The 50,983-nt window shown below is 41.2% G+C and overlaps 1 protein-coding gene and 1 long non-coding RNA gene across 2 annotated transcripts; one reads left to right on the forward strand and one right to left on the reverse strand.

The window, feature by feature from the left end:
• Nucleotides 1–3,173: 3,173 nt before the first annotated feature.
• On the reverse strand, nucleotides 3,174–48,755 carry EPC2 (enhancer of polycomb homolog 2). Its single transcript, XM_005499105.4, has 14 exons — nucleotides 48,341–48,755; nucleotides 32,681–32,840; nucleotides 25,004–25,149; nucleotides 21,911–22,117; nucleotides 20,987–21,135; nucleotides 20,598–20,730; nucleotides 17,849–18,037; nucleotides 17,459–17,548; nucleotides 14,911–15,056; nucleotides 14,467–14,810; nucleotides 8,709–8,845; nucleotides 6,749–6,908; nucleotides 5,813–6,146; nucleotides 3,174–4,447 (listed from the first exon to the last, which is right to left on the reverse strand). The coding sequence occupies exons 1-14, from the start codon at nucleotides 48,491–48,493 to the stop codon at nucleotides 4,375–4,377; spliced, it is 2,421 nt and encodes an 806-aa protein (XP_005499162.2). The 5' UTR covers nucleotides 48,494–48,755; the 3' UTR covers nucleotides 3,174–4,374.
• Nucleotides 47,829–50,355, forward strand: LOC110364256 (uncharacterized). The gene is made up of 2 exons (XR_010473950.1): nucleotides 47,829–48,243; nucleotides 49,534–50,355. It is a non-coding gene; the product is annotated as an uncharacterized LOC110364256 (long non-coding RNA).
• Nucleotides 50,356–50,983: the final 628 nt, after the last annotated feature.

Below are 50,983 nucleotides of genomic sequence, written 5' to 3' on the forward strand. Positions count from 1 at the left end.
TGCACATTCTCCTTCTGGCCATTTATATAAAGCTTGGTAATTACCCAAATATATTCCTATTTCATACATCTGCTATTCTCACTTGTTACCACTGGTCTACAAGAGAAACGCTGCTGTTAAACGCACTTAGGCACTCACAAAGAGCGAGAAGGCTGATCCATTTCTGCATAGGATAAAGCAATGCAGTTGGCTATCTATACTGTGAATTCTGCTAAGGACGAGCAGCAGAATGAAAAACTCCAGATAACGCTGTTCCAGTAGGATGTGCTGGGAATGCCTTTACCACCAAACCGCCTGTTCTTTTCCCAAGAAACCCCCTTCCGGGCAGCCACCCGCGTTAGGGCGTTTCCAGGTAGCCCTGGTTTCACAGCAGGCTCCCCACACCAACACTCCGCTGTCTCTGTGCTGACTGGTCTGGATTTCCTGGGAGATTCAACCCACCCAGGGCTGCTTTGGCTCATGAACAGCAATTGGCCTGTATGTGATGTTTTGCACTAATTAGCTGGTTAGATCAGAGGAAAAACAGTTATCCACCACGTGCCTTTATTCAAATATAAACACTTGGATCTTAATAGCCAACCTAGTTTACATTGCCCGTGTCTGCTGCTACACAGGAAACATTTCCTCTCCCTGTTACAGAGATGTCTTTCATTTTAAATTCTTTCCCAAATAGTTTACTGTGAAAATGTGCTTTCATTTATGAAAGTTATTCTCCGTCCTTCTAAGAATAAGACTGCAAAACCTAAAAGCAGAACAGGGAAGTGAGAATAGAAACCGTTTCTCTAAGTCAAATCCAGGAAATGTGTCGAGATGACAATCCTGTACAAAGAGCGTTTATGTTTGCTGTGGCCTTCAGAGTCTTCCTGTTTAAGATGGGAATTTCTAGCAGGACGCTCTACTCCGGAGGGCTGAGCAGGTGTTCCTGAGCAGTCCTGGGAACCGAGAGGAAAGCTGGCCAGCTGTGAGCAGCATGCCGAGCCCACTGCAGGATAAACCAGTCCCCTCCAGAAGGCTGTGCTGTCTGAGGATTCTGCTTCTAAAAGTCACAATGACTGTAATAATAGGGAACATTGCTGTTTTTCTCTACAAAGGACTTGGAGGTAGTGGAGGAAAATGGACTATCAGGGAAGGAAAAAGAGTCTCAGAGCTTCAGGAATACCCGAAAGGGCTGCAGCACCTATGGTCTCGTCTGCGGGGGAAACCTGCATATCCAGCCCACTGCATAGGATACAGGTAAGGGACAGCTCTGCAAATAGAATAGGATGTTGTTTAGATGCTGTTTGGAAAAGGAAAGAAAAACCTTGCAGCAGAATTAGAAACAAGATGCTTACAATTTAACACATACCAGAACTCCAGTCTATCATTAAATACATTAGAAGAATCTTATTAGGAAAAGAATCATAATTTTCTAGTATCCGACATTCAAGGGAAAACTGCACATTTCACTTGAAGTCCAGTATCAATTGCTGTAGATAAACTACTTTCAAAAGTCTTATGTGCACAACATTCCCTAATATGTAATAAACCAGAGATCACTAACCGAATCTTACTGCAGAGAAGCATGATGTTCAAATAAGGGAATTAAAAAAGGAAGAGTGTCATATCCTCAGCATACTTAGAACAGCGCACAAGAATAACTGCATCATCGGTATTCCTTGCTGTCTACCAGTATCAGGAGAAAGTGGACTAACAATACTTGTTTAAAATGATGATTTCTATGGACGACAGTATAATTCACCACTTTTTCTTTCACTTGAAGCACACAGTTGCTAGAAATTCTTAAGATAACTATTAGAGTTCTGCTTGACAGTAAAGCTGCACCAATACTAATCCCTTACATGAAACTCATTGAACACGTGGCACTTACCATTACAGCCTTCCAGCTTCACGAAATCCTTTTCTCCACCTCACATCTTCCCAGAATCTATTAAAAGTTAAAAAACCTTTAGCTGGAACTTGTAGGTAATAAGCTGACAATGAGACTATACCAAGTCACAGCCACACAGCAATCTCACAGACATTTTCAGCCCAATTTACCGTGAGCATGATCTACGTTTGTAGCGAGAAGAGTCTGTACGACAGAGTTCAGTACCTGCCATTTGCAATTGTACAACTTTCAGTCAGCACAAGAAATGATTTCATGTTTTCATTAAACCTCAAAAAGGTTTTTGGGATATGTTAAAGCAGCAATGTTATTTTTATATATCAAGGAGAATATTTTTTTTCTTGTTCAGGCTCAGTTTTGCAACAACTCTGCTTTAAAAAAAAAAAAAACAAATAATAATTTGTACTTAGATCACAGTCATTCCCAGAAATGAACCTCGATCTACACAAAACCTTAGACATATGTGAAAAGGTCAGGAAGCAGCAGCTCCAGTGAGGGCGCGATGCAGAGAGAGCAGTGTGTAACAACACAACTGCACAAGTGTCTCCCCCAGATCTGCCATCGCTCCTTGCCTGGCCAAGGCAGTGCCACTGAAGCGGCGTGCGTTCCTCTCACTGTTCTCAACAGATACCACCTATTAGCATCTCTCCTTCTGGACTTCACACTGAATAGAAAGTAAAGCGTCAGTTAAGCAAAAAATAGTTCATTTGAGACATCTGAGTTTCTGACAAGCTCTCAGGTATTTAAAGCTCTGCAAGTGTTTTTAACTGTCAGAACTGTTAACTTACCGAACGTAAGACAAAACATGTTTAAAGACATCTTAGATTTAAAATAGCTCTTTATATAAAAAGCTAAGAGGAAAAATACACTGACTGCATGACATAATAGGCAAAACATATCTTGACTTTTTCGGGAGGGGCCGGATTAGACAACATCCTGACGTTCTTTCCAACCTTGGCGATTCTATGATTTATAAGAACTACAGAAACATCATCCAAATTACAGGAGGGCAACCAAACGGCGGATAATTCAAATGATTCACCCGAATGAATACCTGAAGTTTCTCTGTCAGAACAAGAAATCATCTTGTCCTGATTATTCCCAGGTCACAGGTCGCAACTACTGGACCATCCCTCCCCTACTGTATACGGTAAGAACAGGAAATCATCCCATCGACTGAAAAAGTGCATATGCTGTGGTCAAAAATCACCAAAGCAACAGTAATACGCTCTAAAATTTACACTTCTATTCCTTGCACGTTGCGAAATAAACACATAAGCAACATGTCCATGTTTTGATATGTATTTTTATTTCCCTGCAGTTTTCACTTATCAAGAACAAGTAACAGGGAAAGTTGTCTGAACTAGTGCATAAACAAACATTCTGAAACACCACTACACGTATCTAATTTACAAGAACCGTATAAAAAAAGTCACTAAAACACTACACTACGAAGGTGTCCAACGCTTACAGTCAGACTTTTTCCAACCCGTTACTTGCCTTGTAGCCACAGGAAAACTCTCCAAAATTGAAAAGACAATCTTGCCACAACCCTCCCTCCCCCCCACCACCTGGGATGGCTCGATATCTAGACATCCAATAATTAATTATTGCAATGATATATAATGCAATACATACCTGGTAAAATATCCTTTATGTGGTGTGTTACAGTTTTAAAGCCGGTTAAAATATGCAGTCTTCAGATAAAATGTAATCAGTTGAAAATTTTCTCATATCCGCACAATTTTATGTGTGCTAGATGCATAATTTTCCTAGTCAGTTTTTTTCCTGTGTAATTATTTTTTATAAACTGGTATTATAAATAGAAATATACATTCAAAATATATGGAAAAGTGAGTTACTACATTAAATTTGCATGTATCGATCCATCCCTTTCCCCTGCACAGTAATAGAAAATACTATTTTGCCTTGAACTTCATATTTGACAGTGAAATGCCACTAAAGTATTTACCAAAAAGTCCATCTAGTCAAATTGTGAAACAAAATGAACCAAGTGAAAACTTTACATTTCCTTTAGAAAAAAATTACAAGAATTTTGTTTCCTAGCTATGAATCTTTAACTTTTTTTTAGACACAAAGTTGGATTTATTTGTACAAGATACAAAATGTAAACATGGCAAAATAAATAGTTAAAACAAGTGATGCAGGATCCCATTTCATGCTCATGATCCCATTAAAGAATTATTTTTTAATCCATTCAGTTGCAAATTCAAGTGCAAAAGCATGATGATGAATATCTACTATTCAAGTAACAGAAATAATATTGATGATACAAATAAACTATTTTACAAGGTAGTGATTTTCCCAATTTTACAAAATTTACATTATATATCGACTTAATACACGATATAATGATAGTCCATTTAGGTCCATTTTAGTTCTCTGTGATCCACAGAGTGCGGTATTTTGCATTCGTCTGGAATATAAACGGCGACACCATTAGCACAGGTTGAGACCCTGGTTGGAGGTTATGTCACTTCCATGGCTACTGTTGTCTCTGCTATGCCATTTAAACCCAGTCGTTCTGGTTCATGGTTCTCTCTGCAAGAAAAGACGTTTTCCATAGTTACCAGTAGAACAGGAGTATTTCCTTACACAGTTTTTAATAGTTCTTCCCATGAACTGTTCTTTTAATGCAGCTGTTACCTGCATCAGCGAGAAACCTTGAGAGATCCACCAGGAACAGATTATTTAAAACTAAATACTGGCGTTTAAGAACCGCTTTTACTCCACTACAGCGCAGTCCCTTCTACAAGATTAATGCATTTAACTGTAAATTACCAGCCTAAATTATGGATAAGAGTACTAAAAAGTACTCCGAAGGAGCAAAGCCAAAATATACCATGATGACTCAGTATCAATTATTCTGTCAGGGAGCAAAGCATTGCTCTACCAGAATTTCCCCACACCCCCCAATTCCGCTTTAGCGCTAGCGTATGAAATCTGGTATTTTTTAACTCTGCAGAGATACCCAAGTCCTGTTCAGCTAAGGTGGTACTTTTCAAGGCATTTGCTGATATGACTTCAAACACCCCTCTGACTTGAGGGAAACAAGAACTAAATGTATGAATGACACAGAAGTATGCTTTAAGGCATGATTGCTAATTTAACCTTTTCCTCAAACTACGCATTGACTAAATTATAGATGCGATTCTCCATCTCAAAAAACTCCTTTTAACCTCTCCAGAAGCATTATGAAATGACTGGTGAGCCACAACTGTTAATATCAATCTTTTACTTTTTAATTTGTAAACAAATCTGCCTTTTAGAAAAAAATAAATCCTACAATCCAGCAGAGACTTAAACCAAAGGCCGAATATTGCTGTTTTCAGAAAACTTAACCAACTGCAAGCTCCTGCCACTCCTGTGAAACATCTCAGTATCCTGAACTAATAGTGCTGCTGTCCAATAAGAATAAATGTCTATGTATATATGGAAGACACAGCCTGGCGCATATCTGGTTTATATGTTACATAAATACACAACACACACAGAACAGGTATGTGCCAGCCTGCATCTTGCAATATGGGTACACAAAGTTATGGAGAGAACATACAGAGAGTTTGATAGAATCCACCCAAAAGTGCTGCATGAGAAGGGACAAATGACAATGGTTCAAAAGAAGCCGTTTTAAACACAACAGATGTTTACCCAATCTACTGGTACCTAAAATCAGTGCAAATTATTTGGGGGTTAATCTGCAAAAATCAGCTTTTGTGGTTTGTCATGGCCATGCTGAAGCTGCCAGCAGCTGCGTTTTCCTCTGAGGTTGAAGCTATACTGAGAAGTCTCTTAATGATGGAAATAATTCCATTTAGTGCTCTAGTACAGGCGTGGGCACATCTGTGGTGACATTTATGTGGCACAAACATAACTTTAAAGCGTTCCCCCATGCTCGGGGCTTACCTTGCTATACTGCTGATGGCACTGCTAGGAGTTACCTTTGGCACTCTGTCCATGCTGGCAGCAACTGTGGCAAGTTTTAAGGCTGTTGGCGACGGTGCTGAAGTCCTTGTGTTGATATGCACATTGACCGGAGACACGACGCTGACGTTGTTGAGGTGCACGGCGTTCGTCAGGCAGGAATTGTTGATGGGAAGCGGCTGAGGGCTGCTCGTGCACAACGCTGGGATTAAGTGGTTTGTGGTGGTGTGGCCAACTGTCCTTACGAGCTGTACGGTTGAGATCCCTGGGCTGGATGATAAAGCCATGTTGGTGGAGTACAAGGTTCTAGAGGTTCCTGTTACAAAACAAACATTGTTAATTAAAAATACGTTATTTCTGAGGTTCAAAGCCAAAGATTAACCTTGAGGGTAATGCCTGAAGGACATATGTCACTGGAATTGTGCAAGAACCTGATTTTTACGGATTCACAAAGTATAAAATTTTAGAAATATTTCTAGTTAACATTAGAAGTATTAGATGTATTTTTTTGTTCACAAGAACATCAGAAAGTGAAAGAAATTATTGTATGACAATGAACTTTTCTACTATCCAGCTTTGCATGTCTCAGTTTAGGTACCTTTAAAGGGCAACATTCCCTATAAAATTAAATTGCATGGGGAACAACTAACGGTGAAGCCAAATTCTGATGCTTTGGATCACCTCCTCACCTCCTAGTTCGTTCTGCTGGCAATGTAAAGAGGTTCTGGGGATCCGTCTCCCTCAAGGGGGATCTGCATGCCATTGCACAAAAGTATTTTAAAGAACAATATTTAGAAGTACCACAATATATTTGATTTTTTTTTTGTTGTTTATTAAACAGTATTTTGGAAATCAGAAGGAAGATCAGTTGACATATTCTCAGCTCACACTAGACCACGAGTTGTAAGAAATCATCACCTGAAGGCTGGACGACACCATTGATGTTGTTGTGGCTGGTGTTTTGTTCCTTGGTGACCTCACTGCGACCAGGAGCGGGTGCACTAACCACAGCAGATGCAGCAAAGTGGGCGCTGGCTGAATCAAGTGTTTTTGACAGACAGTCAGAGGTGCTGGAGCCCTAAGAGAATTACAAAAAACCAAACACAATTATTTAAAAAGTCCAAAATGAAATACCAAGTTCAAATTGCTATAATGCACAATTACCAGCAAATAAATAAATAAATATCCTAAATGTCATCTAATGCACTGCAACATTAAATATTCGCATATCACAAGTCTGATGAAAAGTTGAAAAAGAGCATCCAAATGAGCGTGGAGTCAGCTCCGCCCAACTGAGGCACCAGCAGCAAACGCCGGTCTTGGCACGGCACAGCACTCACTGCCACGGGAGAGAAGGCTCTGGGGAGACCTTAGAGCAGCCTCCAGTGCCTACAGGGACCTACAGGAAACCTGGAGGGGGACGTAACTAGGGCATGGAGTGACAGGACAAGGGGTGATGGCTTTAAACTGGAAGTGAGGAGATCTAGATGAGAGATAAGGAAGAAAATCTCCCCCATGAAGGTGGTGAGAGCCTGGCCCAGAAACCCAGAGAGGTGGTGGATGAACCATCCCTGGAGACATCCCAGGCCAGGCTGGACGGGGCTCTGAGCAACCTGAGCTGGTGAAGATGTCCCTGCTCATGGCAGGGGGGCACTGGGGGAGCTTTGAGGTCCGTTCCAACCCAAACCATTCTGTGATTTTGAGTTTGAGAAGTTTCCTCTTAGAAAATGATTATGCCTTAAGTTTCCTTCTCTCTTCTGTCTCCTGGCAGCAAATATACTGAATGTATAAATTATTTTCCATGTTTATGGCACTTTCATTCTCATGGAGTAATTTGTAGCACAGCGTTAAGTGCCCAGAGCATTCTGGAAGTACACATCCTCTGTTAGTCCAGCTCTCTGAAAGACTGGTAAGTACTGGAAAGGTCCCCTGAAATGACTAAATATAAACTGAAATTGCAGAGCGACACATTAACTAAGAAAATTACTTCCCACAGAAAGTATCTCAAAATTCCAAAATGCATTCCTTTTGTTTAAATATCCTGGTATCGTATCTTTACACTTACAAATAACATAATCAGTAACCATCACCACAGAACCCCCAATTAATCAAAGTAGAAAACACTGAGGGGAAGGGACAAACAGCACTGGCAATTAGATATAATGTGCTCAAAGTAAACTAAGTTTTCTTAGTAACAGCTTTTATATTTTCTTAGTACAAAATTAACAGAAAATTAAAGCTTGACAAACAAAATATATTCTTCCTTTGCAAGGCATTACAGATTAAAAATATGAACCTGTTAAAAGACAGAAGCAGTAACACTGGCATGGGAACGGGGGAAAGGAGTCAAACTAAATATGCAAAGCTACCTTTTCCCTTTCAGAAGCTACCAACTATTCGTATTCACTGCGTATCTGTTCACAACATAATTCATTACCTCCTAAAGTAGTTTTAATAAAGACGTCTCTTTGGGGCTCTTACACAAAGAGGATAAAACCAGTGAAAACAGTTTGACTTGACAGGGCACTGGCTATTTCTACACTGACCGAGCCTGTGGATGTAACACAACTTATAAAATGCAGCCATGATATATAATGTTAAAAGAAAACAAACAACAGGTTTTGATGTTGAAACCTCAAAGATTATCTCATACCAAATAGAAAAATGAAAGCAAGATATTTGTAGTAGCTACAGCACAAGTTGCCTTCCTGGCACTCCACAGCAAACTGTAAAAGTATCTTGACCAAAACCCATTGTACACTCATTCTAAGATTTAATACATTACTAAAGCGTGGTATTTAGCCTGGAAAAAAGCGGAAAACAACACAGTAAGCAAAAAGGAAGACATGAGCGCTTGACGAGATTTCAGGTGCCGTACCTGTGCTTTCGGATGTGTCTGTTGTGAGGAATGCTGAGATTGCTGTTTCTGCTGAAGCTGAGCAAGTTGTTGCCTCTGCATTTGAACTAACTGCTGTTGATGTGTCTGAAATTGTTCCTCTGTGATCCCCCCTGTTACTATAGAAAAGAAAGGGAAGCTGCTGTTAAACAGGCCTGCACAGAACAAACATCTCAAATGCAAGAGCGCATCCACGTTGGATGACAAGCGGTTCAAGACAACATACACAGTGTTGGACGCTTGCAAAGATCTTCATATACTCCTATGTAAAGCAGAGGTCAAGCAAAATGTGTTTGTTGTGTTCTTTTAGCATGGAAGCTAATTTCCCTGTCTTAAACTTAGTATACGTTTGCAAATATCACAAAGCACTGCTTATTTAGCAAACCAGTTTCACCTTCCTACTTCACACTTTTTTCCTCCTGAAGGAAGTACCTAAGTTTCACCTGAACAGGATTTTCTCTACCCATTAACTTTTTTTAAATGGAATAAGAGTGACACAAGATGTTCGTTTACTTAGGAGAACCAGGTGAATGCAAGCCCAGTAGTCCCACACTCTCAACAAGGCAACAGTGAAGTCAGAAAAGCTGTTCTCAATATTCTCTTCACAAGGAACTGCATACTTGATGAATCAAAAATACTGCCAAGTGTTTCATGTTAAAACCTGAGTTTTGTGCAGTTGATGCCAACCTCAGAACTAAGTTTTCCTCGGAGGAAGTAAAAGAGAATTCACTCTTCAAAGATTCCCATTAACTACATTTGGGCAGTTTATTCTGAACTATGTTTTTCCAAGACTGAAGCAGCTGTTCATCTCAAACACCTGGATCCTGCAGCAATATCATCTTACCAAGAGACACTGAGCTAACATTAAAATACAAAGTGATCTGTCTTTCATTTACTAGTTGTAATACTTGCATTCCATTCCAAATAAATATCAAAACTAAAACTGTGTTTAGAAATTAGTACTGAAACTTCTTCCTTACTGCTACATTAAAACAGGCTTCAACCACATTAGGAGGGCACTTAAAAATCCAATGACTTATACAGTTACTCCAATTAGAATCTAGGGATTTTATTATCATTTCCAACATATTCTAAAAAAATATTTATTTCATACTTAGCTGCACTTTTCTCCTCTTGAATATTCTCACCTATTACTATAAGCACTTAAAGTTCAGCCAGCTAAACCTGTTAAATTCCCTCCCAACAGTCTCCCAAGACGTGTTGCATTACTAAGGCAACAGAGCCAAGAACAGCATTACGGAACATTACATATATATGTATTTCTATTTTTAAGTCCTGAGGTAACAAATTCCAGAACACATCCTTTGTTCTATTAAAAAAAAAAAAAAGGTTTAGAACAAGCTCATACAGTGCAAAGAAATACCTAAATTAATTTTAGCTGCAATTTGCTATTATTTATCTGCAGTACAGGGCTATTCACCCAGACTCAACGTTGCATTCTTCTATGGACTGTAAAGACATAATATAGAAAAAAAGAAAACAGAAAGCAGTCTCTACATCAGAGGATCACGTAATTCAGCCTCCACATCAGTTCTGTGTTCTCAACCTCTCTTCTCAGTCCGACATGGCCCATGAAGCCATGAAACACTCCACTGCAAGGTACAGGGAAGATGACCACAGCAATGTAAAAATCGCTGACTCTGCCTTTACATGTTGAAATTCCACTTTATTTGCTACCTGTCACCAGGCGTTTATTCAGTGGTCAGACTGAATTCAGCTGTTAGTCTTGTTATAAAACACCAGATGTTCATTAGCACATGTAATATCAGTTGCTTCTGCCAGAACAGACAACTGAAGGGTCCTAGAGAAAAAAATAGGAAACCTCTACCATGTGCCAAGGTGGCCTTTAGGGTCAGAGGTAAGTGCAAGTGTTCTGTACTGCTTATAAAACCTTCTGTTCACCAGAATGTCAGCCTCCACTGCTGAATATCAGGATTTTCTATTTTACCACAGTCTGACTGTATTGAAATATTGCAACAGAAGAGGGTAAAAAGTCAATGTGCAATTAAGTCTTGCAGGCTTCTCTTCTTGACCGCTTTGGTTTGGATTATTATGTCACTTCTCTTAGGATTTGAAGGATCATCTTCCAGGCTGCCCCAAAAGTGGTATTTCACTACTCTAATTACTTTCCTATGGTATTTAATTCTGGAAAATAAATACCTCTAAAAAATAAAAGTTTGTCCCATAAGCAAAATTCTTCAGCTGAGTTGCCTTTTGTTATTGAAGGACATGGGAACTAAAGAGATGAACTATTTGAGCGGGTCACTGGAACCGGCAGCTGAAGCAGACTGGAAGCCAAATGCAACGGCGACCGGACTGCGGACTGCTGGAGATGCTGCCCAAAGCCTCCTTCCTTCAGTCCCAAACGTGAGCTGAGCTGCACCCTCGGAACTCAGCAAGCAGGTTCAGCGTTACTCAGCTGTCGTAAGTAGCACTGTCACCAAACCCCTGGTAACCTCCTTCCCCCATCATCTCTCCTGATGATGGCTTGTATCCCTAGCTCATCATTTATCTCATTTTAGATCAAACAGAGAATTCTTCTGGAGGCGTCTACGGCAAGGAGACCAGCTTACTTTTCCAGATATAATGTGTAAGACTTCACAAAGTTTACACAACTGATCAAAGGGATCACACATTGTTTCAGTGACCTTGTCTCTAAAGTTCCTCAAATTCAGTTGTGCCATTTGTCGTTCTAATAACATGAGCAAGAGAGTAATTTAACTTGAAACAGTGGTTCTTTATTCATGCACTGATTAGGCACTTTCCAGAAAAGACTAGTCACACATTTTTAAAATAAGTCTCTCTCTTTGTTCGTACAATGCTCAGCATTTGAGGAAATACCGGAGTAGGAGCTGCTCTATCAATACAACTGAAAAATAGAATGCAGAGGTAGCTTTAAATATCCTTGTGCATCAAAACCCAGAGCAAGCAACTCCAAGTCTTCTCTAAACTAAAAGAAAAAAAAAAAAGCAAAAACAATCAGTTTAACTGCCATCATTGTTCTCTAGAAGCAGCTTTATGCTTACAGGTAAGTGCGCTACAAAATCAACTGATTTCAATTATCATCTCCCCAACAGAATTACTCTAACACACCACCAGACTTTGACCAGTCCTTTTAAAAATTACTCACTATTTACTAATGAGAAAAATCTAACAGCAGCGTCTCTTGCTGGCTTAGTTATTTGGCGAAGAGTTCTGTTGTCTATTGCATCTCATCCTTCACCAGAATTACAGGATCTGGTTCATAATTTAAATCTGGAAAGAAAAAGGTCTTCCATAACCATAGATTTCCCTGCATAATGTACTTGAACTACTGAGTGATCTTTAATCTAAATGTATTCTTCAGATGATTTCTATGATTATTTAACAGAAGTTAATTACTATCCCTCTACCAAGTCGCTCAGATCCATCAGGTTTGGTTTAATGCATTTTTTTAGGTATTTCTCTACAGTCCTATCATTAACATGCATATTTCTCTATCCTTTCCTTTAGTTGCTTTTCCCTAAAAATCCTAATTACACAAGTGCTAGCCCACATGTGTGTATCACGTCTGTCATTAATCCACTATGCAGCACCAACAACTTCTGCTTTTTCAATTCTTGTTTTTTATTAGCCAACTCAGGAAGGACTGACATTGTTTTCTTATGTCTACCCAATTCCCTCGCAGAACACAGGCAGCCCCTTTCCCTGAACGTACTGCTTCAACGCTCTGTCCATTTTTGGTTTCTTACTATGTGCCATCTCTCCTCTAGCTACCGGAATTCTCTTCATTTACCCGAAAGCCAGGTACGGAGATTCCACAAATGTCTTTGACATTTCTCCTTCACTCATTTCTTCATATACTATGAAAATCAGATATATCAGCTTCCATCCCAAAATATTCTCCTCGTTTTTTCATGTAGATTCCATCCTCAGGGGGGTAGAAGTCTCCCCAGAGCAGAATTCAAAGCAACAAGTTTCCCATCTAGCTGATCCTTAAATCATCAATGAAAAATTCTAGGGACAAAAATAATCAGCTTAACCTGTATCTTTTTAAGCAAGTTTCCTTACCTTGGTGTCATCATACGTTACTCATGCAAAGAGAAATCTTGCAGTTTTACTTGCTCTCCTTATATAAAGAGCTACCAGCAAATTCTTCCTTGTTCCTTACAGCTTATGGTCCATGTTTCACATCCTTAACTCTGACAAATAGTATTCCTTTCTATTTTCTGCATTTGCTTTATCTCTTGATGCTTATCAGTACTCCCATCACACAAAACTGCCCCTTTCCACTACAGGTGCAGTTGTCCAGCCCTTCAAATTCCTTACAAAAAAAAAATTATACAAAATAGCACATTATGTCTGTTCTCTTCATGCAGTACAAAAAGAACATTCTTGTGCAAATCTTTTCATGAGAGAGAGAAGACAGAGGTTGCAATGATTATGCTGTAAACTATGTCAGTGTTACACTGATGTTACTCAATGAGCAAGTGCTCAGTCTTTGAAAACCATAATACAGTGAAAACTACTTTTGTCTTCAATAAATTTGATTTCTACACATTAATTCTAAAGGTGTATTATTGAAGATTAAATACCCAATCCTGCAACTGACTTCAAAAAAGACAGACCATTCCACGTCACGTTAATTATGGAATTCAGTATCAGCCTATTATGTTCACTGATTACCCTGCTTTACAATACCTAATTCTGTATACACACAATAGTGTAGGAAAATGCTCAGATGTGTCTTGATGCTCAGTAGCAGATCTCTTTTGGCATATCTCCAATTGTTCAGCTTTTTAAAGCATCATCCATCCTTTTCAGATTATAAAGAAATGACAATGTTAAAACTCGAGCAATTACAACTCCTAGTAGGTGAAGCAAGTGATGTAATGACTGCTAAGGTAAGCTTAAAGCACATTTTCCTTTTGGTGGCTGTTATTCCAACTTCAGTGTTTCTATACCCAAATCACTAACAAAGGGTCTACAAAGATCAGAACTGTGGGTATTTTATATTCCTGTGAAGAAACTACAATGAACTTTTTTTTTAAGGTAAAGCTGTTTATATGTGAATGGCTGTCTTGCTCATCTGGAGCTATCAGCAAGATCATAAAGCTGCCTTGGCTATGGGAGTTAGAAACGACACTTAACAGAGAAGACAAATCTCCTGAATCAACGGCTGATGATTTTTGGAATAATCAGCGAGGGTGCATCATTAAATGACGCCAGTGTCAAAATTTCTCCTACCATGGCTATCACCAGCAAGCACTGGTTCCACACTTCACCACACCTGCTCAGTACGATTCCTAAATTACTACTGGTGTTCTGAGACCTTTTGGCAAGATTTAAAAACAAAACCAACGTGTCCCCCCCAGAAACCAACTGCTTTGGTTTTGCACTGATAAAGAGCATTCTTCTCTCCTCAAACAAGGTTAGACCAATCAATGTCTTTAAGACTCAATCACACCTCAGCAATTCCTAAGTACAAGTAGAATCACTCATTTGAATAGCGCACATTTAAGTCCGGCACTTTATCAAGATTCTATTGAAACCATAATAAAAGCACAAGGAACACGACTATTTGTGGAAGAATTCTATATATTCTAAGAAATATAAAATAATTATCTTGTATCTTTGGTTTAGGTACACGTCCCGGCTGAAGATGTTGCGAGTCCAGTCACAAGGAAAAACACTGGAATTCAATATTTTAAGTTGCAGAAGAATTCAAATCCTTGCCTACCTGATATGCCATTCTTGCTGGTGTTCAATAAAGCTACAGATGCTGCAGAAACTCTCTTATTATTCACAGTCTGCCCTGGTTTCCTTGAGGTACATTCTTCGCTATCACTGTCCTGTAGATTTAGTAGCCTTGGCTGAAAACACTGCAGTCGACATGATCTGATATTGCTTAGTATTTCAGAAAGGGACAGTCTGTTTTCACAAGGTTTATTGGAAGCATTGGTCCGTGAAAAATTAGAAGAAAAGTCTAAAGTCTGGGAAGAGCTGGAAAAACTGTTCAGCATTTCCGGGTCAATCTGTCTCAAGACAGGATCATGTTCTGTTGATATTCGGTCCATTATAACCCTGATGAAAAAGGACGTAAAAAAGATGTTAGTTGAACTATCTCTTCCTAATACTTTTATCCTTTGAAGGTGAATGAGGAGTAAAAATAACGCAACTGTACCTTCCACCCCTGCCAATTCGTCTTCTTGCGAATCCTATACACCTCCTTGGAATTGTAAGGGTTGTAAGGCAATGCCTGAACCTCAGTTTGTCCAATTCTGCCAATTCTGAGTTTTCGTATGAAGAATTAGTTTGGTCCAAACGAGGCTGTAAAGAAAGAAGAAAAGGCAATTTTGCACTCAGTTAGAGTGTATACTTTGTTTAGGTTACTACTAGGTGATCATCATACACAGGCTACAGCATAGAAAATGCCCACAGAACCATCACTTGATTAATATGCTCAGATCATGAAAGAACTTGGAAAATGCTATAAAAAAACCCCATAAATTCACAGAGCAGCAAATACTCTTTGATTAGTCTTAAAACTAAACGCCACAACCAAAATATTGAACACGCCAGAATTAATTCATTCTAATCAAGAAGCGCGTAAAACTGTTCTACTGAGACACAGGTCCACCTGGCCCAGTACCTCCTGTCTGGTAACGGCTCTTTCGGGGATTCATCCCAGGATACAAACCGCAGGGAGCAATTATTGTCCGTGCCAGCCTCTGAGCTTCAGGCTCTCAGAAGCCGAAGGGCGTGCTGCGGGAAGGCTGCACCTGGACTACGTCCTGCAGCCAGCTGAGGGCCTATCCTTAGGAAATTTGTCTAATCCCACTAGTAAGGGTTACTAGGATCAAGCTTTTGGCTGCAGAAATGAGTTTATGAAAAATAATTATAGAAATACCTTAAAACGATACGCACAACTCCAGTGCTAAGTATCACGCTACAGAAGAATACTTTCATTACTTCTTGTGACAAAGGAAATACAAAGAAAGCTCGATCACTGCTCAGAGATCCCACTCAATCACCAGCACACAGCAAAGTGACAAAATTCCCACTCAGCGAGCTTGCAGCCTAAGCGTGTAGATTATTTCAAAAGGGGTTCCTAAATGTGCAGTTTAGTTTTACTCACGGAACACACACTGCCACAGGTAACCGATGCGGAGCTGAACGGCCTTTGTTCCAACACACACATTCCATTACCAGACCCTGCCAGTGTTCTTTCTCTATCAGCTTACCTTAGGGCATTTTTATTACTTCACTAATATCTTCCTTATTGTTATGATCTCAGAATTGCATGATCTTTAAAAGCAGAGATGCTGTGTGCTGCCCGAAATGTCTTGTATGGGAGGTTAATAAATACTGGTTAAAATAGTACTTTTTTTGTGATCAGGCTAGACCTACAACAATAGTAGTGCCATAGATTCAGTTCATTCAAAGACTAACATTAAGGCTGTTAGATAAACTGCTTTTAAACAGCAATGCAAAAGTAACAGAAAAAAATGAAAATACAAGTTTTCAGTCATCTCAGCTTCTTTTGGTAAAGGAGTGAACTCACAGGCTAAGGAGGAGAAAAAGGTAGGATAAATTATAAGCAAGAGAGAAGCTTCAGCTAACCCTCTGGAGCTAAGCAGAAACAGTGACTAAATTAGCAATCAACAGGTAAAAAAAATTCACCCAAAGTGAAAGAACAAGTTAAGAGGCCACACAAAAAAAAATGGGTGCCAGAGAGACAAATGTCTTTCAAATAAACCCCTAATAAATTGCTAAAAGTAGAAGAACAGATAAAAACAGCACCATACTCTTGGAAAGCTGGAGTCGCCTGTGCTGTTCTGGAAAGGAGCACGAGCCAGCAGGGCCCGGCCGAGCACACAGCGACCTGTGCCAGGAGCGGCAGCACAACCTGGGGGAGATGCGCAGGGACAACTGCAGGATGCTGGGGGCGTCTGCGCTTCCAAAACAGCCGATCCAGGGCCCAAATGACTTCTCTGTAAGTGGCTTTAAAGGCTACACAATTATTTGGTCATGTAACTTCATTCTTCCCATGGGAAGCAAGCCAAGAAAAACTAGATACACCACAGTGTAGCGCTGCTTTTCTCAGTCCTCTGCAGCCTAAAGGCCCCCACCGATAAACACACGCTCGGTAAAAACATGTCACTGCCAGCGGTCCTGAGACGATGACAGGACATATATAATCAGTCTCTGTCCTCTGCACGTTCTTGCAATTGCAACTTTATGTTTTTCAATGTATCGACAGTTTCCACTGATTTCAAAAGAAAAGTCTGACTTAACTAAATGGAAAACACCCCTCAGCAGATGAAACCCCTCTGCTTCAACAGCAGACTCTACTCAATGGCCCAGCAGGACCTCCCAGCAGGTCTGAGAACTGGGACAGCTAGCATAGAACTCTAATAAGCTCTACAAGCTGGGAAGAAATGACACGCTATGAAAACCGAGGGGAACAAAAAACCTTTCCCTTCCTAAGAGTGGCTGAATTAGTCAGCAGGCAATGTGTTGTAAGACTTTCAGGTAATCAGCACATTGAGAATAATTCTCAAAGACTGAAAATTATTGTCTTTGGATTCACCAGATCACCAAAGCTTTGGTGGTGAAAGTGGGAACAGAAGAACTATTACATTAGTGCTATGCCAACCTAAATTAAAAAAAAACCAACCAAACAACGTAACAAAAACCACCCCGCTAAGTCCAACCGCAGATAGTCTTACAGCGTAATACTGGCATCCTGCTCTTCTCCTGAAAGCACAAGGTCCATCAGGATCATTTTCTTCTTCTGCCTCTGATACTGGTGAGGGTACCTAGACCAGAAAACAAAGTCATTCTTCCAACCGCCACATTTATATAATGTAATTTTACTTAATTATTATACAAGCTTATACTTATATAAAGCGAACTGCCACGTTTACATATTAAATGCAAGCTTCTCTGAAGCACAGCTCAGAAGCGAACAAATTCATAGTTTATGCAAGTATCTTCTACATATATATATATATCCACTGTTCAACAGTTAATTCTCCATTTCAAGCCAGACTGGCCCAATTAGAGGCAGCTGAAATTTCTCCCGTGTAGGCTGAGATTTGCAGGAGCGCGTTCAGTACCTGCAGGAACTCCTCCTCGTCCGAGCTGTGGAAGTCATACTGCTTGATGTCGCTCTTGCTGATGGCAGGCAAGGGCTCAGAGGGCTGTTGAGGGGTGACTACACACTCTATTTTAGGTTTCTTTAGATACTTCTTCTTCTGACGTACGACATCTGACACCTCCTCCTTCAGAGATGAATGATGAGGATGCTGTTTGTCACAAAAAATGTAAAAAAAAGAGTTGACCCTTCCTCTTCTCATGTCTTAAAGACGTGACTGGTTATCTTCCAAAACCTCAACGTGCACCATCTGCAGACTATTTCAGACACATAATGCAAAATGTACTCAAAACATTTAAAAAATCCAGAACTTGACCTCTGTTTGTCTTTACAGGTACTTACTAATAAACAAACTGAAAGCTTGCAAGCCATATGACTGCCTGAGAGATTCCTTGCTTTGCAGTACACTCCATATACTGTAACTGGAAATCCTATTCCAATTATTTTCTGAAATCTCAGTCTCCTATAGAAAGCAATTTCAATTTTCTGAGCTGCTCAGATATGTTCAAAAGAAGCTATATAACTTGCTTCATGTTTCTCAGATAGTTTGTTTTTGAAAAGATGTAATGTTATTCAGTTTTGCTATTTAAGATTTTGGTAGCGTGAACCCTCTATAGTAAGCAACTCCATCAATATTAAACCCTTCACTGGAACACAAATGCTATTAAACTTCAAAGCTTTTCAATTAAAAGGAAGATTACTTCTCTTGCAAAATTCTCAATTACAAGTAAAAGCTGGTGCAGTTTTGAAAAAGTGTTTAAGTTCACCCCAAATTAGCACTTATCAATAACCCCCTGACTGAAACTAACTCCGGTAGCAGAGCTTGGCTTCATAAGGGAGATGCAAAACAACGCCAAACAGAATTCCTGCAGCAGAACCAAGGCAAGAGATTTGTATTAAATCCAGTGACCACTGGGTGTCGCGGGTGCTAAATACAAATTTCAAGAGGTTCTCAATTCTCCAGCCTTACCTCCAAGTATTTTATAATAATAAACCCCAGTTCAGGCTATTTCTCAAAGCCACGTGTTAATTTAAAGTTGGGAACGGAACATCAGGTCTCATCCTTTTTCTGTGCTGTACTCAGTTCAGTGAGCTGAACTACCATGATGACATTAAAATGGCTCGCAGTGGAAACCTGTGCTTTGGTTTGTTTGGGGCTTCTGTTTGTTTCAAAACCATGACCATCTAGTATTTATGTTTTAAAGCAAAGATAGTTCCTAAGACAGACCAAAGATACTTACGGGTTAAGTAACAATTAAAGGAAACTCGATATGAAGACGCAGAAACAAGATAAGCAGAACAACCGTTTCTAATAATACAATTGTGCTAAGATTGGAAGCAGTTAATTTTGCAATTAATGCCTGTATTAACTGGAAAAAAAGTTCTTAAGTAGTCATTTGAAAACCATTAACCCAAGATGGATGGGTTTGTCAATACCGCTGCTTGCATGATAACCTGCTTACGAGTGTACTACTGCTCTTTTATTTAATTCTATCGGAACCGCACGTCACCAGAACCAACAAATGCAGTCAGTCACGGTTAACTAGTCACAGGAACTAGGGTAACCAGGATCCTCCAGAAAAAGTATTTCAGTTCTGTTCTGCACACATACAAAGGCTGTCCTCACAGGAAGACTGTAATGAGTATATAAACCGCTATGATCTGGTCTGGTACTGGATCTGAACAGTGACAGAAGATACGGAGCTCCCTTTGATGTATTTTTCTTACTGCTTTTGAGTGGAATACATTTCTTCATGAGACAAGAAAAAAGAAAACCATTCCAGTTTAACACTTTTAGCTATGGATTATTCTTCTATTACTGCTTCTCCAGAAGGTCAGTTATAAAAAGGAAGCTAGGTCTGCCTCGTTCCTGTACAGGCTTTTAAAAACATAAAGGAAGACTTTGTCCAAGTAGCATTAGGCTACTTTGCTAGTTTTAGGAAGACAAAGTAAGTGTGGCACAGAGCGACTCAAGTCTTGCATCCCTCTGCACCCATTCTCTCAGAGCAGCCTTCTGTCCCTCTGCAGAAACTAAAGGTTCCCAAATTCGGTCACTCTTTCTTCCAGCTTCTTATGTTTGCTGCTTACCTAATACCGAGGGCCAAGCAGCGGCAGATACAAAAACGCCCACTCAAGATCACCGAGATGTGCACAGGCCTCAGTAATAACAAACTACTACAAATTCCAGTACGTGTTTTTTAAAACGTTAGTTGCTTGCAACTCCTTCCAGCTGTCAGCAAGATCTAACACTTGCATTCTTGTGCCTGGAAATGTTACTAACAGTTCAGAATAGTTTCTAGAATCCTTTGGCATTCTAGCTGTAATTCAGTAAAATCCTTTCTTTTCAGGCCTGTCAGCACTCAGGGATGCTATCAAAAATTCAGTGTTCTAGTCAGTACTATTCAGAAAGAATAGTAATTCACTATACTTTGATGTGTTAAGTGGACATCAGGACCTCCATGAGGTCGCAATATTTACATCAGTTTACAACAAAAAAGGCAGAACTGAGAAGGAAAATGAAGATTTACAGCTCTGCTGCATAAAGAACCAAACAGCAATGCCAGCCAGTTAGTTTACAACTTGAGTGGGAAAGATAACAAACGTCACAGTGGAAGCAAACCTACCCACTTTTCCAATGCAAACATCTGCATGGTATATCCAGAGGAGCAATGAACCTGATAACAAGAGACTCGCATCAGAAGAAAACTTACCTTAACTTTGCATTCTTGAACTTTGTGATGATTTCCATTATGAAGAGTGGATGGAGTTGTGCTCATCTCTTTTTCAGGTCTATTAAGCTTCACTTCATTGAGGATTTCACCTCCATAATCACCCAAATGGTACCTTAAAAGCACACAAAAATATGATTCAAACATTTCCCAGTGGAAATGCGGTAAGACAGAACAGGCAAACAGTTTGCGTGAAACCCTTTTATTTCAGCTTCTGAAGTTTATGGTGCTATATAAGGCTTCAGCCATGCCCACATGCAAAGACCAGCATCCATACAGAAATAAATCACAGGTGTTCTCAAACGTGTTTGATGAAAATTAAAATCTTGGTGCTATAAATGGCTTCTTACAGGTATAATTCACAATTTTACCTTTTCTCAACAACCTCCAATGTTAAATGCAATAGCTCGCGTTTTGTTTTCTCTCTTCTCTTAATCATCTCCAAAATCGTTATGGCTCTGCTAAACTCTCTTCTTAATTTCAACATCTTCTCATAAGACGCTTCATCATTCTTTCGGTTCTATTGAAAGATTAAACAAATTTCAAGTCAAAAGGAAAACCCATGAGGCAGAAATAACAAATAAGTTACTAATATTGCCACAAGTGAGAATCATAAAAGTACTCTCAGAAGAAACTCCCTAAAGCAGAACCTCATTGCTAGACAAACCACAAAAAGTCAACAAAACCCAACTTGTAAGATTAATCCTAAAAACCACTTTTCAGCCATCTCCACCCATCTCTCTCTGCTCGGATTCCCCATCAACTCGGTGCAACTTTGTCAGCACAAGGAATTCAACACTTGGCACCTAGAACACTCTTTCCACCTTGATTCTGCTGTGTACATATGTGTACAGAGTTGATGTAAAATGCCAAGGAATTAGAGATTTCCCAGCTCAAATCAATTCATGCTACAAATACAAAACCTGAACTACTTACTCCACAGCAAATGGAAGATCATTTTCCCCTTTTTCACAGAAGGGAAAGTTTGCAACCCAGGAAGTCCCACAGCTGCTTGTTTATATGGCAATACTTACAAATTGCCCTTTGAGTTCCAGTTTTCTAAGAAATGGACTGTACATTGTCTATAGAGAACCGGCAGATTACACACTGACTACACTGTCCAACAGGTTTGAGATTTAGCTGGGTCATCCAGTATTGCAACTATGAAAAGAGCCAACCAGCCCAGTAACCACCACAGGGCAGATCCTGCAAGATGCTGAATAGGAAGCAAAATGATTCCTATCACTGCAGGAATTCAAATGACAAATTTGAACCAGTGAAGTTTAACGAGTTACCTTTCTTGTCTGCATCTTCTCAGTTCTCCTCCGGAAGGCAACGTACGGGTCGTTGTTGGTGGAGCCATCCCTCTTTTCTTGTTTGATTTGGGGGATGAGAGACGGCCCTCTGCAATTCTTGCGCTTTCTTACCCAGTAGTCATATACAGCCTTGATAAGGTAGTCATCCTCATTTAGCAGCAATTTAGCTTCCTGAAGTGTTACAAGCTACAAGAGAACATTCAAAAGATGCTACTGAGATGGGGGGGGGTGGTGCAGGGAGAAAGTCACCCCGCATTTACACCACTTTTATGCTTTCTAAATAAACTTCATTCTTTTCTAGCATGAGAGAGTAAAAGGAGGAAAAAATACTGATTTAAATTGAAGTACTAAAAGCACCGCTTGGTCTTCCCGAGTTAAATATTTAGTTCCCAAATTTTCTGACTCAGCATCATCATCTCTCAGAAGCTTTCACACAATATTCTACAACTTCATCAATTTGCATGAAATCTAAAACCACTGTTTGAAACGATTACAAGCAAAGGATATAACTAACTTAGATGGTCTGCAGATCATTATTTGGGAATCGCTTCCCCTATTTTAACTTTTTTTCCTTTATATGGTAAGCTTTTTATATGGAAGTCAGCCTAAATAAATGCAAAAACCATCAGTGACCAACTAATACATTACTTGAACATGCTCATATTACCTTGAACACATTCGCTACATAAAAAGTATCTCTAGTATTACTTAAAACACAAGTCAGACAGAACTTCACCTTCCCCGTAATTTGAAAATTATCAACCGAACAACTTAAATTTGCAGTTTTGCAATGTCAAACTATGTTAAATTTTGTCTCTATGTTAGGATAAGAAACAATACAGTTCAGAAAAATAAGGAGATCCTACATGTAACCACTGCTACTATCTAAGCGTTAATTCCAGCCAGAACAGAACAAAACACTCGCAATCTACAGTAGAATTAGAAAAACACTGAACTGCTTTTAAAAGAAAGCAAAAAAATGAAAAAGGAGGTGACCAATCTGTCTGTGCTTCTGACCTCACGCAACAGTAGAACAATAATTTTGCATCTGTTCTACCCAGAATGGACATTAGCCTGGTCAATCCAACTCGCTTATTCACCGGCATATCCTATCTGTATGTTAAAGTTTATAGGATTGCATGTCTAGCTAATACACAACTTAAACATTATCTTATCACTGTGATATTGCTTTAAATTACAGTCCCATTTGTCCTTTTCAATAACATTTTTATTTAAAAAAGAAATATCTACTCTGCCTGGTGTACACAGTTGAAGTTAAACGTTGACCCTGCTTGCTTGTTTTTGCAAGTACCACCAGTAAAACAGACACACAGTACCTATAATCGTTGCTTAAACCACCTTATCCAAATGCCCACGAGGAAGGTGTGGGAACCCTTTCCTTGGTGAGAAAAACATTCCCACCAACATCCTTTTGTACTTCAGAGGTGACGTAAATGTTAGTGAACTGTGCAGTAGCCCCAAGTGGGATGTGAGAGCATCATAACCCCAAGTGGGGATGGAATCTGCCAGGCAGCCCAACTTCTTTGTTTCTCGGGCTCCAGTAGCCTGCGAGCATGCCTTCTACCTTAATGTTCCTAACACACAGCTACTCAACATCAGCTCAACGTTTTCTGTAGCCCCAAAGCAGGACAAGAAGCTTGAACACAGACATCCCTGAAGCTGGGCAGAAAATCCTACACAGGAAGTCCCACAGAAACTTCACCTACAAAAAAGGGATTTCTCCTTACACACCTTACTTTCAATAGGGAGCCTGTTACAGGAATCAATTACAATGCTTCATTAACACCTAGGACTCTTGCCGTCATGGACTTCCTTAAATAAGCACTTTCTGGTTCAAAATACTCTTTACCTCTCTGTAATGCTTCATTTACATTTAAGGGAAAGAGAAAGGGGCAGCTGCCTACAGAGAAACACCTGAATTCTTATTTTAGGAGAAAAAGAAAATCTTTCAGTTCTTCAATTTAACTTCATTACTCAAGCAATAAAAGATGAAACCAGCAAATTACTCTAGAAAAGTGATAACCAGAACTGCTTTAACTGAGAGCAGCACAGGGGTATCCACATGAAACAGAGGCATCCACATAAAAGCTCCAAGAGATCTGAATACCACACGTGCAACAAGTATGATCCAATGTACTCCACAATTTTTTTCTTCACACCCTGTCTTCTTAGTATAGTAAGAAATCTTTACCTAATCTTTGTTAAAGTTGCTCTAAAAAGTAGATAATACAATACTATAGCCTTTTAACACACAGCATTGAACTAAATCAGGATAAGGACCTAAGGCAGGGCTACGGATCCCTCAATAGATTTTTCACTCCCACAAAACATCCACCTCACTGAGAATTAACTCTACCAATTTCAAACTTGCCTTTCAGAAACTGATCCTCCAGACACTGACCTCCTGGAACACCTCAGGAACTGACTATGAAGGTACTGGTGTCTTCTGCTAAAATAAGTGACTAAATGATACACCACATGTGCTTCATTCTCGAGCAAGGAATCCAGCCTGCGAGTCTCAACCGGGGTTTAACTTTCTTTTTTGCACCTGTGCGTTTTCTACTACAAGGATCCAATGATAACCAATACTTGGCTTTGCTCTCTACGCTTCTAGTTTCTAACCTGCAAACCTCAACTGAAGTCAACATCCACGAGTACCAACTACAACAAAGAATCTGGATTCTCATACAGGTTTATAGCCAAATTTATACACCTGCCAATCACCACAAGCTTCTTCCATACCAACACAGGTAAAACGACGTTGTAAGCCATCCTCTAACACACTGCTTAGGAATTAAAATTAAAAAGCAACTCACCCCCAGCCACCCCCTCACAAGTTCCCCCCTAACCTGTTTTTTCTAAGTTACTAATAGGGACAGTAAGAGACAGCAATGTGATTCCTGTATAACTGCAGACTCACACAAACACACTTATCCTGCTAGCAGGAAATAAAACAAGTTGAAAAACAGACAAAAAAAACCACCCAGAACCACCCCACCATCAAGCTCAGAAATCAAAACCACTCAGTCATTTCTCCACACAGTACAATACCTGGCTAGAACTGGCTTTTTCGAGTCTGTCAACCATTATTTCAAACTGCAGCGGCTTGATTTCCATCTTCCGATTTAGTCTGTTCAGTAAGGTTTCATCCTCAGAGTCCATATCATAATCTGGCTGCTCGTTGTCCAGATTAAAGGCTGAAACCAAAATACACACACAGAAAGAAAAGTGAAGCGCTTGGTACATAACGCACTACGGAAACACAGAAGCGTGCACCTGAGCATCGGAAATTGAAAATGATCGATACTGTTTCAGATTAGCGCATCTCTGCCAAAACACATATTTTCTTTATGCTAAAATTTTTCCCCACACAACAGCTGCAAACAGTAGTTAAAGTTGCTTGTCTCTGACTTCCCAGCATGAGTGGAACCAAAGGAGTTTCATTTTATTTTAAATGGCTTGAAGGGATAACAAAAATAAGCTTTAGTTTAAAAAAATAACCATAGAGGCATAGAAACTTTAATATACCTTTGCGAAACAAGAACCAAAATGCTTCTTGACACTTTTAGAATACAGCTTCCCCAGAATATCAACCTAAGATTCTCAACAATTAAGGTAATTTTCAGTCAAATCCCAGACCTGGAGAAAAATCACTTAGGCTGAAGTTCCAAGATAATTTCAGTTGCCCATTTTTAAATAGCTCAACAAACCTAGAACCTTAAAATATTTAACAGGCTAGGCTTTTTCCTTCTTTTTTTCCTTCATATAACTGTGCAATAAGCTGTAAAAACACCAGACCAGTGCTGTGGGAATTGTTACTTTTTCTCCAAACCCAACTCACCCCCAGATGTAGAACCTGAATATTCCTCCATACTGTCCAAATAGTAAGTTCCCAACTTTACAGCAAAGCTCGTATCTTTATTACAGATTGCAATACTCATTTTCCACACTTACACAAAGTTTCTGGCCCTACAAAAAGCAGAAGGAAGTAATTCCTGAGAGAATGTAGCAGAAACTATATTGGGCAGGTCTGAGCAACCTGCACACAACAGCAAGAATTCTTAATACGAAATATTAATTGTACCTCATAAAACCTTGAAGAGGTGAAATACTAACTACAACACTCCAAATAATTCAATCAACAAGTTAGTGTATTAACAGCAGTGAAGCCTTGTTAAATTATCTTCTGTTCTCATTAGACAAGTAGAACATTCTTAACTTTATGCTCTTAACTCATGGCTCTATCAGAGCACTAACTCAAAATCTCTACTACTGAGTTTCCCAGTGTGCTTTGAGAGCATCTTAAAACAAAAACCTGGCAGACCAGAAGCAAAGGAAAAATACTACCAAAAAACCCACAAATCTTTAAAGCAAACTATAGTATTTTCTCTCCCATGATCTGAACAGTCACCGAACAGCTGGTAAGTAGCTCGTTCTTTCTGTACCTCGGACTTGCCCAAGACCACTCGTTCTGTATTCCAATGCAATGAATGAGCTAAACCACTCCCCGCAACTCATCTCTTTGGCTGTGCATGGAGCCTCAGATCCACCTGAGAAGTGCTGATCTGCAGTTCAGCACCACTTTAGCTGCAAACTGCCACCTCTCCCAAGAGACAGCGCTCGACCGTCCTCCCTCCGACACCACCTCTGGGGCAGAAGGATTCACTGTAAACACACTCTGAAAATTTACTGCAGTACATTAATAATGGGCTCTAACTCTGTATTAAGTGAAATTATTAATAATATTAATTCAATAATACAAGTCCCATGGCACTGTCATTGGGCACGCAACCTGCAGCACTACCTCTAACAATTAACGAGCGTATATTAGACTTAAATTACAGCTTACACCACTGGATCCTGCTTCTCCAGTGGCAGTCTGTAGGGATCTAAAGTTCCAAGATAAAAACTGACACCATTTTGTTTTTTTAATTCACAGTTCTGTAAAACTGTATTAAAACCATCATCAGGCAGAACTGTGTACTTAAGAGAGACTGATCCAGTGCCTGGGGTGACTGCTACACGATCCTGTCAAAGACTTGAACAGCCAAATATCAACAAACTGGCTGCCAAGTATCAGTGCTGGGCTCGATGAAACCCGCCTGCTACGCACGTATCACCTTCGGCTTCGCTCCAGCTTCTCCTGTGTGGTCCCAATAATGCATCGCATCACTCATCAACTGAAACAGGGTCAATTGTCCCACCGGAGCCAGAGCCTTCACACCTAACTCTACTCCACTTTGCATCACTGGGAAAAGCTTCTCTCTCACGCAGCACTGATCGCTGTGCAAATGTGGACTAAGTGTGCCTGACTCCACTTGCCACTCAGACTTTCAAAACTCTTCAGAGCCCTCCCAGTCAAATCCAACCTCAGCAGCTCATACTTCTGCGGAACGATGCCCAATATTGCACTTCCCCTGCACTACAATCTGTAATTCATTGACCTCTTAAGCATAAACTGCCACTTTCACTAGAAAGGAAATTGCAAGTTTCCCTCACTCCAAGACCATCCCCAGAGCCTACAAAATGACTACAGTCCTAATGTACACAGTAAAACCACATTCAAACAACTCTGCCCAAGGGAGCTGGCTGAAGTTTTCTAGACCAGAGATTCCCACCATGTTGGAAGAGCTCTCCTAACAATAAAGCAGGTGTTTAACCATGTTCACAAAGATGATGTAAGAATGCACAGAAATCTGTCAAAGTCCAGAAAAGGCACTGCTTGTTGACCCTCAGACAGATGCTGATCTTGCGCCAAAAAAAGTCAACCTATTACTTGTCAGTGTATCATTCAGTAACCCCCAGCAAACAGAATGTTGCAAGTCATGTTTTCTAAAGCAGAGTACCAGCGAGCAGGAGGATCCCTGTGACAGAGACGCGACGCCACGCACCCACATGCTGTAAGCAGTGCCACTAAGTTTGTCTTCACTTCCAAGAGGAAAGAGGCATCACTGAAAATTTTTGAGCGACATACCTTCCTGAACCACTTTTTCAGAAAAAGATCAGACAGGCTGAAGTGAGATGCAACCAGCAGGAGACACTAAGAGCAACAAGAAGCAAAGAAAAAGCCCAACCATTCCATCAACAAGCGACTTAAAAGACCAGGAACAAATGGTGAATATTAGTGACGAGAAGGTGAGATCTCTGCCTCTGCCAGCATCTAAAGCCACCTATGGTCACCTCAGCGGAAAGCAGGCAGTCTCCCACTGCCCACCATTAGCAGCCTCACCAGTTTACACAGACACCCAGTAAGCATCAGGACCAGCGAGACACCCAGGGGTGTACGCAACCAGAAGGGGAACAGGGAAGAAAAGTGGAACCTCCGCTTCTGGCTGTTATGTTAGTTCATCTGCCCCTGTTAACCACTGGAGAAGTAATCTGTCAAGTCCATCGAACTTCCTACACAGTACTAAATGATTTGATAAAACATCAGCTCTCTTAGCAGCTGTTTTGAGACTTCATGAAAAACAAATGAATTGCTGAAAAACTGGAAAATGGAAAAAAACTGTAATCCTTAAAAAAAACAAAATAAAACACACACACACAAAAACCCACACCAAAACCAAATACACCTTCAATTTCAACTCTGCAAAATTATTTTGACAAATAATCAAAATGACAAGATAAAAGGTATCCAACATATACTTGCCAGGAACAAGTTACATCAAATAAATCCAGTCTCGTTTTCTTAAACAAAAAGACACTGGTACTATGGGAACAGCAGCAGCTCTTGGCACACACCCAGCTTTTCACACCTTGGAACAATGCCCTTCTTTTGCCAGCAATGTTTCTCATGCTGTTTGCCATGACCTGCAGGTATCACTATAGTTCACTTTCAAAGAAAGGGAGTTTACAAAAGGCTGCAGGTTGATGACACTGAGGCAATGGAAGCAATATCTGCATTCCACCTCCTGTTTCTACGCAGACAGGAAGGCCACAAAGTCCCCACAGCCTGGGGAGGTCTGTGAGTCTCAGGACATGCAAGGCTCTTGCTTCTCCTTTAAGTGCTACATGCAACCATCCGGAGTTCATCAACCCCAGGCTGGCTCGCCACGGCTCTGGGACACTCCCGGACATGTCTTCCTTCCCTGAAGTTTGTCTATCACTGCTCTTTAACTCATACTTTCAGTGACATCCTTAATCACCAGTTTTGTTCCTCTCCCAAGCACTGAGTGAACTGCACTGATTCCACAAAAAGCCATTCTTCATCCTGGAGTTGGCCTCCAGTACAGCAGCTTGTTGGCTTCAGAAGCCATCACAAGACACAGGTGGTTTACGTGCTGCACGATGGAACTATCTATCCATCACCATGCTCTGTTTCTGCCCCTGCCATAGCAACAGATGCAACTGCTCATTCACGCCTGCAAAATTAGTGAAGAACGAGGCTCAGGCACAGAAAGCACCATATTTCAGACAACCTGCTACTAGTTAGTGTTCTAAGAACAACTAATCCTGGTAACTCCTGGGAGGTTCTTGTGACTGACTGATGAATCCAGCTTTCCAACACTTGTGTGTTTCTCCACATCGCGTGTTTCTACACCGCACTGCTGGCCAGGGCCCCGGGGATCCTACCCGTAAACTTCACCTCTTACAAACGAATAACCTGTTGGCTGGCTAATTGCTGTTGCAAAACCAACATCCTAGTTTACACGCTCTGCCACTTCAACCACTCCTGACAGCAGTACCTGTCAGAAGGATTTCCTCTGGATTACCTGAGCTACCCTAGGAACCAAGCTTATACTAACTTAGAGAACTGTAATTTGTTTTTAAGTTAGGTTACATTAAACTGGATTTAACTTTACTAAATCAGCTAATTTCATTTAGCTAACTAAATTACGGCTGTGGTCCCACAGTCATCTTAAGCTGACACAGGCTCAAGGTACCACTGAAACAAGCAGTTCCACCAGCGCCCCTCCCCAGCGAGCCCCGTTCCTATCGCCCAGCTTGTGCCAACACCAGCACTCATCCAAGCATCTAAGACAGAAAACTGATCAATATGGAGGTCCACCTAGACAAAAAATGAAAGATAAGCTTACTGCCAGACTCCTTCCCTGAATTAGCTCCCCTGCTAACACAACTGCCACCAGAAAGGTGCCAGCAGTACGAAAGAAGTAGGCAATGTCGACCTTGATGGCAGCAGATTGACCTGAAGGACCACATAACGGGAATGATACCCATGAAGTAACACAGCAGCAGAACAGCAGCTCAATGGCAGGTCTGCTTGAGCTTCCAACACTCCCCACCCGCACCAAAACAGCTCGGCAGGGGAGGGATCATGCAAGTACCCATTCTGCATCTCCAGATCCTGCTCCAGCACCCTCTAGAAGTGTGGAACACACAATCAGTACAAAACGGGCAACGTATATCTGAACAAAATGTGTGCATTACTTAAAATAAAGCATTTGTTTGGTGTCATTACCCTTTACATACTCACATTGGTAAAATCCGTATGTAATAACAATATATTTTTTACTCCATTCTTATTGTTTCTGTTAGGCACACTAATTTTCTTATCCACATAGCTGTAACTCTAGCACAGGTACAAGCGTACTAACTTATTTTCTTCACTGCATGCTAATAATCTACAATGCGCCTCCATGTTACTGAAACTAAAAACATTATTGGACAATTATGAAGCACACTGAAATAATTAGAACAGTTCAAGGCTTTTGGTTTATATTCAAAGTCACCTGCGCTGGTGCTACCTAGGCCAACCAATACCCGGAACTCTGTTTATTCATTAATTCCAAGCCTCACACGCTTGGAACTACCGGTCCAAAGAAAAGTATTATAAAGTTAAAAATATTAAAATCGTTGGCTACCAAACAAACAGTAAACCATCGTTTGCTAGGAAAGCACCACCAATAAGTGTGGATTACAGTACATGGCCTCTTGGCAACTATCAGTTTACGTAAGTTCCCTGGCCAAAGTAAGCATTGTTTTTCTTTGTGCTTTTAGAAGCTCTAAAACAATTTCCAAGCTGTCTACGCAGCATAAAGCTGCCTTGTATCACACCTACTCCAACCCGAATATGTGCGAACAATTATCTTGGAGCAGTATCTGCTGTTTAGCTCCAGCTCAAATACCTTCTGTAACTCTGTCCAGAAATACTGCGAGTCTCAACAAGACAAAGAACATTTTGGCATAATATATTTAACACTTTTAGACATGTTTATGAACAATATTTACAGCGTTTCTGGCAATGCCCAACCAAGAAAAGAATAAAATACATTCTTCATTCAGCAGCTTCACTTCAGTTAACTCAACCTGCCCTGCTTGCAGGTTTATTTCTTCTATTAAGGAGAAATACTGCATTTCACGTTACCAGTGTGATCTCGACTGTATCAGAGGATCCTGAGCATGCCATTTCCAAAAAACTCTTATTTTGCAAATACATGGAAAAAATAGGAGACTTCACCATGTTGGTGAGAAATGATGCAAGGATCTTCAACATATCTTTGGCTCAAGAATCTTTGTCTGACTTCAGTTTCAGTTACATCTATAAGCAGAAGGCACACACACACACAAAATGCTTTCTCTGCTCAAATCTACAGGCAAATCAACAGCCTCTTGTTAAGGCAGCTGAACAAAGTGTGCGAGGAACAGGTTATGAACACGCTTTGCCTGCCCAGGTGCAGTTCAGCGAGATCTACGCTGTCTGCACAAACCCCAAAACTAAAAGCTGAGGACCACGAACCGAAAACATGAATGGGTGATGAGAGAAGTTTTCTGTGCAGAACCCAGGACTGAATTTGTGCTTTACCGTAAGGACCGACAAGGCACCATGATGACTGAATCTAAGCTTTTGCTAACTCCTGGGAGAAATCCAAGTCACAAAATAACCCCTTAGAACCACATGCTGCAAAGGACAAACAGAATTTGTGTGCCAAGGAACAACTGAACTATAAACGCGTGTCACTTGTCAACAGAACATTAACCAAAAATGTGCTATAATTAATCCAGAGACCACTATAATTAACTACAACTTTATATTAATTAGTTAGATCTTCTAAGATATAGGAAGCTAAGCTTGTGCAAAAGAATATTTCCTTTTATCTATAAAATGAGCTGAGTTCCCTACAGAAAGGGAAGTCTACAGTGTTAGCAAAACACAGAGAAAATTAGATGTTACTCATAGCTCAGAACACACCCATGCTACAGTCAATAGGCTGAACTCCTCTGTTCGTACAGGTGAAACTGAACCTTCAAGAACTCTGTCACCATCAGTAGAATGAAGGCCCATCTCACTACAAACACTCTTCTTTTTTATTATCTCTATTTATATACAACTTTTGAGTTAACAGGCATCCAAGACACATTCATCGAGAAAGACAACCCCCCTTTTAACCCCTGCATTAGTATAAGCAGCTAGGAAGCAGCTTGACTAGTTCAGTTCTTCTTTTTCAGAATTAGGAACAAAAAAAAGAATGAAGAACAGCTTGATCAACAGACAGGCTAAGGCTTCCCAGCTACCGTACACGGACATACAGGATCAGCACTGAGCCCATAAACAAATACAGCAGGAAAAACCTCATATTTAACTTCAACCTTAAATTCTTCCAGAGCTTGAGAACAGAAACTGGAATTTACATATATAAATCCCCCTTGGATTTCTGAATCCTCCCACTTTCTGAATATTGTAGCAACTTTGTCCTCAAGACTGTCTGAAGAATACTCAATTTAAATAAGGGGCACAGGGAGGAACAAAACCAACATTTGTTAACTTACGTTGAATGTGAATGAACTGCTTTGGTTGCTTAAACTCTCCTTTATACAAACGACTGTAATAGTTGACATTGCTCTCCGCTTCAGGGACTGGGATAACCATGCTTTCTTTCTTTTCTCTGAACACTTGTTGTGCTGAGATAGCCCGTTGCAAATGATGTTCCTGCAAGAGGAAAATTTAAGAGTTTGTTTATTTAGATATCAGTACACAGAAGTGCATATAAAGACAGACATCCTTTTCTCCTAGTGTTGTCCTGGTGTTCTACAGGAGACACAGATAAAAGAGTTGAGGCTTTCCTGTATTTTAGAGGACAGCAGGATGCTTGCTTCCAGCTTAGAGACAGGAGAAGACATCTTCTCCATCATTCAGCATACAGTGTGGTTCCTAACTGATAGCAATCTTAGAGCTCCAATGAATGTAAGGCAGGATTGCAAACAGATGAAAAGAGCCCTTTGTTCAGACACTAGCATGCCCCTTCTGCCAGACTGGGAAAAAGTCAAACATCCAAACTAAACAAAATAGCCTTAGAATATTAGGGCTGGTATTAGTCAAACCCATCAAAATCTGTCATAATTTATGCAAGATCAGTTAACAGATGCACAGTGAGTACTTTAAAGTATTGTAAGCAACAGATTCAAATCAAAAGCAAAGCTCATTTCATCATTCCTGTCTACCCAGCAATTCTTACCAGCTTGCTTTCTTCAGAAGTTCAGCTAGTTAAGAGCAACAGAAAGGGCAGTCGCCACAGAACAACACTCGAAAAGCACAGACTCCCTGAACAGGTGTCGCTTCGTTTTATTCTTACAGGACACAAGTCACAATTTCTACAGAATCATTTCAAGGGAAATAAGGGTCACAATAATTGCTCCCCCCGGCTGCCTCTCTCCCCGGGCCAGAGGCTGGCAGCTCTGCAGTGCGTGTGTTTGCTACAGAGCCTCCAGTGCACTCTGCTCATTTAAACCACGACAGAAATGTCTTGTGCTAGGATTCCGAATGGCAAAGCTGGCACATGCTGCCTCTGTGTGTCCAGTAAATAGTGGTTGTCTTCACCAGGACGAGATCTAAGATCACTATGCCCATTCACTTGGGACAGTTAAGACATGAGTTGCCCATCGTGCAAGTCGAACACAGAGCAAGCAAGCCGCAGTCTGCCAGTGGATTAGCTACTAGTCTCTAGTGGAATCAAGAACCTGAAAGTTTCCGTCTCCTTCCACTGTTCTCCTCCACCACAGTGTTCTTGCCTTCAGCTTCCAAAATTTTAGGGGAGACAGGATGTAACAGCAGAATATGAATCTGAAATGGAAGCTCAGCTCTGTCACAGACCTATGCAACCTCGCCTTGCCCATTCCAGGGGCTTCAGGTTATATCCTCTGGCCATTCTCAAACCCCTGACTGCTGGCTAAAGTCTTTGTTCTGAACAGGAAAGAAAAAACAAAAGACTTTGCTACTCTATCTCCTCCTTTGGTTTTCTGGGGTACTTCTCCCCACAATTAACACCAGTGACTGTCCTGCCTTGGGCAGCAGCACCACAAGCAGGAGAACCAGCAGCCGTGAGAGTCTTGCACACAGAGATTCTGTGCTACACACTTGGTGAAATCTCTCAAGAACAGGATTTCTTCCTCTTTAATTCTACAGAACATTATTTAAAATGGGGATTAAATTCAAGCAAATCTTTAAAAATATGTAAATGATATTTAACAAACTACATCCTCTTAAATATTAAGATCTAGCAGAAACGCAAATAACGCAATTTCTGCAAAATTAGAATATAACAAATCAGTGACTGGAAGAGCAGCTTGGGGAATCTCCTGTAGCAGATGAAGCAACATTAAATCAAACTATCAGGCTCCCAAGTGAACACTATTGGAATTAAGACAAGCATGCAATCAAATATCTGGTGTGATCTGCTTGAGTTACTATATACTGAGTAAATCTGTCACTCCACCATTAAAATGTGTCTTGGAGAGCTTCACAGCACTGAGTAGGTAATTCAACTAAAATAAAATGTGTTTCATTACTGTATTGCTTTCAAGGGCTGTCCCTAGAGCTGTCTCTTAACAATTGCCACCACAGTACACAGAGTATCACAAAAGCCGTTCGGAAGGACTCACGGAGGTTATCTGTCCAGCTCCCACTTGAAGACTATGATCTCCAACACTAGATAGGTCAGCCACAACTTGAACAAGTCCTGAAAATCCCCCGTTTGCACAGCCCCTCTAAGTAACCTGTTTCAGTAAGGTACAAACCCTCTTCTGCCAGAGGTAACAAGAGCAGCTCCTCCTCCTCAGAGTCGCTAGGGTCTAAGCTTTTAGCCACTCTGGCAGCCCACTGACATTATCTTCCAGATTCTCAACATCTTTGAGAAACCTGGAGAAAGAGTAACAGGAATGAGCATCCCAAGAGCAGGCTCAGCACTGACTCAGGAGGAGCACTGTCCCTTGCACATACTGATGCACAGCATCATTATTCTGTCTCAGGTACAGAAGTCGTGCACTTAAAATTCAGCTTCGAATGTTTCAGCTGGGCCAGTCCTCAAGCTTCTCAGCATCCACAAAGACAGATGCTCCACTGTTAGCAAACCAACCACTCCTCCTGTAGGATCATCAACAAATTTGCTGAACATGGACTCTCTACATGGCCAACCTACCAAAACTGACCAACTTACACATTCCTACCACATCCCCAAAATGAAACAAAGCCAGACGTTCCTCCAGAACGGGATTAAGAATCCACACTGGTCCACAGTGGCCTCAGTAATGAATGGGTAAACAATGTTTAACTTGCAGAAGTAGTGAAGGAGGACACACACCAACCAAAATTCAAAACGCCTTTTAGCTCCATAGCCCATTAAACAGTACAGATGTGTAATTCAGATCCTCAGCTTTTGTGACACTGTTAGTGAGCATATACACAGTTCCCAAGGAAAATCTGACAATAAGTGTTAGCACTCACTTTACTATAAAAAGCCTTCAAGCATAAAAAAGCTTTCAAACAGACAAGTCTTAACAGTATTCCCGTCACTCAAACAGCAGAGCTTCAAGAGACAGATAAGCCACGTAACTGTTAAAATGAGGGAAAAACATTTCTGCTGAAAATGAAGTTAAATAAAAATTCTAACTCCTGAAACAGTTCTGTTTAAACAAACACTGAGGAGAAAGTCAGCCTAATCAAATGGCTTTATTAAACCTGTAAAAGGTTTTATAGAGATAAATGTCGTAACTGGTATACCAATACACCTTTTTGTCTATTTTTCACCTTTTTGTATGGTTTTGAAGAGACATATACTGTATTTTAACTTGTACTTCGTTCTGAAACAAGAGAGATAAAAAGTTCTCATATAAAATAACTGAACACTAGAGGAAACACTGAGGGCAGCAAACAGAACACGCTGCCATGGGAATAAAAAGGAGTACCTGTCAAAGAGTTATTACCCGCTAATTCCTTAGAAAGCACATCCAAACCATTCTCACTAGTATGACTGAAAACTTCCAAACAAATACAGCTTAGACAGTTCTATTGCTTCAACTAACAGAAGAACAGAATTACAAGTATCTAAATGTTTATTATACGTAATTCTGCTGCTTTAGCCTACCTATGCATTAAACCAAAATCACTCTCCAAGTGAAAGATGCATCTCTCTACATGCACTTCAGCCATGCAGGGACCTTCACTGCACAGTAACCATACTGCCAGCAGTTCACAGCGAACTGCTCAAGTCACTATCTCTATATAATCTGTGTCTTTTCCTCAGCGCTGCCCGTCCTGCCGAGCGGCACAGGGGAGCACCCGGCACCCAGCAGTCTCACACCACCACCTGCGCAGCCCCAACCCAAAGGACTTGACAGCCTTTCACAACAGGCTTGACAGAGAGCAAGCGGCAGCTTCAGTCCAGAACCAGACTTGAAATCACACCTCTGAACCCACACTGAGACACTGCAATCCTTGCTTTAATTCTTCCCCAGAAGGGATGGGGAAAAAAAAAAGTCCTGCGAGACTGGTACCTAAAATACATAGCTTTGGTTGCACAGGTTCAGAATCAGGCTCAAAGTCCGAATCAGAGCAAAGTACTGTCACTGCTATGTCCTTACATCCCCGGAATACCACAGGTTCATGTTCTTCCTTGTGTTCTATCTGGGAGTTTCTTCACTGTGAAAGACAGTTCAATAGTAATAAGGCAACAGGTAACATTCTGCTAAAGACTGTTTTTGTTAAGCTTTAAGGGAAACAGTGATCAATACAAAAAAATATTTTTACCCATTAGAACTGTATTTACCAACAAATTTCCTTTTTTCCTGCTGCTGCAAAACAGAGCACTTGGATCCCAAAGACCAGTTTGGTTTTTTCCTTACCCTTTAAGTTCCCTGTTGCCACCCCTCCTAGTGCTTTCTCTGAAATAGTTTAGCATACTTCAAATAAATGTGTTCGGGTTTTGGATGAGCATGTTCGGAGATGCCTATGGTTGAATACCACCCTCAAAGTGAAAAGCTGATCACTGCTTTAATTATGAAATTGTAATGAGGAATTCTGTGTTGGATAGATACCCTGGAAGACAAAGCTTTAGGGCTAAACTTATCTGTTCCCTTCTTTGTTCCTACAAATGACATCATACAAGCAACGCTACAACTCTTTAAAAGGTTACTTCAGCACTTCTATTCACTCACTAATATTTCTGTTTACCCTGTGAGATAGTAACTAATGAAACATGTTACAGTTCACTGTAAGAAAATAATTTCCTCTTTGCCAGCCCTTTCACTGCAGAGCTTCAGACCACACCATTTACATATTTGCAATGCTGCAGACTGTAATGAAAGAAATGGCTTGACTGACGTTACCAAGACTTAAGGGAAACAAAACATACCACAGCAGAGTTAAAATCAACTCTCTTAATGAGACAGATGGCATTAACTCTACAGCACTGCTGTAAGTAAGATGGAAAAGTGAATTTAAACAGCTTTACCTACTCAAAAGCAGCTATTTCTAGGGCAACCTAGGGCCAACCTTCCAGCCAAGAACTAAACTAAAGTGAAGAACACAAGGAATACTAAAGCATAGAGAACCTATTTGCTTAACATTCTATTCTAATTAGGAAACAGAAATTAACTGACTCGTTATATTTAATAAGGAGATTCAGAAGGAAAAAGTATAGAATTTTAATATGAAATGCGCAGGGTCATCTTGCAAAGTCTCAACCACAGGTCATAACTCCTGTTGACAACACTTGGAGGAAAAAGTGCATGAAGCTCTACAGCTCCTTTGATCCAAAGCCTCCCACCTTCTAAAACCACAGCCCTATTATCTGCACCCTTCTTGCACAACCCTACCCATGTCTTTGTAAAGACTTTTGGTTTTTTATAAAGATTTCCATGACAAAAGCGTAAACTCAAGCACCATCTTTTGTTTTCTTCCGTGGTTAACCCTTTCAATCCTTCACTGCCACAAAAAAACACAGCCAATGGATATTTATCCTCCTCAGTGCAGAAAGAGTTGGGTATTTTCTATCAAGAAGGATTCATTCTTTTCCAATTGATTTTGAGAAGCAAATATTTTAGTAAGCTAACAAAGCTGATCACATATTAATTTTTATTGATCCAGCAGAGAAATAATCTGTTCAGTAACCAGATCTGTTTCCTCTTTCTACTCAGTGTCCTCTTAAAGGTTCTATTAGTTGTGAAGTAACACAGAGCTGGGCAAACAACAAAAATTCACATATTGAGTCCAAACAGACGCAGCCAAAGCAAAGCTGCTTCACAGCACTGAAACTCCTCTTGGTTCCCCTATGGGTTTCTGCCTCTCCATGGAAAGAAGCTCAAGAAAGCCCAGAAGCAGCAGAAGGTCCCGTGTTACCTCCTTAGCAGCGGAAAGGGCCCACGGAACCACTTCTCGCTTTCACTTTTGGTCGTATCATGTTTTTCCAATTCTATATCCCCACCCTTTTTTTTAATAATCACAAGAACCACTTGCCACACACCTCTGTACAGCACAGCCTTCTGCACTGCTGGATTATGACTACAGGCCAAAAAAATACTAATGGTAGGCTGCTCTTACAGACAACTCAAGAGAGGCGGCAGCAAAGTGAAACAAATTGTACCACCCTGCCCTAAAAATTCACGTAAGTCCCTGGAATGGGTAAGATTTTTATTATTTTGCTACTCTAAAGTCACTCCATTGGTTCAGAAATGAGTGAACTAATATGTCAACAGAAAAAAAATTAAAACCACCAACTTTTCTGTAACTTTCTTCCCTTTTCCAGTTCTTAAACACTGATTTCAGAAAGCAATGCTCATTCTATCTAAAAACCAAAGACAGTAATTCTGTGAATACTTTACACATAAATAATCTCAATTACAGACAAACCAGCTGAGCGTTCTCTCCAGAATGCTAATGTAGGCTGCAACAATACAACACAAGGGCCACCAAACACCTGAGCCCACAGCCTTGGCTGCCACTTTGTGTCTTCATTGGGGCTGCGTATCTAAATGAAAACAATCCAATATGGACCAAATAAAATGCCAAAAAAAATCCTTCATTTCCTCTCTGTCAGTCTGACTAAAGCCAATTTAAAGCACCACAAAGCAACTACAGCAGAAACTGGCCCGTGAGACACTGACGGAAGTAGAAGGGGAGGGAGATGACCAGGGATTACCACAATCATTTCTGTGTTTCTTTAGTGAACCTGGCAAAAAAAAGACAAACTTTTCTAAATAAGTTTAATGCAAAAAAAGCAAGCAATGCAACTTCAATCATCCTGTGTAATAATGGACATGAAACAACTGTGAGACTTCCCAAATATTACCCTAGTGAGCGGGACAGTAGTCATGCATCAGAGCATGGACAATCATTCCTAGAAATAATGATGTTCGCTATTTATGAACATATTGTCACAAAACTGTCACTGTTCATGAAAAGTCAAAAAAATCCTAATCACTATATTCTATATTTTAAAGCTACATCTAATGATACAAGTTTCCAGTCTGCCAAAACTTGACTATAAATGAGTTACTAAAACCAGAATTATTGTTATAGTATAACAATTAAATGGAATAATTAAAAATTCCTTTTGGAAAGGCTGAATATGGTATTGATGAGAACTGGGTGTTTCCTGGAAAGCAGGACCATTTTTCCCCCCAGACTCCTTTCCATAACCACAGGACAAAACTGTTACAAGTCCTGTAACATCTACTCCAAAGACATAGAAAGCTGTTCATCTAGCTCCTTGGGATACGTTTGTATCACTCACCATATAATAACTGCAACCTCAGATGGAAAAGATTGTTGACAAACTGCATCTGAGGAATAACTTTTTATTTTCTTAACAGTTTGCTTCAATTAGCATAACTGGATTTTCCCAAGTCAGACAAACAGGGATGGAAAGGTATACACCTACATAGGTAAATCCTTTCTCTTGTTTTTCATGTAATTAACCCCACAATGTATTTTAAAAGGCTGACATTCCACAATGACTAGTTTTCCTCTTTATTAAATACAGTAGTACACACAGAATCTGAACTCAGTTTAACTCCCAGCTCCAGGCATCAAAACCTCTATGTGACCACAAGTCACAAAACTCCTTCCAGAAGAGGGGAGAAGAGTCACCAGGAGGGAAGACACTGGAAATCCTCCCAGAGAAGCTGGTACCAGTTCCCCATGGGACCTGTCTCCCTGCGGGGAGGCCACAAAGAGCTGGGAAAGGCAGCACAGTGGTGTGAGATGGCAGAGATGTGCACCCCCCAACAGCTTCAGCACAGCACAAACCTCACCTGAAGCCACTCAAGAGCCCCACAGGGCCGAGACATCAGAGGTTACTTGCTCTATGACATTTGTTAGCAAAGAAACTCTGTTACCTTAATATTAAAGGTCTGGTCTTTCACACCACCAGTTCTTACCCGTGCCAAACCCAGGTGAAGTGGGGTCTCCTTTTGTTGGTTCTAAAGGCTGGCTGGTTACATAGACCAAGAGGTGTGAACACGCTGAGCGGCTTAAATGGAAGGCATGCACTAAAAATAAGTTCCTGTGGTCACAGCAGAACGTAGTGGCTTAGCACTGAAGTTACCAAGAGTCTGGGTACCAAATGAGCCCCTTAATGTCACCTTCATCAGCGATGCGATTTCCAGAAAGTCTGAGGTGTAACTTTTAGAACCAGTTGCTCACAGTCCCTCTTGCTCTCACTGCACTACTCATTGAACCTGCTGACTTCTGTGTAACATTTTCTTCCCAGGAGAGAGATCCAAAGCTGTTATTATGGATTTTTACTTAACTGAGGCACGCACAGCAACACCAGGGAATTTGTACTGCGTAGACTTTTTAAAACAAATGTCCTCACCAAAATGATGAACCCTGGAGTGCTGAAGACCTGACAAATGAAACAGAAATCCATCATATTATACTAAAAAAAGATACCAGAAATTGGCCCTAAAGGTAGGACAACTCAGAAAAAGGGGAGGCTTTGTTCTTTTTGTTTGAGAATCAGGTGTGGTAATCTCAGCTTTTACCTTAAAGGATTAGGCATTTCATTGGTGTAAATGTATTAATCACAATTAGAATAGCACCAAAATAAGTTAGGAAAAGTAAGAACCCTGTTTTGTTTTTTCTTTTCCTGCAGACTTCTGCTCCCTTATATTTAAAGGACTTCTGTTATGGACACTGGCAGTATCCTAATCCAGCACTTTCAGTCACTGTATATGGTGATTATCACGTATTAACAAGTACAAATTTGCAAAACCAATTAAAATAAAAACTTTAAAATAGTATATTCCAAAATACTTCAACTCAGAAACAGTCAACATTAAACACGAAATTATGACAGTCTATGATGATATTACTTTTAGTATCATTTTCTCTACTTCTTACTCTTTTTCATACAGAGTAATTCAGATGTGGTTCAGTTCTTCACTGATCACATAAATTTCAGTTTTACAGTTAACCTTCACCACCAATGGCTTTTGCAACACCTAAGATTTAACTGCAATTTTGTTTATGCCCATTTAAATGTGTTATTTATCTCTTTAGAAGTTGAACAGTTAGAACGATAAATATGCTAAGGCATAACTGTCCAAATAAGTATAAACAAGGCACAGCTTTGTTGGCAAAATAAATGACAAATAACGTTCTGAATGCCTAGCATCAAACAAAATTATCTTTCTTACGAGAAATACTTAAAACCAAGATTAATATAGGCAGTTCTAAGGTCTGTTGATCTACATTATTCACACGGGACGTATCAACTGATCCCAAATTGTCCAAAGCTGACTACTGCTTCATTCTGCCAAGCAGGAGCAATATGAAATCTGGCACCACGTCATTCAAAGCACAACTGAAGCTGCCCAAGGCATTTCTTTCCCAGGTTTTCTTAAACTGAAGGAAAAGGAAAACCCGCTACCTCCATCTGTGATGTTCCAGAGCTGAGCGACAGAGAACAGAGAGGCGGATTGCAAAACTGTTCTCCTCATCTTTCACCACAGAGTTACAGCCCAGCTGAGGAACCTACCCATCAGGGAAAGTTCCTGCCTAACCAAGGCCTGACTCCCAATTAACGTGACTCTCAATTAACATCCCTGCAGATACCATTGTTCTCTGCCATGGACCCAAACAGGTTAGCACAGATTTAATGGCCTAGTGTTAACTGACCCCATGCACCCAACTCTAGCCTGCAGCAAAAATGCACCTTTATCTAAATGGAGTGTGGTTTTAAGATATGGCTGAACCCATCTAACCTCGGGATGACACCAAGGGCAGGGCAGTCTCACACTTCTGCATTCCCAACTCTTCTAACCCACATGCTCCTGCCACTTCTTCTAGAAGAACAGGATGCTCAGCTTCCCCATGGGGGGTTTTCTTCTTTCCCCCGCCCCTCCAGTGCCCCTCAGTACTCCAACCCTACTCGCTGCAGACCACGGTTACTCCACATCAGCCGCTATCATGAAAACACGCTCCAAGATAAAATACTTGATATTTGTCACAGGTTAAGCCTATCCTCACAAGCAGTTGTTTTGGGTTAGCTGGTAGGTGTGACGAGCCCTAAGAAATTGATAAATCTGAGACTTGAGAGCCAATCTTTGCATTGTTTAACTTCAACCACATCAATACAGCCAGAACTAATTAAAACAAAAACTACTCAGTTTAACAGTTCACTATGCTCAGTTACTCTGACATTTAGATGGGGTTCACATTCATCATGCCTTATTTTCATCCCCACTCAAGCCAGCACAATCCAACCTGCTTGGTGTTCAGTCTGATATACCATTACCAAATGGGACATTAAAAGCACCAGCACTGGGCTGAAAGGAGGTTTCTGACAGCCACAAAAACACTTTGCAGGTGAAAGCACAGGAAGGACAGAGGATCACAGCTGAAAACAGAAATAACGGAAGGGAAACACGCACTTGTGAGGAACATCATTGCAAAGGGAAGGAGAAAAATGCAGGACCTGAAGGCAGGGGAAGAGGTCTCATAAACAGAAGTTTAAAATTCCATGAATAAAGATTACAACACGGCATTATAACACCTACTACCAAACACACTTCAGTAGTCGCAGCAGTCTCCAAACATACCCAAAATATGTAAATAAACAAAGATGAACTCAAACTGAGAAATAAATTTCCACTGGGAATTACATTTCCCCAACACATAAGCCAGTTGATTCTAATCAAACAAACCCCATTTCTTTCCTAAGGAAAGTCTGCTGTCTTGATTTCACTTGGCTTTACACGGAAGTAAAATCTCTTCAGCTTCTTACTTAAACTTTCATTAGGCCTTTTTGAGGGATTTTTATTGTACAGACTATTTGCACAGTTTAAACTAAAGCTATCCTCTGTTGACCTTTTATTTTACACACTGGTGTCCTGGCTTCTCCTCTGTTCTACAAAGCCCCTCATTTATAAGAAACTTTGAGGGTTCAACCACAGGTTATGAACTCACATCCAACATAAAAATCTCAAGTCGGAACAGATTCTGACCACATGGGAAGTCATTTATGCACATTTATGTTTTTAAACCTAAACCTGAGTGCACCAGACAGTACCAGGTATTTCTGATCTAGAGCTTAACTAAGTCCTCACACATTTGATAAGGGTTGCTCTGGAGTGGCCAGCCTCGCCCTTCAGTGGACCCTTTCTGTGCAAGTTTGGAACATTTCATTGCATTTTTATAGCACCTTCCTAAAAGTCATGGGTGTTGACAGCACAACAAACATCAGAACTTCATCTCTCTCTAAAAGAAAATACCATCACCATCATGAAATTTAAGCTAATTGTTGTTTTAAGGCACCTACTGTTTAACAGTATCATTCAGTATGAATAATTATTGCTAAATTGGGACTAAAAGAAAAAAATCCATTCATGCTATGAAAACAACTATCTGTAACATTTTCACATACAAAATCAATCTTAGAAGACTTATGCTTCCCAAAAAAGATGCGATGGTGTGCCTGGAGTAGAGGGGGAGACTCGACACCGAACTGCCAACCCTGATTTCATTGCAGAGAACAAGCTGGTAGCACTCCACACAATTCCAGGATGTAGAATATGTATCAAACTAGACTAACCCCCTCTGTGTTGACAACTACCTGTAATATGTAAAAAACTCCATTAATCTCCTTATACAAAAGTGGCACTATCAGTTAATGCAATGTATTAAAAAAAAGCATATAATCTGTAAAATGTGCACCATTTTGATGACAGGGGCAAAAGCAGAGCACCCCTAAAGTCCCCAGCCAATGTCAATGTGTTTATGCTCACACATGCAGGATGAAGCCCCTCCAAGAGAAGATTAAGTGATTATTATTCGATCTCGTGCACAGAAATCACAAAAAAACAACAAAAAAAAAAGCCTGGGCACAAGAATATGTACAAAAAAACGTGAAAGCAGGACTGGGTCATAAACTTTAAAAAGTAAGCATTGCCAGAACATTAATTATATCTCTGAGTGTATGTATATATTTCAAATTCCTCCTGATTTAAGTATTCGTATTCTAGTTCACTGTATCAGCAAACATATTAAGTGTGTTACACCGTATCAGAAAAAAAATCTACAACTTGCACAAAGTCGATGGTTCCTGCTTTAAAAGGAGAATGAATATGCTGCTTCAGAAGCATCAGGAGCTCCAGGATGCCTGGAAAGCCAGATGCGGAACACCTGGAGTTCCCAGGGTTACAACACAGACCAATGGATGGAAAGATGGACGGAGTATGAACAGAAGGGAAAGGAAGAAAAAGTTTCTTCACTTTAACTACCTCTAGCCTGTCAAAATACTCAAAAATGAACATAGTATTTAATGATCAGTGAAAGAGCATCCTGAGGTGATCACTCAAGGACTGAGAATGGAAGTCACTTCTCATTCATCCTCTGTCAGCATTCTAATCACATTAAACCATGTCCTTAACTCGCTATTCGTGCACTTTTTCCTCTCTAACCTCCGCCTTGTCATGTGCTGTCAAGCTGAGCTGTAAATGAATGTATATTCAAACAGGAATTTGGAGACCAACGTTCAGACAACTTTGACCCCGCAATCTAGGTATCATCAATTACCACCATGCTTTTAGCTTCCTAACAACACAAGTAAATTTACTTCTGAAAGCCTTTGGCCTGCATTTGCCTCATTATTGAGCAGGAGTTTTTCCCCTACAAAGTGCAACTCAGCAATGCCTAGTAACACATATTCTAATTAAAACCACATAGTTATGCGAAGAGAAACAAAACCAAGGCTTATCTATTCTGCAACTCTTCCTCCTTCTAGCCAAAACAATTCATTAGCATCAGAAAATAAACTCTCACTCATCAGAAAAAAGAATATATACAAAGTGTCCCTGCTCAATTTTTGAAGCTCTCAAAAGGACATTAAGCTTTTGCTTCATAGTAATTTCTCTCTTACATGAGTTAAAAAACAAACAAACCAACGCAGACAGTTTTCTTCCTCAGGCTTAATTTAGAGTAAATTAAAAGCACCTTCTAACATAAACATGCTACAGACCGGAAGCCTAATTCCTTCACAGCTGGAATCTCCAGGTGAGGGAAATGAGTTGTTGATTTGGAAAACGCTATAAGTGGATATCTATCTCTAAGATATTTATAGAATTAGTTCCAGAATATTCATCAAGATCAAATAAAAAGTCAAATAAAGATGCTTCTATGTTCCAAACAATAGTACTAATGGGGGGGGAAAAAAAAACACAAAAACCACACCACAAACCCACAAACCAAACATTAAAAACAAAAGGACCAAAAGCTGCACTTTTGTATATACAAAATATCAACCATGAACAAAGCAAATCACATGCCTGTACTAGCGAAACCACATTGTAAAGAACAGGGCAGACAGACATGTCAATCTTAACCGTTTCCAATCTTGCAAATCTGTAAATACCTAGTTATTTTCAGGGAAAGTCAGCCCTGGGAGATGCTCCGTGAGCCCAGGACGGGCTGTACTACAAGAGGCTTCACCCAGGGCAGCACAGCAAGGGACGCGGGTACCCGGGCAGAGAAACAGGCTTTGTGTGTCTGTACAACAAGCAGGAATCGTCAGCTACCCTGATGCTTCAAAGGTCTCTCACAAGATGCACCCCTGGCCAAAGCCTGGCTAAAAAAAACCCCTTGAGACTCTCAAGTAATTCAGATGTCATAAATGAAAATGTAGATCTTACTTTCCCCCTGCAAAAGTCCCTTTCAGAATACATCAAATTGATCGTAACAATATTTGCTATGAATATTTCTCAAATTTAAATATTTCTCAAATATTTAAGTACTGCCATCTAGGACAGCCCTTCCTAGAAGGGTGTTGTATACCACTACCACAAAAATTTACATTAAAGAATTATTTGTGCAACACTGAGAAGACGGCTACTCCATGAATGAAACTGTCACTACACGGCAATAATCTAAACAATCTACTAACAGTTCAGTTTATAATCTTGTCTGGTTGATGTATCTAGCACTATGCTTATGTATTGCTTCAATGACCACTTCATTTTGAGACTATTACATAATATATCAAATATAGCCACATTTCAGGGCAGAGAAAATAAGCCTCGTTCTTACAGAAAAGCAACATTCTAGTACAACACTAAAGCAGTTTTATTGAAGTATAAATCTGATCTCCACAATCAGCTAAGCAGTCCACAAGTAGCTTGCTTGAACCCTTAAAGCAATTTTCCATTTCCGACAAGTTTATTAGTTTATTTAAAACATGATTTATCAAAACAACACAATCATTTTTAAAGTCAAGCCATATTTTATAAACATTAAATGCAAACACAGCACGGTAGACTTCAAAGACTGAGAAAACCCAAATTACTCCCCAAGATCGCTTCGTTAGTACCACACTGCTGTTCCTGTTAAATATGCTCCTGGATTCTAGCAGAAATTTAGTCTTTGGGTAGCACTGAAAGTTTTGATCACAGGGTATTACACGTTGTAGAAAAAAAAAGGGGGGGGGAAATAATAATAATAATAGAGGGGTAAGACAGCAGACTACTTTTAATATCAACAATCAAGTGAGAAAAACCTATCGGAACAGCACGGAGCCTCCTCTGACAGCAGAGCCCTCGGAAAAGCCAATCCCCAGCATCGAGGTTCGGCTGAGGCGGAGACACAGATTCATTGAAGAAATTCTTGAGGGTGCATCCACTATGGGCTCTGCACACAAGCACAGACACATCAGGCGACAGCCCCTGAGCCGCACACAACCCTAAGGAGTTGATGTCTAAAGGTCGGTAAGACAAAACTGCACATTTAAACGACACCAGAACTCTGTGCAAGCATCTTCAAAGTGCTGCTTGTCAAAAACCCCAGAAACTGATCTTAAGCGGACAAAAGCTTTCCCCCTCCCTATAACGCTACAAGAAGAACAAGCATCACATATCTATTTTTAACAAGCGCTGGTTTATTTAGAAACCGTATTATTAACGCTTAGAAGCCCAATGCTTAATGCAACTCGACCAGCCGATACATCTGACATTTGATGTGCAACACACAGCGCAAAACATCTATTTTGGAGAAGCACGAGCAGCACACGGACTCGTTGCAAGTGCCGAGAATCTCCCACAGCGCAGGAACGAGCTCTACGGATGGATCCCTACGGGTCTTTTCCCACTCGTGACACTCAATGATTCTACGAGGCGAAGCCACTCGCAAACACGGGGACAAGCTGGAGTTCAGCACAAAGCGCAGTTCAAAAGCTTGCAGCGGGGAGAGACCGGGCAAAAGCCGCTGGTGGCTGCAGCCCTGTGGCTGTGACAGCGACATTCGGCGCGTCCCGTTCGCTGTCGTTCGGGCGCTCCGGGCCCCGCCGGTTCCCGCCCGCTCCACGCAGAGCGAAGCGGCGGCAAACACACTCTGCGCCAACTGCGCCCGCCCGCTCATTCAGAGACGCGCCTTGCGCTTTCCTCCTCCTTACGCTGGCGTAAAGGCCTCCCCCCCTCCGCTCCCTCCCTCCATCGCCACTAATCAAAACACTCGCGAGTCGGGACGCAAAGAAGATGGCGGAGCAGGGCCCGCTTACGGCGCCGGACAGCAGTTTACGCTGCGCTCTTTGCGCAGGGCCCCGTCGGAACCGTGCAGCGCCGCGGTGGGGAGCGTGCGTAGTGCGCTTGGTGAATGCCGATGGCCTATTTCCCGTGAGGGGAGGGGGGTGTCTGATAAACAATGGTGCCCCCCCTGCGCGGCTCCCTTACCGATTCCTCCTCTTTCTCCATCCCCGTGGGCATCTGCGGCACAGCCCGGTTGATGGAGACGCAGTCGTTGAGGTCGGGCATGTCCTTGCCGCGGTAGATGGGCAGCGGTTTGGCGGCGTCTAGCGCCCGGGCTCGGAAGGAGAGTTTGCTCATTGTCTCCCCCTCACAATAACACCCCGGGGCCGGGCGGGCGGGGGGGCCTTCAGTGCGGCCTCGCCGCCGCCTTCCAGCCGCTCCCGCACCCGGCCCGCACCACCATGGAGGGTCCCGCCGCCCCGGAACAGCTCTCCGCGGGGCCGCCCGTAGCTCACAGCGCACGCCCCGCAGCCCTAGATCCGCGCCGGGCTCGCTCGATCCGCTCCCTGCGCCATGGCAAACATGGCGGACATTAACCAAAGCGGCCAGCGATCCCGGCAGCCACCGCGAGAGCTCGGGCCGGGGGGGCGGCCGGCGGGAGGAGGGAGGAGAGAGAGGGGCAGCCGCGCTGCGCGCGCAGCCGAGGGCGGGCGGCTGAGGGGCCGGCGGGGCCGCGGCGGCTGAGGCGGGACGGGGCTGAGGGGGGAGCCGCTGTCTCCCCACCGCGGGCGGAGCCACCGGGAGCGAGTGGAGAAAGTGGCGCCGGGGCGTGTAGCGGCTGCGAGCGCCGTCCCCCGCCACTACCGGCTGGCCCGGGGCCGGTGACAGAGCCCGAGGGTCCCCCCGCGGCAGGGGCGGGAGGCCCGTGTGGTGATCGAGGGACGGAGCCCGCAGCCCCGTGCTCCGTCACCGGCTGTGCTGAGACCTACACCTTTTAGCAATAAAAACAACCGGCGAGAGAACGTAACTTCGGTTAGTGTCAGGAGAATAGACCCAGGCTCTGTGACAACCGATGATAGGACAAGGGGCAATGGGTGCAAACTGGAACACAAGAGGTTCCACTTAAATATGAGAAGAAACTTGTTGGGGGTGAGGGTGGCAGAGCCTGGCCCAGGCTGCCCAGGGGGGTTGTGGAGTCTCCTTCTGTGCAGACATTCCAACCCGCCTGGACACCTTCCTGTGTAACCTCATCTGGGTGTTCCTGCTCCATGGGGGGATTGCACTGGATGAGCTTTCCAGGTCCCTTCAACCCCTGACATTCTGGGATTCTGTGATTCAGTTATTGTTACAAACACAACACTTCAGAAACAAACTCATACCCACTCATGTTTTTTTAGTCAAGCATGGTGCTCTTTCTGCATGGACCGAGTGTCAAAGAGGAATGAAGTTCTGCGTACAGCAAAATATGGGGCTTCTCCTGTGCAGAATTTGTATCACAGACCTGTCCGTAGGTCTGGAGTTGCTCAGGATAAATGAGATAACTGCGTGCCCTGTGATGCTGATCTGCTGTGGAAGTTCCTCCTCATGTTTGGTTTGGCCAACTTTAAAAGGACACAACGCTGAGCAGGAACAAGGCATCCCCCTTGGAAAGAAGAATCCCAAATTCTCCAAGTGGACAAAGCCACAGTCCTCCACCCATCCAGAGCTCCCTGCGTCGGTACGGACTGGAGTCTGCAAAGCCCTTCATCGAACACCTATAGTGCTCCAAATACCTCATCGCTTCCATATTATTTTGATATCCAGAGATGAGCTACTTTTTCTCACCTTAGAGCTCTCACAGAAGTTGTCAGGGCAATCTGCCTTCAGAATAAACTGGAACTGCTAGCAGACAAGACTTGACCATGTTACCAGTTGGAACACAATGCCAACTGTATATAGTATTCCATCTTTTGATTAAAAACAAACAAACAACAAGAAAGAAAACAAAGAAAAAAGGAAAAAACAAACAAAACTTGACCAAATAGATTTAGTTTCTGAATTGCTGTTCATTTTTAGTTAGCTACTGCATTTGATATTTATATGGTCTTATGCAGCAAATACAACCACTGTTCGTGATAAACACATGATTTACAAAATGAAGAATAAAGAACTGTGTCAGCTAGAGAGAGAGAGAGAAGGAAGGTGAAGCAAGTGCAGTAACACACTACAGGAGAAAAGAAGCAGCAATAACATCACAGTCATGAGCCATGGATCCAAATTAGTTTTGGGTAAGATCTGGAAATTATATTAGCTGCTCCTGTGAAAGCGTCGGGTTAATGTTCAACAATAGTCACATGAACAAATGAAGCTCTAAAAATTGTGAGAAAAGGAACAGAGAACAAAACCGTGATAGATTGCACTTATTTAGAATTCCCTTAAAATATTTTTATTCATAAAAGTAGGCAATTCTTTGACTTGGATTAGAATTAACATGCAAATATTTGGGAGTTGTATACTTTCTAGGTTAGAATTTACAGTTCAGCACCATTTTAGAAGTGACCCAACTTCCAACATCTAAAATTGATTTGATACCCCCAAATTGGTTCAGGATTGGTAGCAGCAGACAGTTGCAATTTTCCAAAGAGTTAATTGTGACGCAAATGTCTGCAAATGGCATATGAGGGGCATGAATTCCAGTCTCAGTAAATAAAATGCATTTTCAGCTCATGTTTCATGCATTTTCCATATAAATGCCATCACATGTAGTCTGTTACAGCCCTGCTGTACAGATTACGTGCATTTGAACAGATTAGGGTAGCTACAAGGAACGGGCAGTTCCTCCTGAAGTACTTCCTCAAGTAGTTAAAA

The sequence above is a fragment of the Columba livia genome, chromosome 7, assembly GCF_036013475.1.
Source record: "Columba livia isolate bColLiv1 breed racing homer chromosome 7, bColLiv1.pat.W.v2, whole genome shotgun sequence".
Taxonomy (NCBI): domain Eukaryota; kingdom Metazoa; phylum Chordata; class Aves; order Columbiformes; family Columbidae; genus Columba; species Columba livia.

What these genes read in the sequence shown, in the direction of transcription:
- EPC2 (XM_005499105.4), bottom strand. Translation starts at nt 48,493, where the DNA reads ATGAGCAAACTCTCCTTCCGAGCCCGGGCGCTAGACGCCGCCAAACCG. An exon ending in AAAAAGCCAGTTCTAGCCAG is followed by an intron (nt 22,118 to 25,003) that starts GTATTGTACTGT and finishes GTTCTCTTGTAG; the next exon opens with CTTGTAACACTTCAGGAAGC. An exon ending in TGGTGTCGTCCAGCCTTCAG is followed by an intron (nt 6,147 to 6,748) that starts GTGATGATTTCT and finishes GTTTTGTAACAG; the next exon opens with GAACCTCTAGAACCTTGTAC.